Source organism: Nothobranchius furzeri, chromosome 17 (assembly GCF_043380555.1).
Source record: "Nothobranchius furzeri strain GRZ-AD chromosome 17, NfurGRZ-RIMD1, whole genome shotgun sequence".
In the NCBI taxonomy this organism is placed as follows: Eukaryota; Metazoa; Chordata; class Actinopteri; order Cyprinodontiformes; family Nothobranchiidae; genus Nothobranchius; species Nothobranchius furzeri.
This window is the reverse complement of record NC_091757.1, coordinates 34,060,245-34,131,377: the sequence shown is the minus strand read 5'-3', so window position 1 is coordinate 34,131,377 and position 71,133 is coordinate 34,060,245. Positions and strand designations below refer to the sequence as shown.

Here is a 71,133-nt window from a genome sequence, read left to right as displayed (position 1 = left end):
ACCAACAACTACTGGAGTGAAATGTATGAGTCAAGAAAATAATGAGGTGGTCGTGGTATTTTACTGCCTTTAAGGAGTCATTCAGAAATATGATTGCAAGCTAACCACAAGACGACAAACAACAACACTTCTTGTAATGCCAAAGACAAACTATCATAATAAGTGTAGTAAGTGCTCCCTACTGTAAAGCACCCAAGAGTGCTAACACAAGATATGACAATTTATTTATCTACTTATCAACTTACTGTGTATGACTAGTCTTTTCTTGTCATCTAGGATCTTCTGATGTTGATCCGTAAATGTCAACAGCCATGAAACTCATGGAGTGGAATTGAGAGAGTAATATTTTTGCTTAAAAAACTGGCCTGCAATACCACCATTTGGCCACAGGCTACATTCTTACAAATTGCACCTTTAAAAGGAGAGCAATGGGAGAAATCTGACTTTGTAGATCATTCCAATCATTTATGTTGCTGCTAGTCTCTTACCTGACATTAAAACATTAATTGAATTTAAATTTAAAAGCAATAATTGTTACCAACAAGAAGACTCTTACTTCTACGTTTAGCGTCTTCTGGTGGTTATTGTACACTGATAGCACACTAGCACAACAAAGCTCCATTGTTTCCCTCTGTGATCTTCCACAGATATCACTGTGAAGGTAATTGGAAGCTCTCTGTAGTTATTTGCTCTCTCACATGCCACCTCTTTGGAACATCTCTGGAAAACTTCACGCCTGCAGCAGATGTGTGAAAATGGCTCAAGCATCACAGTGCTACTTTAGACTCCACTGAAGGCAGTTTCTTGTTATTTCTGGAAACGAAGACACATAATAAAGATACTTTATAAAAAAAGGAAGGACTAAATAAACCACGACTCTAATATTATAATTTGTTACAAAGCAATTGCATTAAAGGACTGAAAGGTTGAATCAGTCAGAGTGCTCGGTTCTCCCTGACCCTTCTACTTTGATTATGATGAACGATCAGTATGTCCTTCCTGTTTTCTTAACCAACGGTTTTAATCCCAGCTTTGAACACGTCTGTGTGCACCACAGCCATATAGCTCCGTGTTTCCCACCTCATGACTCACATTACACATATGCTGTCACTGAGAGCAGGATGGTAGATGTCACGCCCCAAACTGGCCCACAGCTAAGCATCATAAGGTGAAAAGTGAATTTAATGGAGCTGGAAGAGGCTTGTTTACTTTTAAATCATTTACACATGACAAATATAATCATCCTGACCTCAGCTCATCTCTCAAATGTAATCCTCAATCAGTCCTGTTTATTTAATCTATTGTAGCAAGTGGGATTAGAGCAGAGCTACCTAATCTTAGTCCTGGAGGGCCACTTCCTGCAAGTGTTCCATGTTTCCCTGCACCAAAACACCTGGTCTGAATCCACAGGTGATTGACAGACTTATGAAGAACTGCCGGGCATCCTGAAGAGGTGATTGAATCATTTAATCAGGTGTGTTGGAGTAGGGAAACAGCTAAAACATGCAGGGCAGAGGCCCTGCAGGACCAGGAATGAATAGATTAGATTGTGCATCAAATATAAATCTGAAGCATCTTTAATGAGAGCAATGCAACATGATTATTTTGCCAGTTAAATTAAAGCTATAAAGTATGATGTTGGAGCAACACTGATGGCTAAAGGCATTTGTCACAGACTGCTGTCGCCCAGCTAGCTGCTGCTATCACGTCTTGTGTAATCCTCTCTCTGGGAAACACCTGATGCGTGCCCACCGTGTGTGAAAAAGTGATCATTCCTCAGTCTGTTTCTGCAAGAAACTGCAGGATTACCGCCAAATTTTATGAGAATATTCTGTTTTACTCCCATGATTTCCTCTTATTATTAACACTAAGCAACAATTCATCCACACGTGTGAAAAGCACTTGTGTGTAGATTTAAACATTTTATCACCATTAGTTTATTTTCCTCACATCCGTCCTGGTGGTCAGGATGGAAATGTCCCTTCTTTTTCTGAAGAAGACTCTGACCTCTGGTGAAAGAAGAAGGAATCGCTGCTTTAGCTGACAAACAGTAGACGTCACGTGTTTTCTTACTGAACACAAACTAAAATATGCATTTTTGTTCCTCAAATGATTGTTTCTAAATGTAAATACTCACAAAATGAATCACAATGATAACAAACGGTTGGTGACATCTGTCTTATGCAGGTGTAAATGATCCTACACTGCTTATTACTTGAGGAAAGCGATGCATCGCCTACTGGCTGCTGTCTTAGTTGGCAGGCTTCATCAAACAGCAGCAGCAGCAAGTTGTTGTGTCACAGGACTTTAGAAGAAAAAGGATTGCTCTACTGCACAATCACTAAACGGCCCCAGAAAAACAGCACATGTCATGGTCACACGTGTCTGTCACCTACCACCATCCTTTCAGCTGATGAACCACAGAGCAGCTACTAAAGTAGATGCAGCCTGGTGATCCTGCTCCTTTATGAGCGTTTGTTCCTGACTTTATCTCTGCTGCTAAGCAGATGAAACATTCTCTTCTTGCACACATGACCTGTTTATAAAGACATATTTTAGAGTTGGGTGATTTTTATGTGTTGTAAAGGCCAGTGAAATGTTCTTTACCAGAAAAAGGTGAGGTGCAGGCCACCTGTCACAGCTGGAGCGCTGATGTCCCAAGCTTACTTTGTCCTCTGTTTGGCCCACCGATTACAGAAATTGATGATGTTGAGCCCTGTTAAAAGATGAATTTTCAATGTATTAAATGTCTACTCGTGTGATGGTTTGTGTGTCATTTGGAAACTAAACACCATTTTGAGACGATACTACATTGCTTTGAGCTTGATTTTGCAGGAGAATTTAAGGTTTTTGCCCATTGTGAATGTGTATGTTTGGGATTTGTGTGTAGAGTTCTGAAAATATGGGACATGCTTTCAGATGACATGTGTAAACAATTTAGTTTTTTTAAGGTTCTATACTCACAAATATAATGTATAAGAGACCATTGTAAAATTATTGTAGATTAAAGACATTAATAGATGCAATCTCTTCTTCAAATAAAGAAATGGCTTTTTAAAAAGTGTAATGATACTTTCAGCTGTTTGTAATCTCGCATTTTCCTTTTTTCGTTTCTTCTTTCTTTTTCAGTTTATTTTTATTAGCTTACGAAGGATGGATGATGGAAGGATGGACATGAGACGCCAATAGACAGCGCCCTCTTGTGTTTCATGTGTTTTATTACAGAGTATGGTTCTTAGAATTAACATTTATGTTCGTGTTAATAATAAAATATATCAGAAATGTAAAAGTAGTAAAACGTTGTTTTAAGAAATAAAGCTTAGGCATCTATTTTATTTTTGTGCTCGCGTCGTAAAGGACGTGTATGATTACTAAAACTGGGCGGGACAAGATGACAACATGGACCAACCACGACTGAGCTCTCCGCCTCATACTAAAAAGTAAACATACTTGTTTTGATTGGGTTACTTCTTGGCTGCGCAGAAGATTTTGTGTTACCAAGCTGTTATTTTAGAGTCTTTTAATTTTTTTTACGAACAGAACAACATTTCAGTGTGTTTATAGTCTTACAATTTGTGTTTGTTGGATTTGAAGTACGTTAGCAGCGCTAGCAGGCTAACCATAACATAAACACCATGATGTGAACATCTACCAGAAGTTTGGTTCACTTACGGTAAAACGGCATTTTATTAACGACATACTTGTGTTGTTGCGCTCGTTATACTTGTATAATCTGACGTTAACTGTGAGACAGCGGTGATGTAGTGTCACATTGACAAAAACCAAACAAACCACTCTGTTGCTAGCTGTTCAGATGTACTTCATTGTTTTCTAGATACGTGCTGGTGTGGTTTAAATTTGTTCGGAGGGAGCTTCGAGTGAGGATGATGTTCGACACATGAAGATACGGACGCCTGAGCGTCTGAGTCTCGCTATGGCTGAGGACAGAGGGCTGTGTCCCACTGGGAGAGGCTCCTCACACCGTCCGGGCCGACAGCTCTTCAGGAGCTCGGCCCATTTCCGCAGCCTGCTGGACGGCCTGATGACTCTCAGACAGGGTGGCGTCCTGTTTGATGTGGTTCTGCTGGTTGAGGGTCGACCCATCCAGGCCCACCGGCTGGTGCTGGCAGCCTCGTGTGATTATTTCAGGTGAAACTCAAACGGCCTCACAGCTGCTTTTACTTTTGTTTTAAGTGTCTCACGATGACGCCTTAAAAATAACTCAAGTAAGCTGATCAGAAACCTTTAACATTCCTCTTCATATCTGTAAAGATGCATGAAGTCAATCTTATCGGTTCTGGCAGTTAAACCACACAAGACAATGATTCAGTGCAAAGTCCAGGTCAAAAATCTCATGGCATCTCGATGGAGCATATTGATGTTGTGTAAAGACAAACACACACACACACACACATTTAGTTTCTATCCTCCGCTTTTAGCTGCAGCACATCAGACACGTTCAGAAGATTTTAAGATGTCATTTTAGGTTTAAAAGGCTCTGAATGGCTTTAGGCAATGTAGGTATTTAGTTTTAATTTAGAGGAAAGTGCTTTCCAAATCAGCCTGACCTCATATGAAAACATATGTTGGGTTATTTATTTATTAAAACCAGTTCACCTTAAGAGAAATCAAACGCACAAAGAGGATTAGAGCAATATTATTGTTCAATTTTACTTTGCAAAGTGGAGAGATGAAATGATACACACCCAAACATGGTTCACAGGATCTCTCATCGTGCCATCGTCCTCCGAGAGTATTTATTAACCAGGCACACGCACAAAACATATCACACCACATTCCCAAACTGTTCCGTAAGACCAGGTGGTAAGCTGTTTCACATAAGGAGTAAAAACACTATCATCTCTTCACCCACACAAACCCAGATGCAATCAGCCAACATGCTATTTCTCATGGGAGTGTAACCATAACACACAGGACAGCATGACCTGAGGAAGGTCGGTCCTCCCTGTGGAGATGAGAAAGCTAGTAAAAAGATAACACTAGCATTTTAATGAAGCAACAGGTGTTTTTCACTTAAAAAGGAGGCAGTTATGTTTAGGAGCAGCAATGACATCGAAATCCACTTTTTCCCTAACATTCCTCCCTGTAAAATGCTTGGTTATCCCATATAACTGACAGACAATAACAGATAATGTAATTATTAATAACTGAAAATCGACACAAAACGAAAGGATCACAAAAATAGGCAGTGATCCTCAGAAGGCTGCAAAACAGGTAGCAACCTATAAACCGTATGAGTAAATATGAAAATGATTAAAGTTTAAAAGTTAAAAATGAAATGACAATGTAAAAGATAAAGAGATAATAAGATAAAATGAAATGAGCTGATAACTAGAACATCATCCAAACAACGTTTACAGAACCTGTAGACTGCGTTGATGAAGTCATAATGAAATCAGCTTTATCAACTTTATTAAGTCTGTGAAGGTTCTCAGTCATCCAGGTCATTGTAGTCTAAGGAGCTTTGAAAGAAAAGCGTCTGGACTTCTTTGAGTTGCTTGAAGACGTTGCTTGCCTTTCCTGGACTGCGCTGTGCACTTGGAAGAAAATGGCAACCTCAACATTGAAGTGTACTGGTAGCCCACACACACAGACCAGTACCTCCTCTTCGACTCACATCGTTCCTCTGGAACACAAACTTGGAGTAATCAAGACCTTACACCACTGGGCAGAACATGTTTCCTCTAAGCCGGAAGGGAAAAAGAAGGAACACGCACATATAAAAGAATCACTTAAAACATGTGGCTATCCTAATTGGTCGTTTATAAAGTCAGCAAAGATGCACAGAAAAGAAGACCAGACACCAGCGAGGGAGGATAAGAAAGAGACGCAAAAACCTTGTCATCCCCTATGTAGCCGGTGTATCAGAGAAACTCAGGAGGGTGTTCTCAAAACACAACATATCCGGTTTACTTACCAACCCAGCAACACACTCAGACAGAAACGGGTTCACCCGAAAGACAAAACTCCTAGACACAAACTGAACAATGTGGTGTATGCTGTACAGTGCAGCGAGGAATGCCCAGACCTCTACATCAGAGAAACCAAACAACCACTTCACAAGCGCATGGCACAACATAGAAGAGCCACCTCCACGGGACAGGACTCAGCAGTTCATTTGCATCTAAAGGACAAAGGTCACTCTTTCGAGGATGCCAACGTTCACATTTTGGACAGAGCAGACAGATGGTTTGAAAGAGGAGTAAAGGAAGCCATTTATGTCCACTGTGAGCAGCCATCTTTGAACAGAGGCGGTGGTTTACAACACCAACTGTCTGCCATCTATAATCCAGTTTTGAGATCCCTTCCCAGATGCCTCAACGCCCACACATATCCTGGGCCATCTGACCTCAGGAATTCACATGATAGGGTGGGGCCAGGTTTCACAATGAGCTCACCTGAAACTCTGACTGAATAGGACGCACACCCACCCTCACACCTTTGCTCATGTGTTTATGTAGAAGATCATCAGGGGATCTTTTGTTCCCTCTTTGGGGGGAAACTCCAACTGGGTTTAAATCTGGGACTCTCCACCATTTGACCTTAGAACTGAAGAAGCCTCTCGGATGAGAGGTGAAATGTCTTCAAGCAACTCAAAGAAGTCCAGACGCTTTTCTTTAAAAGCTCCTTAGACAACTTTATTAAGCTATGTATTCTTTTTAAAATTATTAAAGTGTAAAAGATAAAAATAAAAGACAATATAAAATGAGCTGAAAACTACAGTTATAGCATTTAGATAACTGTAGTCAGGGGCGTAGCACCAAATTCTGGGCCCTAGGTACAAGTCTTCTAGGTGGGCCCCCATGCTCAATTGTTTAATATCTCTCTTACACATTTTTTGTCATGCTATAAGACAAGATAATAAATATGATCTCAGTTTAACCTCTATATTGAGCAAATACAAATGCCAGCATAATAAAAGTGAAATGCCCAGACTTCATATAATTATTTTTATTTGCCAACAATGTGTTCAAACAAAAATCCTGGAATTTATTTTCCAGTAAATGCCCACTGACGGGTCTTCATGTTAGCAAAATCACTTATGAGATCTTTAAAGTCCAATCCTTTGGCTAATTGGCTTTCAATAGAAAGAAGAGCTAGGCTGTTCAGTCTATCCTGGGACATTGTTGATCTCAAATAATTTTTCACCAGTTTCAGTTTGCTAAAAGCCCGTTCACCCCCAGCAACATGTCATGTCTGTCATGGTTCATGATGTTAAGCTTTGCTGATACTGATATGTATTGATATATTAAATACATATGACATGAAATAAACCAGGTTCTCTCTGTGATTGTAATGTAAATTTTATAATCCCTGCATTATCAGCCAAATTATACGATTGTCCGTTTTCAAGATCAAATATAAAGAAATTTAAAATAGGCTTAAAATATCTAACCAAGTCAATAACAGTCCTCTAACACCAGTGTCATCATGCTATACGAAAAAAAGTGGCAGCTTCACATTCCTGAGATTACCACGAATCCATCGATACCAAGTTTGTCCTGGTCCATGACTGGGAAGGAGCTGAAATATCCACACAGAGTGAACCTGTTTTTACTGCGAGGTCCGCGAATTAATTGGCGGCGGCCGTCCGCGATAATAATTCTGATTATATATATATATATATATATATATATATATATATATATATATATATATATATATATATATGTTAGGGAAAAGGGGATGAGCACATCCCTTGAAGAATCATAGGTATTAGCAACACCTGTGAAATTGTATTTGCAGGAAAGAAGTGTGTCCCGTTTATTGAAGTATTTTGTGTTTAGAGTTTTTGACGTCTTGTCCAGCGTAGTTCAGTTACGCTCATAGCTGCTAGCCAAAACTCTGGAGTTAAAAGTTTTCTAGCTTTACTAAAATACCTGTCTGTACTTATTTGATTGATGGTAGTTTTACTTTCTATTAGACTCCAAATGTAATCATTTGGCACGTTTCTAATTCATAATTTGTAAGAATGTAATTGGTGATATTAGCATTAGCATTCCTATGGGTTTTTCCACGTATATTAGCATTGCGCTAACCACTCGCTGCCAAATTGCAGCCTTTGCGATTCAAAAATCTCCTTTTGTCACATCGCAATTTAATTGCACATGCAGTTAATCGTTCAGCCCTAATATACATGCAGCTCTATGCTAAAAGTGTATTTTCAAAGGGGTAATGATGGATTTCTTTGTAAAAGTTGTCCATCTTTCTAACAGAAAGATTTGCCTGGACCAACGTAACGTGATAACAACGTAACGTGATTACGTAATTCCGTAAGGTTCATGTTCAGCCAATCAACTACTTTGACGTCATCGGCAGTCGACGGACCCCGAGCCGATCTTGCACCCGAGCAGATCCTGTACCGACACCGGCTCGGCCGTGAACGAGCCGAGGCGACGTCGTGCTCTGCTTAAGAAGAGGTGTTATTTTCCCGCTTCAGAAGAAGCGTCCAACGTGTTTTTATGCTTTCTCCAAGACATGTCACGTCGCTAAGTTGTTAGCGCCGCGTGCTAACACGTCAATAGTGCAGCGTAGCCTGCTGGAGTTTTTAAGGGTTCAGATGAAACACCCGACCTCAGGCTGCTCACACATCGATCTTAAATTGTCGCTGTTGCGCTCACGCCGTAATACAGTATTAGATGCGGTTAAAGTCAGACATGAAAAAATAAATACATTTTACATGATTAAGTGATGCTTAGCCTGGTGGGGGGAGGAAAACCTGGCTTAATAAGCACTGGAGGAAAACCTGTCAAGATCGTCAACACTCATTTATCTTAATGCTAAAACATGTAAACCAAAAGGCATTATATCCACTGCTACCTTTCTTATTTTAAACTCAGCAACTTATGCTGTAACTTCACCTTGTCCTGCCTGCTCCTCCTTGCTGCCCGCCGGCTGTGATCACAAGCAACAACATAGTAGTTCTTGGTGCTTCTTCGGGAAACAGCGCCAAAAAAGAAAACTTGGGATCTTGTAGGCGTGGTGTGGCGGTGGGACATGCCACGGCTACGCCTATGTAAGGGACACCCTGTGGTAACCAGACACAGAGGAACAGGAAATTCGGTGTCAAAGCATTTTAAAAGTTGCCAAGCTGTGAGGATTGAACCAATTTAAACTTTTTAAATGTAAATTCCCTACAACAGCTTTAATCTGCTGTGTTGTTTAATTTTACTCCCAGACAATTTCTCCCCTTGTTTTGATCACAGTTTCCACTAATCGAAGATATGAACAAGTCTCTACATTTTGACAGACGCCAGAAAGATTCAATTGATAACAAACAATATGTTTAAAGTGTTCAAAATGCAGTTTTGAATTCAACAGGTACTGCACACCAGTTCATGTCCAGCCGGGTGTGATTGTCATCAGCTGAACTCCCTTATCTTGGTTTTAAACGTCAGAAACGAAGATTTTAAAAACAAAAATAAGGAAAAAAAATGCAATTTGACAATAGTCATTAGTTTTATTTGGTCTGGGATTACTGTTTAACCAAAATATACACTCTCAACTTTTATTTAGGCAGTCATTTTACTACCAAGTACTGATAGACAGTTAATGTCTAAACTTGAGGGATTCCACTAAAACCCTTTCCCTTTCAGCCACTAAAAGTGACACAGTTTGTAGTTCAAATTATTTTAATCACCAGATACCAGAAATTAAATATTTGGGTCGTGTCCAACCTTTTGATGCACAAATTATGAAACCTTCAACCTCAATCATTTAACAATTATTCTCATTCATCTTTGTGTGTGAATGAAACAAATTTCAACAAATATTGTTTGTAACACCTAATATGCAAATAATTTATTACATGTTCACCTCAGTGGACAGAACAAATAAGTAAATTACAATTTTGAGAAGCCGTTCAAATTATATTTTCCATTTTCATTTTCTAGTTATAACCTTCAGGCCTCAATTGATAAGACCTTATTAGCTCAGAGCACAGCTGCGGATGTTTTGATTTTCAGGCAGGCCTTGCCTCCTCTCCGCTCACAGTTTCAACCCTTTGTTTCTCTCCACCGCTTTGTACTTTCTCGCTGGCCTACATCTCGCATACATTTGTGACACGTCAGCGGTCACCAAAATCACGTTTTCCATCACTTCTCTGGTAATTTCAGATCCTTTCCACATTTCCTGGGTTTACACTTTCATCCATATTTACTCAAAAGGTATTTTGTGAGTTATTTTTTTCCCATACATAGATACCACACGTACAAAGCTTTCCATACTCTCTCTCATTTATCCAAGCAACAATTTAAGCAGACAACATCCAACACAACAAGATAACTAGAGTTGTGTTTCTATTCAAGGCAAAAACGCTAAAAAATCCCAAGCCAAATACAGACAGCGTTCAGAGAATCTGTCAAAGCCATCACCACTTTATAGCATTCAAGGAACCTGTCAAAACCATCCTATTCACGGCGGACAACACCATAATTTGAATCTCAATAGTTATACCGGTTTACTTAGAACCTCTAAGACAAACAAACAACACAGATAACTGTAGAGTTGCGTTTCTGTTTAAGGCTAAATGCTGAAAGGCCAGGCCATAACAGAGTTGCATTTATATTTCAGGTCAAACACTCAAAAACCAAATTTAACCTCTCAGCTACCACACCGGTCCATTCATTTATAACTTTATCACACCAGGGTTGCATTTATATTTCGGCAAAAACGCTCAAAAGCCAAGCCAATAGAGTATTTCCGGAATCTGTTTATCTTTCTCTCTGACCACACAACCAAGAATGACAACTGAAGTTGCGTTTGTATTGGAGGCTAAACGCTTAAAAACCAGGCCACCAGTTATCATCCCGGTCCATTCTCTACCAAAACAGCATTCCAGGAATCTGTTTGCATTTTTATTTTCCGGCAAAATGCTCGAAACCCGAATTTAACCCCTGGTCACTTAGGATTTTCTCTCGGTACCACAAGACAGTGACAAGAAACAACAACAAACTTGTCTCACCCAATCTCTCTCCACTCAGGGCTTGAGTAGTTTGTGGATCCGCAATCCTCCTAATGACGTCAAGGCCTCACCGACCCCCCAGCAAACTCAGCCTTGTAGGAGATTTAGGTTGTCGACAGTCCTCCGGCATCGGCTCTTGGCGTCGCGAGGTGATGGGACCCCGGCTCTCGAAGGACCAAATAACGTCATGGATTTTATCAATATGTTTATCAATAACCCATTTCCTAGAGTGAAGACGGAATGAGACAATGAGCAGACAAGTCAAGCAGTTATAACTGTAGTAGATGCCTCGAACATCTGTTCACAGACTTTAATTAAAGAGAGGAAGATGAGAAAGGAGGAGTGAGGTCATTGTGTTAGAGAGGGAGTCCGTGTGTGTATGAATACAAGAGTGTGTGTGTGTGTGTGTGTGTGTGTGTGTGTGTGTGTGTGTGTGTGTGTGTGTGTGTGTGAGCATGCAGAGAGGCATACAGCAGTACATATTACATCCAGTTGGTTGAGTCCATGATCAAGAATTAATAAGCATAAATTTTTCCATAACAACAACTTTCACAGGTTTTGGGAGTTTATCATTACTACAGCTCCTGGTATGAAAACAAAGCATTGTTGTTTATTTTTCTCAAGAACCTGCATCAGGTTGGAATTCTCAGGTTGTCTGTCAGAAATGTGTTTACTGATCTAAAAACGTGTCACAAAAGAGTAAACAACAACAGATCTGTGAGGAGGAATCTGGGCTCAGGTCGTAGTAAAATATATCTAAAGCTCTCATGTTCTAATGAAGGCCACTCTTACTAATGAAGCTGGAGGTATTGCTCCAGGGCCTGCTTAATCAATTTCCCTCTGGGATTAATAAAGTATTTTTGAATTGAATTGAATTAAATGTGAGAAATAATTAGTAATTTAACTATACACGTTTACTTGGGATTTATAAGACCTGATTGGTGCATTTAACTGGAGCTTTAGTCTGGAGTTAATATGTTTAACAGCAGTTAAAGTGAGCTGTCGCTATATTCTCAGTGTAAATCAGGGAAAAGGAAGCAGTAACAGAACTAGTCATGGAGACATGAAAGTTCTTCTTGTCTTAAGTGGCTTAAACAGCTGGACTTCCTGTTTGACTCCAACAGAGGGATGTTTGCTGGAGGCCTGAGGGAGATGCAGCAACACGAGATTACAATTCATGGAGTTTCCCACATGGCTATGGAGAAGATCCTGGACTACATCTACACTTCTGAGATCGAGCTGGACTTGGAGAGTGTTCAGGAGGTTCTGATAGCTGCTACGCTGTTACAGGTGTGCTGGGTCGAGCCGGTCACTCGTCTTTCTACTGTGTATCGTTCAACCAAGTCTCTGCTCTTTTGTTCCTCAGCTTGAAAGTGTCACCGGCTTCTGCTGCGACTTCCTGTTCTCCTGGCTGGACGAGAGCAACATATTAGAGGTGCACCACCTGGCTGATGTCTATGGACTGCAGCAGCTTAAAGCCAGAGTTCACACCTACATCCTCGGGAACATTCAGACTCTGTCTCAGGCGGACGTATACCGACAGCTGCCTGAAGATGACGTCTTCAGAGCGCTGAGCAGCGACGAGCTTGAGGTGGCCAGTGAGAACGAAGTGTACGAGGCTGCGCTTCACTTTCACTACAGTCCTGAGCAAGTGGACACTGACCAGGTGCACTTGCAGGTCAGTCCGAAGGTGTGCTTTTGCTTTATTGGTATTGGTTATTGATTACATCCCTTCGTCCTTTAATGAAGTGTCTAAACTGCAGTCGACCATTTGTGTCTTCCTGACTAGGACAACCTCAGGATGCTCGACGCCGTGCGTTTTTGCCTGATTGAGAAACACGTTCTGCAGAGACTTCACAGCAGGCTGAAGCCGTGTCCGCTGAAGGACTCGGTATCAGCCGCGCTGCAGTACCACGAGCAGGAGCTGTGGCAGCCCATCCTGCAGACCGCGCTCACACAGCCGCGGTCCACCTTCCACTGCATCCTGGGCTTTGGGGGCATGTTCAGCTCCAGCTCCCTCACTGACAACAGGCACCTGTTTCAGGTGTTCCACCCCAGCTGGAGGGAGTGGAGGACCCTCTCTGCGGCTCATGCTCCCCGGATGTCTAACCAGGGCATCGCCGTTCTGAATAATTTTGTTTACCTTATTGGAGGAGATAAGAACAACAGCGGGTTTCGTGCAGAGAATCGCTGCTGGAGGTGAAGTTCTCTCACACTGTGTTCGCTTTAGTGCCGCGTTTATTTATGAATAACGAAATCCTTGTTTTGTGTCCATGTTGCCGCAGTTTCCTTGACAGTCGTCAGAAGTGTTTAAACATTTGGTTCCTCGCTGTTTGTTCTGTTCACCTCGTCACATTCCACACATCGTTAGTGCCTCAGGCCGCTTATTCAGCTGATCTCACTTGTAAATAACTAACCTGTTGCCATGGTTACCCACCATAATGAAGTTTTATTTTATTAGCTAAAATATTTTGTCCAAAGTCGCTCGTAAGAGTTGAAATGATCTGATCTCGAGGAACTAGAGTGAATTCTAGAACTCAGCATTAACTGTAACCAACGTCGCCCTCACACACACATACACACACACACACACACATACACACCAAAGCATGATGGGAAAACTATGGCTGCTACGAAAACAACAACATTGTCACTGCTGTGGTTTACATCTCAGATCTGTTGTTGACGTTGTCATGGTTACCCATCACCGCCACACAAGTCCTCGGATGAGTATTTTAGTCGGTGGGCTGTTCTGAGTTTTAGACGACAACCTCAGTTTCAGTCACACACACGTGCCGGTGTGGTTCCCTGTCACATCCTGATTTTTCTACAGCAGATTTATTTGTTTAGGGCAGATTTTATAAATCTAGGTGAAGCTCAAAAAACGAAAATATGGTGCAAAAGTTCATCTGTTTGAGTAATTCTGGTGAAAAGATTAAACTGAGGTAGACTCATTAGATACAAAGCCAGATATTTGAGCCTTTATTTGTTATAATTGGGATGATTTTGGCTTACAGCTTATATTAAAAACCCACTTTAAAAATCTCAATTAGAATATTATGAAAAGGTTTAATATTCTTGACTCAAATCAAAACACCTGGGTGGAGCGGCTGGGATGAGAATCAGCTCCTCTAAATCTGAGACCATGGTCTTGATTCGGAAAAGGGTAGAATGCCTTCTCCGGGTCAGGGATGAGGTCCTGCCCCAAGTGGAGGAGTTTAAGTATCTCGGGGTCTTGTTCACGAGTGAGGGAAAACTAGAGCGTGAGATCGATAGGTGGATTGGTGCTGCATCTGCAGTGATGCGGGCGTTGTACCAGTCTGTCGTGGTGAAGAGAGAGCTGAGTCAGAAGGCGAAGCTCTCGATTTACCAGTTGATCTACGTTCCTACCCTCACCTATGGTCACGAGCTTTGGGTAGTGACCGAAAGAACGAGATCGCGGATACAAGCGGCCGAAATGAGTTTTCTCCGAAGAGTGGCTGGGCTCTCCCTTAGAGATAGGGTGAGAAGCTCGGTCATCCAGGAGGGCCTCGGAGTGGATTTATTGCTCCTCCACATCGAAAGGGGCCAGTTGAGGTGGCTCGGGCATCTGGTCTGGATGCTTCCCTGGTGAGGTTTTCCGAGCACGTCCAACCGGGAGGAGACCTAAAGGTAGACCCAGGACACGGTGGAGGGACTATGTCTCTCACCTGGCCAGGGAAGGCCTTGGGATTCCCCCGGAGGAGCTGGCCCAAGTGACTGGGGAGAGGGAAGTCTGGGCCTCGACTTAAACTACTGCCCCCGCGACCGGACTCCGGATAAGCGGATAAAAATGGATGGATGGACCTACAGAGGGTTCCTGAGCCTTTAGATGGTTCACTGAAATGAAAGGACTTTTGCACCATATTCTTGTTTTTCAAGTTTCATCTTTATTAAGAGTTTTCTTCTTTGAAATAGTAATTTGGGTAATTTAAGGTCATGTAGCTTCTCACCATATGAAATCAGTTTTTCTCTCGTGTCTGTTCCTTTCAGGTATGATCCTCGTCACAACAGGTGGTGCCCTATCCAGCCTCTCCAACATCAGCACGCCGATCACTGCGTCTGTGTGGTGGGCGGCCATATTTATGCCATCGGAGGACGCGACTACAGGAATGAGCTGGACTCAGTGGAGCGCTACGACCCGCACACCAACTTGTGGGAGTTTGTGTCACCTCTGAAGAGAGAGGTATGCTGCTACTGCTGTTGCTGCTGTTGCCCACATGATGGCGCCACATTCTCACCTGCTGACTCTCTTTTAGGTGTATGCTCATGCTGGAGCAGTGGCAGATGGGAAAGTTTATATAACGTGTGGCCGTCGAGGCATGGCGTACCTCAGAGAGACGTGCTGTTTCGACCCTGCAGCCGGTCAGTGGACAGAGTGTGCGGAGGGACCGGTGGAGCGGGCGTGGCACGGCATGGCTGCTGTTAATGGACGTGTGTATGTGATTGGGGGTAGCAATGATGAGCGTGGATATCGGCGTGATGTCTTAAAGGTACAGAGTACTGTTGCACATCCAGAGCAGCACATTTTGAAGCACAGAGTCATGGATGTTCTCCTTCCTATACAGGTGGCATGTTTTGACCTCGCAAACAACTCCTGGTCCTTAATAAGCCCCCTCCCCTCTGGACATGGAGAACCTGGCGTAGCCGTGCTGGACAGCTGCATCTACGTCCTGGGTGGACGCTCGCATGACAAAGGCAACAGGATGAAATACGTTCACGTGTACAACTCTGACTCAGACGAGTGGGAGAGCGAGACTGAGTTTAAGGAGCGTGTCTCTGGCCTGGCCGCCTGCGTGGCGCTCGTTCCTCCTGCTGTGATCGCCCAGGCCAGAAGCTGGGAGCAGCGCACCAAGGCTACATGGGACGATGCAGACATTGACAACTCAGAGGACTCTAGTGAGGACTGAAACAGCCTTTTTAATTTTTAATTCAGCACCTTGAGTTTGACACGGGTTCATGTTGGTGGCCATGCGTTGAGTCGTCCTTATCGTAACCACTTCCAGTGCCTCTGACCCATCGCAGCTCAGCACCTTTGCACACTTGGTTATTTTACGAGATGCTCACTCACCTAGGACTCCCCACCAACTGAGATCCAACCACTCTTCTTTGTTTCTGTTTAGATGTGATAGGTTCTGTTTCTGCACAAACTTTGTGTTTTGGGTGGCAGATTCTTCTGAAGACAGTTACAGTGGGGCAAAAAAGTATTTAGTCAGCCACCGATTGTGCAAGTCCTCCCACTTAAAATGATGACAGAGGTCAGTAATTTTCATCATAGGTACACTTCAACTGTGAGAGACAGACTGTGAAAAGAAATCCATGAATTCACATGGCAGGATTTTTAAAGAATTTATTTGTAAATCAGGGTGGAAAATAAGTATTTGGTCAATAACAAACATTCAACTCAATACTTTGTAACATAACCTTTGTTGGCAATAACAGAGGTCAAACGATTACTATAGGTCTTTACCAGGTTTGCACACACAATAGCTGGTATTTTGGCCCATTCCTCCATGCAGATCTTCTCGAGAGCAGTGATGTTTTGGGGCTGTCGCCGAGCAACACGGACTTTCAACTCCCTCCACAGATTTTCTATGGGGTTGAGGTCTGGAGACTGGCTAGGCCACTCCAGGACTTTCAAATGCTTCTTACGGAGCCACTCCTTTGTTGCCCGGGTGGTGTGTTTGGGATCATTGTCGTGTTGGAAGACCCAGCCACGTTTCATCTTCAAAGCTCTCACTGATGGAAGGAGGTTTTGGCTCAGAATCTCACGATACATGGCCCCATTCATTCTGTCCTTAACACGGATCAGTCGTCATGTCCCCTTAGCGGAAAAACAGCCCCAAAGCATGATGTTCCCACCCCCATGCTTCACGGTAGGTATGGTGTTCTTGGGATGCAACTCAGTATTCTTCTTCCTCCAAACACAAGTTGAGTTTATACCAAAAAGTTCTACTTTGGTTTCATCTGACCACATGACATTCTCCCAATCCTCTGCTGTATCATCCATGTGCTCTCTGGCAAACTTCAGACGGGCCTGGACATGCACTGGCTTCAGCAGCGGAACACGTCTGGCACTGCAGGATTTGATTCCCTGCCGTTGTATGGTGCTACTGATGGTGACCTTTGTTACTGTGGTCCCAGCTCTCTGCAGGTCATTCACCAGGTCCCCCCGTGTGGTTCTGGGATTCTTGCTCACTGCTCTCATGATCATTTTGACCCCACGGGATGAGATCTTGCGTGGAGCCCCAAATCGAGGGAGATTATCAGTGGTCTTGTATGTCTTCCATTTTCTGATAATTGCTCCCACAGTTGATTTTTTCACACCAAGCTGCTTGCCTATTGTAGATTCACTCTTCCCAGTCTGGTGCAGGTCTACAATTCTTTTCCTGGTGTCCTTCGAAAGCTCTTTGGTCTTGGCCATAGTGGAGTTTGGAGTCTGACTGTTTGAGGCTGTGGACAGGTGCCTTTTATACAGATAATGTGTTCAAACAGGTGCCATTAATACAGGTAACGAGTGGAGGACAGAAAAGCTTCTTAAAGAAGACATTACAGGTCTGTGAGAGCCAGAGATTTTCCTTGTTTGAAGTGACCAAATACTTATTTTCCACCCTGATTTACAAATAAATTCTTTAAAAATCCTGACATGTGAATTCATGGATTTTTTTTTTTCACATTCTGTCTCTCACAGTTGAAGTGTACCTATGATGAAAATTGCTGACCTCTGTCATCATTTTAAGTGGGAGAACTTGCACAATCGGTGGCTGACTAAATACTTTTTTGCCCCACTGTATTCTGAGTTGTTTTTTAGTATAACAGGCAGCTGGTGTGGGCGTGGTGCCAGGATCCTCATCACAATAAGTACTCGTGCCTTGTTTTGTCCTCACATCCTAAGTGTGTATCTGATATATTGATTAACTTCAGGTCAAAGTAATGATTTTCTGCTCTGGTGAGGCTGCAGCGTTTCATGTAGCCCGTCTGTGACCTCTGAACTCAACACCAGTAACGTGTTCAATAAGAGCGATGGCATCTCCTCCGCTATGCATTTTCTGTTTGTGTCACTAAAACGACCAAAGTCAAGTCTTATTTGGATTTAGTTTTATGATGTTTGGTTCTGAAAGGACACGTCTTATGAGCGCCGCGGAGTAAGTCTGATATGTTTTGTTATAAATAAAATAAATAATAAAAACTCCCGTCTGACCCTTTTATTCCTGGTAAACCTCCAACAACCGGGTGATAACTTTAGGTTTTAGGCGTGGATGTCTTGTGTTGTGAAGCACCAACAACGTGAATGTTGAAGCTTTAAAAGGACTTGTTTGTTTTACTTCCTGTTTGTGTTGTCCATCCCAGCTGCTTTATAAACCTCCTCGTGACGGTGGAGGCTGTTAGCTGGGGCCTTTTATTCCACCCAGTCTCCACCAGTTCCTCTCCATTTGGCTCTAAACTCCAGCTTTATGAAGGCCGACTGAGGCTTTCCCCTCTGAGGCTGTTTCATCTCCATCTGCAACACCCCCGCTGGCTTTAAGTGATCTCCTCTTGCTTTCACACTATTGTGCCAGCCCCCCAGTAAGTTATCTGGTAGGCTGTGCTGACACCAGCCCTGGACCTCCAGGATCAACAGGCTGGTTGGTTTTTATGCACCAGTCTTTATTCCTAAGCTGAAGCACCACCCGGGGAGTGCTTAAAAACATATGTCAGCCACTTAACCACGCCAGTGCGGGTCGATCCACCGCTCTTTGCTCCGCCATTATCAAAGCAATTAGAAAGGGCCGCATCAGCCATCGGTGTGGAGCAATGCTGATTAAACCCAGAGGAGGGAATTCAGTGGAAGCGTCTGCTTTTACTTCTCGTTTCTCCTGCTGTGTTGGTGTGGAGGCCAGTGGAAATCAATGGAGAACAAAGATGGCCCTTCTCCTCCGGGACATCAGCCTGCTGGCTTCTCTCTGTGAACTAAATCACATCACAGTGGTGCTGGGGTCTGTTTAACTATAGACAACTATTCATGTCTGTGTGTTTAACCACATGCAAAGAGAAAAGTTTAGAACAATGGTATGTAAAAATGTTTATTCTCTCCTCCTTCCTGCCAGGAAGCGTTGGCATTCTGAAACTCTTCAGTTTGTGGAGAAAACAAAAGGAACTGAAGCATTTCTCATGATTTTAAAGGCTTTCACCTCTGACATGTGTGTTTGGTGATCAATGAGAGGGGAACTGGAAAGGGCTTAACTCGGCTCCAGCCCCAGCTCCTACCACCAACTCTACATTTACACATGTCTTATGTTTTTGCTTCTTCAGCTAACACATTTCAGAATCAGATAAAGATAACCTGAATGAATGCAACACACACACACACACACACACACACACACACACACACACACACACACACACACACACACACACACACACACACACACACACACACACACTAAACTCCTGAAAAGGGACAGACACCCCACCCCCACCCCTCTGGATTTTACAGCAGTCATTAGCAGCTCGCCTCCACTCAGGATGGAAGTGATAGGCCCTGCCTGTGTTTTTTAGCTGTGAAAAGGAGCCATTTTCATGCTTTTTAAGGCTCATTGACATACAGAAGGAGGGTCGGGCAAAGCCTTTATGAGCTGGTGGATAAATCTCAGCAGGTGAGCCAGAGTCGCACTAATACAGTCTTTAATGCATGCTGGGCTGGTCCAAAACACAGAGTGTGTCTTTCCATTAGTGGAAATACAAACAAACACAGGTAAAAGGCTTGCAGATGGACTTCCTCTGACTTAAACCTTCAGGATACGACTTTAGACAGGATGAAACGTTGATTGAACATTTAATGAATGAAACATCATGTGTCTGCGGGAGTCAGGTTGCTGGTTGTTTATCCGCTCTAGAAGGATCTGAAGGCAAAGCTTGGATTAAACCAGACATCAAACCGTGTTACAGTTGGATTTTATTTCCAGTTTTTAGACACACACAATTGGCACACAAACACTTTATTTATTATTTATTTCTGTACAAAAATAATATTTATGCTGAAGATGAAACAAAACACTAAATAAATAAACGATACGACAATCTGTCAGCAGGGCCAAGCACACTTCGGTTTACAGTTTGGATGGTGCCAGAGCAGGGCAGCTTCGGTCCTGCTCCTCCTTGTTCCCGGGCCCTCGGCCGGGGTGGGGCGTGGATCCTCCGTGGGCGCTGCCAGGCGCAGCGGCGTTGGGAAACTCGTCTCTCAGTCCGATAACGCTGAAAGTCTCCATCACCAGCAGGAGTAGGAGAACAGCGGGTACTGGCTCCACTCTGCCACGTTGCCATGGTGATAGCCATGGTGCACAGCTTGTGTGGTGTAGTCAGCAGTCAGAGGGTGAGGAGGAGGGTACTGGGCAGGTCCGGGTCCGCTCCATTGGCCCAGAGGCTGCTCTGCGCTGTAGGGGCTGTAGATGTGGTGGCTGAGGATCCCGGGCTTGCCGGCCTGGGCCATGGTCATGTTGAGCACTCCACTGTAGTCCTGGGGGCCCGGTAGGTGCTGGGGGCCACAGTGGGAAGGACCAGCTTCATGCGTACGAGGTTTTGAAGGGTCGTGTTCGGGGACGGTGGCGATGTCAGGAACCCGGGACTCGAAGCAGCTCCGTCCTGATCCACTGTTGTTGCTGGCGATGCTGGAGGGAGGGGAGGGAGACTTGCCATTCTCATGGGCCCTGGAGAGTACAAAGTCACAAAACAGCATTATTTATTTTCCTATTTTGTTGTGTATTGTTCCCATTATCTACCTGTACAGCTGATAGGAAGCCGGAGTGGGAACAAGCTGCTCTGTGTTGTAGATCTCTCTGGTGTCGCCCCCAGCAGGAGAGTCGGTCCTCACGCCCTGCTGCCTCTCAGCATCCCACGGAGAGTAACGCTCTTCCTTCACAGACTTTTCGTCTTTCCTTTTGGCCAGATCGCCTTCATCTCTGTCATAACTGTCGTAGGAGGACTGGCAGAAGCCTGAGAGGACACAAGTGGCACCGTGAGTCCAGAACAGAAGAGACTGTCACAAACGAGGAATTAAAATGGTACCTGGTGAACTGTCCTCTTTAGAGTCCTCAGCCACAACGCTGGGTTCCTTGGCTCTTTTCTCAAAGCAATCTGGGCTTTTGTTTGCTTGTCTGCAGAGAACAGTCAGCTTCGTTAAAAGCACAATCTGTCACTGCAGCCGTGCAAACTTCAGCATGGCTTTGGACTTACCTTTTTTTACTCGTGCCCTCATCTCTGAAACCCTTCGCAAATGGATTGTGATCGATCTTCAGCCTTGTAATCTGCAAAAGGAGAGTCTCTGTGAGAACCCCGGTGCTGGGAGTTGTGCCGGTTTGCTATGGCAGAAACTAACCTTGGTGTTTTGGTAGGCTGTGACCGCGATGAAGGAAGTCTCTGGGAAGGTGAAAGTCTGGAAAACACTCCAGCGGACACTGAACAGGTCGTCTGCTTGGATGACGTGGAAGCGTGGATGGTAGCGATGCATGGAGTGCAGAATGATCTGCAGAGGGGACGGGAGCCAAAGCGTGCTGAGCAGAAAGCCCTTGTGTGTTATTTAACTGTGTACTCATACTTACATGCCCATGCTGGTCCAGGGTGTTGTTAGTGAGCTTGAGCTTAAGGAAGGAGACACTCTGCTTCATCCAGTGGCTCCCCAGGCCTGGAGAGTCTGGGTGGAGGTAGGTCCGGCAGGGAGGCTGAGGCTCCGCTTTGCCTGCCACCTCCCATTTATCCTTGTTCCACTGCAGGGAGGAGATAACTTGTAAATCTTTTGCATAGAATGGTGACTTAAAGGTGCAGCTTCCTCTTTCTAAACTTCCCACGATGGGTTGGAGAGTGACGGCTGGCCTATGCCACCCACTGAGATGGGGGGGGGGGGGGTAGTACAGTGAGCTCCCAGCAGGAGATAAAAAAAACAGGAAGAGATAGTGTTCTTTGATGTCAGAGGAGGAGTAGGGTGATAAACCAAGGTGGGGGTGACTTGTCTGGGGAGATTTATAAGCCCTACCTTATATCTGAACCCATCTTCTGGAACCATGTCAACCAGTAAGATGTACTTGGCACATGGAATCAGACCAGATAGAATCACTTTACAGTGTGGGAACATCCTCCTGGAAGTCAGACACCATTATGAGGAAATGTGAACAGAATCAACAAAACGTGTACAGTTTTACAAACGATCATCACTTGTGTTTTTGTCTAACCTGCCAGGTTTGGTGATTATCATCTCTGTTCCTGTTTGATGGAAGCTTTTCCAAAGGTCAAGGTCCTCCAGAGTCATTCTGATGTTGCCTTGGAGGTAGGCATCAGGGCCGGCAGCCATGGAGGAGGGAGGAGGACCACTGAAGTTGGACTTTAAGTCTGCAATAATACGTACATGTTGTCATGCTGGTAAAATGAGAGTTTGATATAGTTAACGTAAGTCGGTAAGAAAATGTGACAAATATGGGTGAGAACTCTGCAGGATTTAGGGAACGACCATCAGAACTCACCCCTAATGGACTGCATTCTTCAGATCTGTAGTGGTTTCTGCATTAAAGTAGATCCAAAGGTTAGCCAAATCCAAAAAGTGACTTTGTTATGCCCCCAGCTCCCTGGCTCGTGCCAAGAAGAAAGGTCCAGCAGTCCTTAAAGGTCAGAGAGCTCAGTCGTTTTGCAGCAGGAAGACGAGAAATGCTGCTGCAGGAGAGGGTGACCATGACTTTTAAGGGGAACCCTGCAGTAGGTGGGGCCAAGAGGGCCATTCTCAGGCTTTGAAGCGACACAGTGATGAGTCAGGGCCCCACTGTGATTGGAGGGGGTCAAAAATCAAAGAGACTTAACAGAGCCTTGATACCGTCCCCACAGGAAGGGGGACGGAGGAAATGCATCTTTATTAACTGCTAAGAGACTTTAAAAACAAATACGGACGGACTTCTCTGCTGCAGGATTGTGGCGGCATCAGAAGCTGTGTAAATACCGGTGACAGGGTCAGAACCAACCACAGAAATGCCACTTAGTACGTTTGTGCAATGAGTTAAACGCTCAGTAAACCATCAAGCACAGCTGTGAGAGAACAGGAGCAGAAGCTGTTTTCAGTTTTATATTCTTAAAGGGAAAAAAACTTAATGAAATATCTCCAGATTAGAAGTGTCAAACTCTCTAACCCAACTAATCCATGTGGAAGTGTGTAAAATTTCACATAAAATAACGACTGCCTTTGCACATTTTGTGCTCTGGGCTCTCCCCATTAGTGGGTGGGAAACTCGGTGTAAACCCATAATGGTGTGATGATAACACACATCCCTTCTTGTGCAGGTGGTTTTACCTGCAGGGCATCCTCAGGCCATGGGGGACAGCAGGGCGTGGGGGTTGGGGGCGGGGGTTGTGTATTGGGGTGTCTAGACAAGCCCGTGCTCTGATGGATAATCTCATTAAACAGGTTTCTCTTGAAAAAGATGGTTTCTGCATGTGGAGAGGGTGGGCAATTAACCACCAGTTAGCACCACGAGCCCAAAGTCAGGCTTGAATGGGACAGGAGGGGCCAGGGAATAAAGACCCCCCCCCCCCCCACACACACACACACACACACACTGGTCAGCCTGACCCTCCCTGCTTGCTAAATACTAAACACTGTTAGCCTGAACACGCTTCCTTTCTTTTTTAGTTCTTATGTGTCATCCCCCAACACACACACACACACACACACGCACGCACGCACGCACACACACACACACACACAGACCACTTCACAGGTGATCTCAGGTCTGTTGCATACAATGCCCTCTGTAGGCGCAGCTTTTCTCACACCTCTGCACTGAGAAGTGGTTTTGTGTGTTTCTAAGTGCTGCACATGCAGCTCTTTAGCCTTTGTGTAAAATCGGCAGTGAAACAGGGTGAGAAGACTCCCCGCGGACATATCGACAAGCTCTGGATCAATGTCAAATAAAAAGGATGCATTCAGGTTGTAACGATGCACTCAAAGATGTCTGATCATTTAACTGACCTGATGCACACACACACACACACACACACACACACACACACGCACACACACACACACACACACACACACACACACACACACACACACACACACACACACACACACACACACACACACACACACACACGCGCGCGCACACACACACACACACACACACACACACACACACACACACACACACAACCAGCTCCCTGGGACTCTTCAGGACAACTTGGCCTTGAGCGTGTGTTTCTGTCATCCATGTGTCAAACCAGTTGTCATCAAGTGGTTACGAGCACGTTTCACTGTCGCTCTCCTTGCTATAGGTCCTCCTGGGTCAGAGCATCAAGCGGCCTTGTTCAGGTCAGAGGTCATGTGGCTTTTTGAAAATGAAAGAAATCAGTTTACTTTAGGTCACTTGCAGCAGTGAGTGTGACAGTGTCAGAGCAAAGGTGTGCAAACTGAGTCCGACAGGTGTGATGGTACACGACCAATGCACTAAAGCCAAGAGCGGACAGATTTGACTGGGTGACGAATCAGAGGCCTTATCTGGAGAAGACATTGAGGTGGATTTTATTTGAGGCTTCACTCCTCTGTAAGCTCACAGACACCAGCCATGTTCTAGTTTTGCTACATCCTCAATAAAAATACTCCAATTCTAAAAAGGCCACTCCATCATCTTCCTCAGACATGTTATAGCTCCTCTCTGGTTGTTTTCCTGAAGTTTGGCCATTTGTTGTAGGAGCACATCTCCATGTGCTCGACGGTTAACAGCTGCCAATATACAGCCAGGGTCTGGGATCAGACGGCTCTGAGGCAGCCCAATAAAGAGCCCCCGGGGTGAGCTGACGAGAAATCTCACACCTTTCACTCACATTAGCCACGCAGCATCTTCTTTTGATGCCTGACGGGCCTGCAGAGACAGCAGGGAGGCTGTTACCTGACATCAGGTACACGTTCTGTCACAGAGAGAAATGTTCACTCTGAGCAAAAGAAGTGGAGGTACTACATTGTACTTTCTCAACAGAAAAACACTCTTTTGCCAGCTGTTATGATTCTGGTTATATACATAAAACTTCATTATTTTAAAATAAAACGGAAAGAAAAATCTGCCACTTCAGTCGGAGTGAGCCCACGAGCACAAACGAGGGGCCGGCGAGCTCACATTTGGCCTCCACAAAAAGAAAACAAATCCCAGATCGAGTTTTCCTGGCAAAGGGGGCAAATGACAACTTCACAGCACTTCATAAGAAACTCCTGGAAGTTGCTAATGAGGACTAATGACTTCTCTCACGTCAGAAAAGTCACACCTGAGTGTACAAGCCCTTTGACCACAAATGCAGCGCTGCTGTTGTGGAGGTCTGTCGGCAGAAACCCGGCAGAGCCACAGAATGTAGACGTTTGGGTGGCAACAAAGTGCAAACAGGAAAAGAGATCCAATTATATTTTTAAGAAATTGTGTTTTTCGTTTACGTAAAACTACTCGGCCGGACAAGTGTGAGCAGATTTATAATAATTTCACCAGTTCGGATGCCTCCTTTGGCTCCATCCGTTTGACAGTTTGACTTGGTTAGCTCTGGAGAATCCACACTGCCACTAGATTCAAATGAAGTGGTCCAGACCAGATTGCTGCAGAGCGTCTCCAACACTCCAGGTGTCTGCTGATTTCTGAGACGCAGATTTACCTGATAGTGTGTTTTATTGATGCGTGCAACTAAAAATAGAAGCAGTGTTTCGAGACTTTCTATATAAACGTTGGTAGCTCCAACCTCGGGACACATAATCTGAGATTATTTATGTAATGATAATGATACAGTGCCAACGATGCTCAAGCAAACATGCTAGAGAGAAATGTTTACGTGTGCACTGATGATCGCATTTAGATAGAAAAATTATTGAGATGTTTGAGGTTTCACGAACACTCAGTGACACCAGATACACGTCCTTTTACTGGATTAGATCCCTCTGTGCATTTTAAACTTGTTGCTGTGTGTTTTATCTAATTTTATATGGAAAAAATGTGTTGTTTACTAAACTTTATTCTCAGAATTAGCCAAAATTCAGATAAATTATGAATTAAAGGCGACTTCCTAAAGTTTAAACCTTTTATCTTGTTATTCTAGTTAATTTATGAGGTTTTTAGTACCTATAGACCTCAGAACCTTGTTTCGTTTCTAAACAAGTCACATTTCAGAGTATGAAATGTACTCTGATGTGGGACCTTGTGGCTTTTTGTTGATTCCCATGCATGCAGGTCCATTCAATAGATTTTAATATCTATGACATTCTGAAAGTCATGTTACAAGTTATTAAATTAAAAATGCTATAAAATCAGGATTGAATCCAGTAGATGGTTAAGTTCAACTTAAAGATCACGTGATGACTCTCAAACACCAAATTTTAGCTAAATAAATAGAGATGTTAATGCTAGGTAAAGGTGGGGCCAATTTGAATGGCGCCGACTCCTTAATAAGCTGATCATTTGCAGATCTAGTGGTAACGCTCTGGGGATTTTATAAAAACCCGCTCAGCACCTCATGAGATATTTTGCAACCACCTAGAGGCAAAAACATCAGAGCACACTGCTGAAAGGAGAAAAGTGTTTGTGCAGGTAGCTGCAGACGGTCTCAGCTCCCCCCAAAAGGTACTCCACTTAGAGCAAATGATACAAAGACTCAAACAGCCTTCTTTTAAATATATTTATATATTTGGTTTGACATCTTTAGCATTCAGTCGAGACTCAGAGAACATGTTCCACGCCAGCAGATCACACTGGTGGGGAACTGGGCCACGCTGAAACCCATTCCCTAAAGCGCACCAGGACACAGAAACAACCTTTCACCATTAAACACACACGGTTACTGGAACAAAGCAAAGCTGCTTCTTTTTACATCCAGGGTAATAGTTTGTCGTTTAAAAAGAAAATATTTCAGACAGCTTTCAAGAAACAATCGGTGTATTTTTCTTTTTATTTATACATATAAAAAATCAATTGGTAAAAAACATTCTGTGCGTCTTCCTCTGAGTTAGACGAGAATACAGACAGGTGTACTGAAATGACTTGAATGGAAAGGCATCGGTATTGGGAAGTCCTGCTTAACCTCATCATCGTGCATCCCAACTCCTCTGGAATCAGGAACGTCGTTTCCTGAGCTCACAGCAACCAAAGTGACTCTCACACTAATGTTCAACAACTCACACAAGCACACGTTCGTCCGGCTTGATGCCCAGCTCATTAAAGCCAAACACACTGGAAAGATTTTTGGATTCTGATATGTACAAAAACTCATCTCTACGGTGTGAAATCTCTCGGATCACTGCTGGTGACAGGACGTCCTCCTGGCAAAAAACCCTGCTATTTTGCTACCGAACACAGAACAATATAAAGGACTAGGAGAAATACAACCAAAACCCACAAACATCCCAAATGTAGTGTGTAAACATTTTCAATCTGCTACAGGTCGAGGCTTTGTGGCTCAACACCTCCACAGATGAACCTTGAACGCAGCCCTCTGTGTTCTCGTCCCCTCATGGACCAATGTAACATGTCTGGGAGGAGAGGAGCTCATGCTAGAGGTGGAGGACAGGAAGTGCATGCTGCTGAGCATCCACCCAGACTGACACCTCAGACCTGCGTTTAGCTGCAGCTCAGAGATAGTTAGCACACGGCATACAAAAAGATGCATACAAATGTCGCTGGTGGGCATTAAAGGCAAAATCGCTCTCCCTCGTTTCATGTTTGTTTTTTGTTTTTTTTGCCACATTCAGGAAAAAGCAGGTGACCTCAAGACGTTGGTGTGTTATGAGCAAGAACACAGCGGTCCTCATGCATGCTGTTGGACCGAAGCCATCATCATGAATCACCATGGCTGCCAGGCGCTGATGAAAATACTGCATGTTTATGAGTGGAAGTCCTTTTTTGTTGCTGCATTTAACAAAAAAAAAAAAAAAAAAAAAAAAGGCGGCGGCAGCAAAGAAAATAATTTAAAAAAAGAAAGAAAAGAAGACGGCCCAGCTGGGTTTGGCAGAGCCAGCCCCAGATGAGACTTAAGAGTTGAGTTTGTACACAAAGCCATCGGAGGCTCAGATGTCCATGTAATCCTCCTCCTCTTCAGATTCGCTCTCCAGAGAGGACTCCTGGCTGGAGGTCTCTTGCACCTCCAGTGCCGGCTGGCTCAGAGTGTCCTTTTTCACGGTGGCAGCGGACTGGGATGACAGGATGACGTTCTGCACAGGGAGACAGTAGGAGTCACTAGCCACTCATCATACACATGAATATAGTTGTTGGAGTCAGATGATTCCGGTCAATTACGCAAAACCCTACTGAGTATTTGTTCATAGCTGTTTGGTTATTATCCTGCTATAAACGTTGTGCTGAGGCTTAAGTGTGTAACTTTCCTGCAGCAGGTCTACGTAACGGTTCCTGCCTCACAGGGCTTAACGCTGAGAGCCAGAGTGAGCTAGCCTAGTGAACTACCTCCGCAGCCCCAGCAGCTTTCTGACTGGCCAATCACAGCTCTCCACCGGTGTTTCAAACCCATTCATGTCAATTTTGGACTATTTGGACTTGGGCTTCATTAGAATCAGGAGCAGATAAATGCATTTAAGTCCTTTATTTAGAAGAAGGACATGTTTTCAGCTTCTTCAACAGCAGACTGCCTCGTTTACCCACATCCGTTGCAGTGAGTACGTCACTTTCATTGTCCAATAGCATGCAGAGATCGTTTGAAAGACAACGGTAGAACCCACCCCATGACAGAGAGCTGTCAACGGAGCGTTGCTGGACTAAATGATATATTTATTTAGTCTGAGTTGCCAGGCCAAGAGAACATACCTTCAGCCTTTGTTTGGTTTCCTCTGAGATTCTGCCCTTAGGGGAGAGAAGTGTGGGTGTCGGAGGCGTGACTGTGATCTCTGGTGGGAACTTTGCGACCGTGGAAGGGATGAAAAGCTTTGGCATGCTGGCTGGGACTCTGGAGCGGATTCTGCTGGGGTCTGGAAGCTTTGACAGATCAGTGCTGGCATACTGCTGCTGGTCTGAGGAGGAAACACCAGAAGGATTTTTACAAAGCACGGCGCAGATGAGATTAGAAAACTACTCTCCATCCTGCTGTAGGTTTGCTCTGACCTGGACAAACTTGTGTGGTGCTACATGCTGCAGGTTCCTCCTGGAACCAGCCAGATGACGGGTCCCACCCCTGCGACACACTGGCGAGTTTCATCTGTTGGCAAAGGTGCGACTCCTGCTGACGATACAAAAGCCCCTCTGAGGGTTCGTCCCGCTCTCCTGTGGGACGGGGTAACACATAAACATCTAGCAAAGTCACACGACAAACAAAAGCCTCTGCCGCAAATCTACAAACAGAAAACTAACTTCAAGTTTCACTTAAATTGCTATTCAATGACAAAAATAGGTCAGAAATGGGCAAGAACCCAGGAAAGTTTACTCATAAACTAAACAAAATGTTCTTTTCCCAAAGTGGGAGGGGCTAAACAGACACACGTTCTTTAAAAGGTCACATTACATGAATGCAGTAAAACCGTACGCTGGCATTTGTTCCCCAAAAAGAATGAAAAAGTCATTTTCCAACCGAGACAGCTCTGTAGTGATGTCGGCTACAACAACTCCTCTCCAGTCTTGTCAGAAACAACTGATCTACCACTCTTTCAGGCTTCTCCTGTGACGTTGCCTAGGTAACCATTACATAATTCACATTGTTGAGATGCTTCTGCGTGGAAACTTGAGACTGTTGCATGTAACTTCATGTTGATAGAAACATCTGTGTGCATTAGCATCGATGGCAAAGGTCATCCACATTTGGGAATCAGATAATATAAAGATAAGGAAGTAATGCTTGATTTACTGACATGTGTGTATGTATGAAACAATAATTATTATATTTTTGCCCTTAAATTGATCCTTAAGCATTTAATTTAGGATTTAAAATTTTCAGAAATATAGAAAATAACAGACTTCCTCCATTTATTACTTAATGGCCTAAACTGAGATTTGAATAGGTAGCAGCTGAGAGGGATTCAATAATATTTAGAATATTTAAAATCTAACAACTGGATTATCTGAAAATGTGCTGTAAAGATGTTTTAAATCTAATAACAAAAAATAAATAAAAAAGTTTCAAAGCTCATCATTAGACAACCTGAACTTAACATCCGTGATGACCTCTGTAAAGATCACGGCAAAATCCCTCCAGAAGCTCATTTAGGCAGAAGAACGGCCCAGTCTGCAGGAGACTGATGTTATTTTATAAACTGTCACTGGAGGCCTGGCAAAGCCCAAAAGCCAGAACACAAACAGCACGGAGAGTGCGGTTATGCAACATAATCTGGGTTAGACCACAGGCGCCCTCTGCTGGTCAGATGTTGACTGAACACAGCGGCTTCTATCATGAGAAGTGTTTGAATTTCAATAAAAATGGGGTCGTTTTGGTTGACGTGTGAAACCCGTTTCTGTGCAGCCCTCTGCTGAAGAGGTGCGAGTACCTGTGTGTGCTAGGAAGGCCACGGCTGCAGCAGACTGGCCGCCTGCTCTTTTGTGCTGCGGCTGATCGTGGAAGCCTGAGGCCTGAGGTCGGGACATTTTGCTCAAGGGCTCACACGACACTTTGGCTTGGCTGTCCTGGGGGAGCGGCGGCGGGCAGGCGGAGTGACTGAGCAGGACGGGCGTTGGCAGGGAGGTGGGGAAGAAGATGTCCCGGTGCTCCTTGGTGTACTTTGGTGTGGTTGGGGCATCGCCGGTTGACTGCTGGAGGCAAAAACAAGAGTGTTTGAGAGTGTGTAAAACCACAGCAGTTCCTCTGAGACGCTCCCCACACAGGGCTCTGGTTTGTTTTAGAGAAATCCTCCTCCCCTTAGAAAACATCACACATCAGCAGGACGTAGCTTCCCCTAGAGCTGCACTGTGTCACCGCGTCCCCCGGGGGCTCGGAGGACACCGTCCCTGCACGCTGGACAATGTGAAAAGCCCAGCTCCACACAACACTACATCCTTCTGTGGACCACTTATGAACACAAGAGCTGCACAAGCAACCTGTGACAACAGCTAGTCTGCTTCCACAGCCGTAGTCATGGTAACCCAGAGGGACACAGTTGAAAAGAAACGAACAAACCTTTCCTAGTTTTCAATTTAAAATGATGCCTGAGCCTCTTTCACAAGACGGGGAAAATGAGGAAATTAATCACAGTGAAACAGAAATTGTAGGTTTCAAGGCTAAATGTAAATAAATAATGAAATGAAGATGTTCTACCCTAGATCCATGTAGCCACTGTCTCCATAAACAAGTCTTGACAAATGCTGCATGCACGAGATCATTTGGCCATTTTCCCCAGCAGTCAGCTGGAAGTTAAAGCCAAATTACGCTCCAAACCACGGCTCAGTGGGACAAAGGTCCCCGCAGGAGTCTCATCGGCAGTGCACAGGCAAATTTACCCTAGCAGCATCAAACAGGAGCAGACCCTTCAGCCCCGCACAGAACGGCTCAGCTGCGTTACGCACGCAGCGCCTCTGATGATCCACACATGATGAATTAAACATCAGCAGCTAAGAAACCACCAAGTCAGCTGAGCCACAGGAACACCGTAGCTGAGAACATTTAGAGCTCTCTGAGTCAACATGTGGGTTTCTGTCGCTGGTCGTGTGTCAGTCAGCTGTAGATCAAAAACCAAACAAACTTTTCATCTAACAGCTTCAGATAAATAATCAGTGGAGCTCCGACATGAATCTCTTTAAGAAAGAAAGGAGCCTGTTGGAAAACAGCGGCGGTTCTAGAGGAATGTTTTCCTCCTGATATGGAAGGAGTGCACGCACGCACGCACGCACGCACACACACACACACGCACACGCGCACGCGCACACACACACACACACACACACACACACACACACACACACACACGAGCTGATGTTCCAGCTCAGCCCTATAAGGACAGAGCTCCTCCACGCACTTGTGGGGGCTTGAAGGAAACGTGTAAATCTGTAGGAAGCAGGCAAGAATCGTTCCTCGTCTTCCAGCCGAGATCCAAATAACCAACTACATAAAAGAGCTGCAGCTCTGGTGGCAGAATAATAACACACTAACAGCTGTTAGATAATACTACAGAAGGAGCAGTCGTGTGAGAACACATTCCCCCCGTGCAGGAACAGTAACAGCCACATAGCGAAGGATAATGAGCCTCACGTCTAACAAGTCGACCATCACATCATCATCTATCTCACAACAGACATAAAACAAAGCACCTATCTTTCAGAAACAGATGAAGACAAGCAATAATCTTTTTTCTTCGGTGCGTCTGTTTTAGCGACTGGAGTGTGTGATTAATCAACACACACACAAGTAAAATGCAACAAGACAAAACATTTTTAATTACGTTGCGTTGTAAGCATGCTTTTATTTTGTCAAGCCTTCTGAATGATCATGTAGTTGAGAAGTGCAAAGAAAGATGGCAGAATAAGAGCAAAACACACTGGTGGTGTCAGACATAAATGGTGTGTGATAAACGTGCCTCCATAATCTTATGACCCTCATATGGTCTACGATGAGACATCCAGTTCTATTTCAAAGACATAAAATGTCTGAAAAAACGACTTTGTTTGGACATCCAGGCTTCCGTAGCAGGTCTTCTCTGCTCTCACGGGTCAACCTCCAAAACTTAGAATCATTTCAGTAATCCACCGTAGACTGAGAGACTATCTAAAGGTTCAGGAACCCTTTGGTGGTGCTTTCATCAGCTGATTAGAGTGTGACACTTTCAGTCTAGAATATTGAACCTTTTCATTATATTCTAGTTGTCTGAGATTTTGAATTTGGGGTTTTCATAAGTTGTAAGACTGTTTCACATGCAAATTATTTCAAAACCATTCAAAACAGTTCTTACAAAAGGTAAAAACTGTTTTCTTTAAAGATAATTTCAGTGGTGTCCACACATCTGCTTCAGGAAGATGAGACTGAAGCAAAAGTCTTAAAGAAAATTAATCTCCCAGAAAAACAAGATGGCTAGATTACTTTAACTGGAAAAACATTTATTTTGCCAACATCTACTTCTCGTGAAGCTTGAGATTCGGGGAACGTCACCGTGACAACGGGATGTGGGCAGAGAGACCCTTGATGACTGTGTGGGCAGAAGGAGGGATGAGGGGGCTCAGAATGATGCAGAACAACTAATGATTGGATGGGGAGCGTGAATCCTGGAGAATAAACGTGGGATAACGTTACTGGAGTAAATGAAATTAATTTACTACATTAAGATGATGTCATTTCTTCTTCTGTCATTCTGGCTTAAAGTAAAACAGGACTTAGAGGAGCATGGAGGCTGGAACGGAGCAGAGCTGAAGGAACAACACACACCATGCTGTGGGCTACATTTAGCACTGGCAGGTTGTAGCAACATCAACCCTAAAGTATTGCAACTGCCACATTAGTCATCAGTTTAGCACATTTCACTACACAAGCAGCACGACTTTACTCTTTATCGCCATCCCATGATGTGTGACACAACCTGTGGGAACATTCAGTAAACCAGCCAAATGAAAATAAAAGTCTTAAAGATTTCCAACATGAAATTGTAAATAGATAAAAACATGATGAACATTTTGTTTTTGTTGGGGATTTGTTTGAAAAGTTTCAAAAATCCCAAACACCATTCTGTTCTATTCTATGTGGGAAAGTATTCTGCATCGACCTGGAAATGTAGCGTTTCCAACAGGTCAGAGGTTAAACCATTAGCTGGAAGGAGGAACCTGGAGGTAAAGAGCCCCACCTGTCTTTGTGCTGAAGCTGCCAACTGAATCTGGCAGAACTTCACGGCTTGGTCCAGAGCTACATCTTCATCGACCTGGAAGAGGCAACAGAGAGACAGAGTCGGATCACTTTGCTCTTTAGATGATGGCTTTGTGGAAGCTGGAGGGATGAGGCTGCAGATTACAGCCAGAAGCTCAGCGACCCTCACAGCGAGCCACAGCACTCACGTTGGAATGTTTAAATCGGTCCGATTGTTACACAAAGTTCTGCGTGCTGCAGAGCTTTCATGTCTACTTTTCTGCAAGACTTCTTCAGCTTCACACACACACACACACACACACACACACACACACACACACACACACACACACACACACACACACACACACACACACACACACACACACACACACACACACACACACACACACACACACACAGCTTGATAATATTCATCTCACTCTCCACAGGAGGGCTTTTAGTCCCACATTACGAGCATTCTCTGCTAGTTTGTCTTTTATCTAACAATCACAATAATTCTGCACTTTAAATAGAAACTATGATAAAGTTCTTGTTAGATCCTCACAGTTCTCCTTTTCCTAATCAAAACTTTGAAGGTACTTTATATCTGCAGGCTGTTTATGGTGCTGCAGGCGATTTTGAATGCAAGAAGACACAAATGCACTTTGACATATCGAGCCAAGAGAGGGCCTTTATGAGAGTCACATTCGGTGAGTCAGACTAGAGAATAACTGCAGCGATGTCCTCAAGACACAGAGTTTGATTACACTCAAGAGCTCCCACACCAGCTCTTTATGAGACAAAGCTCTGAGCTGTGAGCTGTGGAGGAGCCGCTTGCATGATGATGAGTAGCTGGACCTCTTAATGCTAGAACCAAGCAGCTTCTAGGCTGCTGGGTGTAGGAAATGATCCATTTATCCAGAGTTGAAAGGAAAAGCGTTACGACACATAGAATTATATATAATAATGTTGGAGAGCGTTAGAGATTTGTTGAATGAAGTGCAGCTGTGCAATACACAAACCAGTAAAACCACAAAGCATTTGCATTTGTTGCAACAGGAAGAGGTCTTTGGGAAATATCCAAACATCACCTGCATCACTTGTATCTGCAGAAGAAACACGGGCTGGTTTGTTCTGGCTGCTCGCTACGAGGAGCCCAAGAGAAAATAGTTGATGCCACCTTAAAAAAAGACCAAAAGCCTCCCTGCTTAATCTAGAAATGAGCGGTTTAACGAGCTGATTGAATCATGCTGACAAAGTAAGTCCCATGAGGTTTTAGGTTCATCGGTTCATCGGCACTGTGCTGCAGTTTCTGATTCATTTCAGGATTCGCTCATTTTCCTCTCCCCTTATTCTTTTTTAATTCCTCAAAACTATGCTTTTAAAAGATTTCCTCATGATATTAAAACATCTGAAAACTCCATCCTAAATACGTTAAAAAGATGCAATAATTAGGTGCAGTGTGAGGGCCAATCAGAGCTGATGATTAAAAATGAATCGGTAGCAGCGGATTCAAACCTGCTTCTGTTGGGATGTTGAGAGTAAAATCACCACCGTACACAGGGCTGGTAGCTGTGCAGAAATGGGGGGAAGTCCCCTTTTTGAGTTAACTTATAAAAGTACCTGGAGGTGCAGCAGGTCTGTGGGAGCTTTACCTGTTTAATGAGCATATAAGTCTCTGACATGATCTTCTCGATGCGTGCCAGGTCGTACGTCATGATTTTCTGGCCTTGCTGCCACACTCTGTAAGCATCGAGCAGCAGGGTCTTTCCGGACTCCACATCCTCTAGAAGTTTCCTTTTCCTGTTTGGCTTTCGTTGTAACCCCGGATCGGTCCCACTCGCTGCCACTGTGACTTTCTGAGCAGAGATCTGAAGCTGCTGCTGTCTTGAGCTGATGCTCAGCTCCTCTAGAGACAGCTCTGGTGTCCGGCTGATCTCAGCCCCTTTCTGCTGGGGTTCTGACCCACTCGGTGTGGTCTCGGTCTCTGATTTGTTGCCCTGAGAATCAGTGGTAGTGGAGGGCTTCCTCCAGAGGCCAGGCTCCATCTCCATGGGTTCTTGTAGCCCTGCTTTGTGCTTGTCATTTCCAGAAGTCTCCACCTTCCCAGGACCTCCCTCCTGAATTTTACTCCCTCTGTCTGTTGACGGTGGTGGAGGGGTGGGCTGCACCTGTGGGGTTTCCCTGGGCCCACTGTCAGGGGCTCCCTCTGAAAGTCCAGGCTTCCTAGGCAGTGGATGTTTGCTTTCCACAGAGCCCGGCCTGTTGGGCGTGTCCGTGGTGGTCATCTCCCCCATGAATGGGGCAGGCGCCTTATGAAGCTGCTCCGACACCTGAGAGGAAACAGAACCTGTCAGAGCACAGAGCGGGTGCATGCCAGACGACCCGGCGGTGGCGCCTCCTTACCCCTGTGAGACTGTTCAGATTGTCCTCCAGGACTTTTACAGTTAGGAAGAACGCTCTCTTGGCCAAAACTTGGCGATCGACATCCCGTAAATACTTCCTTCGTGGAAAAAGGAGATAGGAAGATGTCATCAAACAAACGCAACTTAAAAGAGAAGAACGACATTCATGTGATCTCCCTACTTTCCCTGGTCAGGGTTTCTGTGCAGCATGAATGAGACTTTGAGCAGAGTGCTGTGATCCTTGAGTTGAGCCAGCACCTCCAGCAAGAGGACAACAGATCGGTTCATATGAGACGCAAAACTTCCTGGGCGATCGATCTCATCTACAGGAATACGCCAGATGCCCTGAAGAGAACAAAGAGAGGAAACAAGAGATTTCAGCAGTGATCGCACTCTTAATTCTACTGTAACAATTAATTATTGGTGAAGTTAGCTGTAACACATCACTTAGCATGAAAGAGGCTGAGCCAAACATCATTTTACACGTTTGTGTTTTAATGTGTGTTTTGATGCAAAGGCCTGTGGAGTTTATGACACACAAAAACAATTCACAGTGAGAAGTGCATACACACGCATACACATGCATGAACAAATACGCGCACACGCGCGCGCGCACGCACGCACACACACGCACGCACGCACGCACACACACGCACACGCACACACACACAGACACAGACACACACGCACACACACACACACACACGCACACACACACACACACACACACACACACACACGCACGCACGCACGCACGCACGCACACACAGAAGGGAAAGAAAGAAGTGTAGAAAGCAAGAGGATTTAATTTGACTGAACACACATGGCACTCAGAGCAGAAAGCCCTAATGAGGGGATGGAAAGGCTGCAGCACAGATCCGCTGGACGAGCTGCTCGTGTAGCAGGTGGGAAAGAGAAATGGGGGGAGCGTTCTCTGCGGGTTCACATGATAGCTAGTCTCATTAGTGTTCGGTTCTGTCCAAGACGCGTAACGGAGCAGCAGACGAGCTGCCAAACACGACTGTCCTCTTTTGCAGAAAGGATTGACGAGGGAGTTTTTGATGGAAGCGTTCACCTTTCAGTGAGCACATGTCCTCTCAGCAGGTGAGCCGAGGCGAGGCGAGGCGCTCTGAAGTTATCGACGCGAGTACAGATGGTGGCCCGGGCAGCAAACAGGCTTCAGTCAGAAAGCACGAGGTGCACGACACAAACACACACTCAGGAAATGAGTGAGAGACAAAACAAAGATGACTTAGGGAAGAAAAACCCTAACTGCTGCTGGAGGCCCCAAGCACACAACTCCAGATTGTCAGATGACATCTTCAAAGCCAGCGGAGAGGAGCACAACTAAGTTAAATCCTAAGGAGTGATCCTAACAGAATTGTTATAATCATTAATCTTTCCTTTGATCAAGTCAACATGGGTCATTAAAAGCTCAGTTGTCTCATAAAACTGGACCCATTTAAGAATTAGGTGGCCATAAAAATAACTGTAAAAAGATAACGTCCCAAATATCAGAGTTATGTGATTGATGAAGTCGAGCAGGGCTAGGGGAGGTTTAACCCTTTCAATGCAGATGATGAAAAAGTCTCCAACGAGAGTGGGGGACAAGTATGCAAGTATGATGGGGGGGGGGGGGGGGGGGTGCTCACTTAGAAAAGACATGTCTGATGCAGGACAGTTGTTCTTCTCCAGAGAAAGCGTCCAATGACAGCAAGTCTCTTTAGGGGAAAGCAGAGCTGTGGCTTTACGCAGATTACGCTGCAGCACAACAGCTAAAGCTGATTTGTAAGACTTTAACTGCAATCATTTTTAAGCATTTTTCCCCGTTTTATTCATCAGTGACAGAAAACACGAGCACTGCTTGTAAAACAGGACTGACAGCTTTGGCACAGATGTGACAAACGCGTCACAAAAGCATCAGACGCAGATGAAGATGCAAGATAAACAAGGAAATACAGGAAATGAATCCACAAACAAAAGAATTCCAACTACTTTTTATTCTATTTTAAGAAAATGAAGAGGTAAAAAGATGTATAAACACAATGTGGGGTTTTATATTCACTAAAATCATTAGGAAACAAATTCTTGACCTTCTGTTTTATCCACGATGTGGAGAAACACCAACCAAAAACAAAGTTGCTCAAACTGTGTTGTAAAGGTATCTGTAGCAACTAGGAGTCGATTACAGCAGCATCTCACTAAAGTTCCTAAAAACAACAATCCATCTGATCCCCGATACACAAAAGCTACCCAAATCCTAGAAAAAGCACAGCCAACACATTCATTTGTAGCCTCTCTAAACACTTTCCCGTGGTGATTCATCTGCAAAAGTCAGAGGAAGCAACTTACCATCACCAAATAAAGCTGCTCCCTGACGCCTGAGCTGGCGTGGTTGTGGATTGTTTCCTGCTCAGCAGCAGAACCAGCAGCCCTGGCAGCGCCTCCACCCTGCAGAGAAGCTCACGCTCTGATGGCAAGTGCTGAGCTGCGTTGGGGTGCCGGGGCAGCCAGAGCTGCTGGGGAGGACGAGAGGGAAGCACCGCTGCACATGGCAGAGCAGGAACAGAAAAGGAGAACGGCAGCTGCCTTGGAAAGACGGGAATCGGCGCTCGAGTCAGGGCCTGAGCGCTCAGCGTGCCACCGACAGACAAGCTGGCTCGATCCTCTCCTGATGTCAAACCCTGCCATCTCAAAACAAAAACACCCACGCACTTCAGCTCGGCTCTGCCCTGACCCCAGCTTGCTGGAGTTTTACCCCCCTCCCCTCTGCTCTGCATTTCTCTCCCACTATATGGAGCACACGGCCAATCACAGTGGCCCTTTGTCAGCCAATCATAGCCCCGGTGGAGAAAATCCCGCCTATTGGTGTACACCCACATAACACACAGGGGGAGGGAGGGAGGGGGAGAGAGAGAGAGAGAGAGAGAGAGAGAGAGAGAGAGTGAGAGAGAGAGAGAGAGGGAGAGAGAGAGAGAGAGAGAGAGAGAGAGAGAGAGAGAGAGAGAGAGATGAGGAAAAGAACAACAAAACGAACAAGGGGTGGGGTTGAGTGATCAACCTGTAGACTGAGCAACAGGAAAAGAACCAGAGAACATAAACGGGCTGGAAACATGAAATCAGTGTTTTCTCATCAACACAGCGGCAGCCAGCCGGAAAAACCGAGTGAAAAGATGCCTTCAGGCTCAAGAGACTAAAGGCAACGCTGTAGATAAAAGCCACGTTATCCACAACGCCAGAGTAGAACAGCACTGTGGGAACGGACATCTCCACGGCCGGCCAGCAGCCCTCACCTTCTCCTGTCTTTCTCTGGTTGTGCCTCTCCAGCTGGATACCAAACACACACAAACACACCTCACTTCTCCTGCTAGAAAGGCATATTATGGGGAAAAAATATATAAAAAAAACGATCAAACGGAGCAAAAGAAGGACAGCAAACGTTAACCCTTCACCATGCAAATCCAAACGTCAACTTCCACAAAGTATTTTCACTGAATCCGAACTCCTCCTCTGAGAAAAAAAGTCCAACATAAACACAAGCTTTTCCAGTGATGCTCCACCTACAGCACATCGCACAGCTGAACACACACATGTTTGAGTCATACATCAAACCACGGCAAGTGAAGTGTGTGTAACCACTTCCCAGAAGACCGGGCTCTCATGCTGGAATGCGACACTGCAGCCTACCTATACCACTGCTCCTTCTGCATCAAACAGATGCACATGGTCTGAAAGTGTGACGCTTCTAGTGTGAACCTAGGAGTGGGTGGAAGAATATGTGAGTCGCTAGTGTGTGAGTGTGTGTGTGTGTGTGTGCGCGTGTGTGTGTGTGTGTGTGTGTGTGTGTGTGCGCGCGTGTGTGTGCGGTTTGGCCCACAGAGAGGAGGAAGCACGGGGTATCAGTGAGTCTGAGAGAACGTACGATGATTACTCAATAGGAATCCTGAACAGCCAGTGGGTAGATGGGGAGCGAGGACAGCTGTAGCAGAAATACTGTCAAATATCATTATTCATTTCATTTCGTCTCTTTGCAGAATCATTCATTCGTTTAAAGGGGATTTTTTTGCCCCACTGAAGTGTGTTCCTATATAAATGTTTTAATAATGAGCATCTTATTCCTGAACGATCTCGTTTAGAGAAAGTTTCTGTCCTGCAGGTCTGGTGAGCTAGCAGCAGTGTTGCTCAGAACGAGTTCAATCCAGCAAATATTTCAGGCAAACATTTGAAATCTTAACACCACATTAGTTGGCTATTTTGGTAAAATAATAACAAATTCCTTCAAGTTCACTCGTTTTTAAAATGTGAGTCAATCTCTGTGGGAAAAAAAGCTCTTGCGCTCTTGTTTCAGGAAGTAAAAGTTAGCCAGAGGAGTGGGATGCAGAAGACAACAGGATTTGGACTCTTAAAGTGTTTTCACATCTGGCCTGGACCGGTTCGCTCTTGGTAGCGTCGAGCCGCCCCCACGTGGCCAGGTTTTGTTCACATATCATTCTTAGGAACGCAGATGTTTTTGAGCACATGGATGGGGCAAATACGCTCGAAGAAGTCCGTGGTGTTTTCCTTTGTTAGTAAACAAAAGCGGACGTGCGCCGTTTTGCTTTTGGAAACTCTGATATACACAGCAGTCTGTCCTCGCGCTGCTGCAGTTGGAGTGGTGGGTCCAAGCAGCAGCGAGAGTAGATGTGTACTCTCCTACAGAGAGCAGAGGAAAAGGTCAGCTGAGCACAGAAAACACACAGATTACCCAGATGTGAACACATTTAACCTAACCAGGGCTGGGCCGTGCCAAACCAGATGTGAGAGCACCATTTTCCTGATATTTAGGACATCTCGCCTCGGATTGGATAACAGCCATGCAGCTCTGCCATTGACTGGGTTTGCTTTCTAACGTTGATGTTTTAACTCCACAAATAACTCAATCCTGAAGGAAATTCCACCATTCCACTAATGCTAACAGTTATCATCTACTAGCCGAGACTCGATCGGCTCTCTCAGCGTTATCGACAGCGAGATTGAGACACTGGCTGCTGAAGTGCAAAAGAAACAAACAAGTTGCAGAGGTTGTAAACACGGTCGGGACAGAGGAGAGGTTCCTGTCAGGAATAAGAAATATTTCAGTATGATAAATCATAGCTTAGCCATTTATTTGGAAATGTGTTCTGAGTGCAGGCTCTTCTGCACTGTCACTCAGTCTGGTTACCTTGACAACGTGAACACGATCGGGGAGCAGAGGAGGTTCTGGGGGTTTCTCGTAGTTGTGAAATAAAATATGAACTGGAATCGGATTCATGCCGTTTATCTGTCGCTCCACAAAGGGCACCTAATAACTCCAGAAGATCTCCTTCAGGGAGATCGGTGCACTCACGGAGAACGCGTTCCCTCCAGAGATCTCGCTCTGCCATATACTCCAATAATAATGAGAAGAAACAATCTTTTATTTCGTCTCTGAAGCTAAATTTTGAGGTGCTTCACAAGTTAATTAAAATTAATAAAAAAAATTAATTAATTAAAAACAATCAACACCATAATTAAAGTGGGAAGAGCAATAATTGTGATTATAAAATAATACAAAAGTAGCCATTCTACAGTGTCAGATTCCCACTGGTCACGGGCGTTTGGCACCAATAGTATGACACAGCTGTTTTTCCACAGAAATAGTTACTTATTGGGTGAAAACAATTGTGGATGAGGAACACTTGTGGACGACTGAAACCTTGGGTGTTGCAGCTCCCCCGTTCTACCACTAGATGCTGTTCGTACGAATGGTCAGAGCTATTCGTATATTTAGGAACATTTGCACGCACTAGTACAAACTGGTAAATGTGTAAAATCGTTCTTACGCACAAAATACACACAGACCTGTTTGTAGGTATGGTGAAAAATGAGGGCCCAGGACTCACACTCACACAGGATACACACTTTGAGGAGCTAAAGTTTCCCTTTAGGTGTAAGTAGAAAAGAAAAGCTTGAAGAAAAAAAAACTATAACAGCATCGAGATGCTGATCTATTTTTGTCCAACATGAAGGGTAATCCGTTTGCTTAGCCACATAACAAATAATAGTTTATTATTTATGCAAAAAGCAGATCCTAGAAATCCTTCATGTTGACAATCATACTGATGAATAATGCTACAACCTCCCGTGGATCGAGCCTTGACAGCAGCGTGTGGTTTGTAGGCACCGGTTAATGGACAGCCAGCCAGAGTGAAAAAAGACAAAGTAGGGCATCATGACCTACATCTAGCAACTCAGGAATAAAGTTCCCGTGTGTGACATTTAGGGCAGTCTATTGGCAGGAGTGCAAACCCATGTTATTATTAGAACAATTCTCACTAATAGTGTGCAAATGTTAGTGTTTCATTGAATCTGTCCAAACATTTTGGTCATACAAGCCTTGGATTGCCATCTTCACTCCACTTGCATGTGGTCAGGTAGCCCAGTAAGCACAAACAACCTCAGAATGAATCTTTGGTGGTTTTAATGGTATTTAAAAATGTGCAAATCAAGCCAACTTTTTCAAGATGATCTCCAAGTCAAAGTATGCTAAGTACAAAGAAACAGTATGATTTTGAAAATTAAATAAGAATTCAGAAATGTTCAAGCTATTTGAAGGAAAAGAGCTGATTGTGGAAACAATGAGAGACATACATTTGTTTTATGATTGTGTCATAGTGCTGGGCAATAAAATAGAAACTTCATCAGTATCAAAAATGTTTCCCCATGTCAAAAAAATGTGATTAAAAAAATGAAAAGATGTGTAGGTTGGCGACATTCATGTCCCTTTAACAAGCTGTACCACCTCGAGTCACGCGACAAGGTGACTCAACGTAATACACGTGACGGCCCCGTCTGGTGAACAGGCGTTTCTGTGCATACATGCACTTATCGTCCATTTATCGGCATCGAGGTGCAACTCTCAATACACCAGGATACTGATGTTAGGCCGTATTGCCCAGCCCTTTTGTGTCACAGTGCTTAGTTTACAGGACACCTAGAAAAGCCTGGTTACCTGGTTTTTAGTTTGTGTGACTGCAACAACAGCACACTTGAAGCCAAACGTTTAATCTGTCACTCTAGACCTCAGCATAAACAGGCAGAAACCTGCAACCAGAACAGGAAAAAAACTTGTGGGAATAAAAACAGCAACTTGAATCAAAGTACGGATCCTGACATTAGGCTCCCATGTTTAATGTTCCCAGTACCCCCCCCCCCCCCCCCCCCAGGCAGTTCTGATGCGAATCATCGGGTAATAAAAGAAAACTATCAGAACTTGAGCAGGCGAACATCCTGGGCTCAAATCCAGCAGTTTTAAATCAGACAAGGCAAAGTCCAAGTGTAACACCTCCTCGGTCATAATGCAGCTAGTTTTAGAAACTCTGACTTTATCTGCTCTGAACTAACAGACTCCACAAGGACAGGCGTTTGATTCCAGTTAAGAAATCTGTATATTGCTGTATGATGGAGACGCAGGGCTCGGTTCAAAGGGAACAGATAAGCTGCAACGGTTTGTGTGCCACGGTGGCAGGTTTACATCCAGAAGGGGCTCTGTGAGAGCGAATGGGAGCCAGAGTACAGCAGAGCTCTCCTCCAGCTCAGACCTGGCCCACATCATGTCCACAGTCTGTTCACGACAAGCCCTCTGAAATCAGACTCCAACACACCAAAAACATGGATGGATGAACTAATGAAGTCACTACCTTCTTATTCAGCTCTTTCTACCAATTCTGCCTTTCCCGTGATCTACTGATTACCCCATTCTTATTCGTTTTCTCTTTCCTCACATTTTTAATCATTTTTAATCTTTTAATTTTTGTTCTTGTGAAGCACCTCGTGATTTTTATCTTCTTCTAATGCATCATAAAAGTAACGCAAGCCGCTGCCGTTATGGCCTCTATCCAATCTTTACCTACATTTCCCTGCATTTTGACACGTGTAAAAGCAACCGCACCTCCTACGTCGCTTCTCTGCTTGATAACCACTTGATTCCCACAATCCCGTTCTGCATCCCCATCACACACCCAAACAAAAACCAGGAACAAACAGAACAACAACAAAAAATGAAAACAGCCAATAAAACAGAAAACTTCAAATGAACCCATAACACCACCATCTCAATATAATAACATCAATTATTCAAGTTCAGATTTCTGTGTGTGTATGTGTGTGTATGTGTGTGTATGTGTGTGTGTGCGTGTAAGAATGATCCAGGAAGGAAAAGCCAAATTACGAATCAATAACAGATGAAGTGTTACGCTGGTTGCTAGGCAACTGTGAAAGGGAGAAAGTTTTGAAACTGAGTGATGTTTTGAGATGTTAGAAATGAGTGAAACTACTGTTGTCAGTGGTTCGCTGCTTTGCTGCCACAGGCGGACTGCTGAACTGCAAACGAGCCGAGCACAGGAAAACAAAAACACACGGCTGGGCTGAAATATGTGAAGACTGGAGCAGAGGAGAGGCAGAGACCTCTTCATCACTGTAGTTCTTTATAGACCTTCATGTTTAGGTGTTTAATTTATTTACTCGTCACAACCATAATTCTACTGGAGATAAATAAAAGATGAGCACATGTGGGCTGAGAAAGAAAACCGGTGCCGATGCTGAGTGCTAAACATAATCGCTACAATAACATTATTATTATCTTTAAAGGTCCTATATCATGCAAATTCCACTTTTTGGAGCTTATGGTTGGATTTCATCTTCAAGAGCTCTCAGAAATTGAGCCGGAACATGGTAATTGGCCTATATTTGTATAACGCCGTCTTAGGGTTTTACGACCCCCCAAGGCACTTCACAACACAATCAGTCATTCACACACTGGTGGGGATGAGCTAGACTGTAGCTACAGCTGGGGCACACTGACTGAGGCGAGTCCGGCAAAAGAAATAACTTCTGGTTCGCTCCAGTTTACTGACTTTGGTGCTTTAAATGACAAATGACCCGCAATTGTATAGCGACTTTCAGAGTCAGAGGACTCCAAAGCACTTTACACTACAGTTCATCAGTCATTCATTCACAAGCTGATGATGATGAGCTACAATGTAGCCACAGCTGCCCTGGAGCACACTGCCAGAGGCGAGGCTGCCGAGCCCAGGCGCCACCAGTCCCTCCGACCACCACAGGCAGGCAAGGTGGGTTAAGTGTCTTGGCCAAGGACACAATAGCAGCCTTCTCTGGTCAGAGCCAGGATCGAACTTGCAACCTTCCGATTACTGAACAACCTGCTGTACCTCCTGAGCTACTGCTGTCCCATAACATGACATTTATTTCAATGACTGCTTGTTAAACCACAGGCAAGACCGGAGAGGGTTTGCAGATGGATTACTTCATCAAACCAGAACCATCCCACCATTAAAACCACCCAGTAGAGGACAGGACAACCACAATGCTAGCCACCAACTGAACGATTATAAATTTGGGTGGGTGTGAATTAGGGACGGACTAGGACAATAATTCAGGCAGAGAATGTGCAACCATCCCAGCCACCTTTTCTCTGTTTGAGTGGTGTGTGTGTGTGTGTGTGTGTGTGTGTGTGTGTGTGTGTGTGTGTGTTAGATGCTTGACCCTCCAATGTAGACTTTTGTGGGAGGTGAGGAGATGGGCAGGACATGTAAACTTGAATCTGCAGCAAGCGCCTTACTTCTGCATCGAGAGAATGTTTCATTCATAAAAAATGCCATCTCAAAAGCACCAACAGTAATATTTGATCATATATCGTGCCTACCGTTGCTCTGGAAGGTGTGAAAAAGCATGATATAAGTACTTTAAGTTAAAAACCTTCACACAGAGCGGCCATGCTGTTCACACATGATATTAATAGGCACTCTGGGTAATTGGAGAGCTCTACGCGCTCCACTTTTCTCCTGGTATCAAAGGCCTCTTCATACCCATTGCCAACTCCACTTGTGATCAGATTTCACTTTCTCAGTCTGCATACAAATACACACAAAGCTTGAATCTCACACCATCTACTGGGCACCAAAACTCCCATCACTTGTGCTGAGGTGTGTATGGATGGTCCAGGTACAATGGAGCCTAGCATGCAATGTTCTGTTGGTAAAATGACCAGATAAATGCATCACCTTTCAACGTTTGTTAAGTTAATGATGAGAGATGATGTCAGCGTTCAGCTTTTTGACTGACAATTAAGTCGGACCATTTTTTCTCTACACAAGATTGTGTTTATTTTTGCTCTGGGCCGTGGAGCTGACAGATCAGAGCTAGCAGGGCTTTTCAGGCTCTCATAAACACATGTCAGCATGCAGAATCTGTGTGCTCTTTACAGACTATTGCCATGTTTTCTACAGTAAAACTTATTCACACCACACACGAAATCAAAGGGTGTAAATTAAACACAAGAGCTTTTGTCTGAGTAAAAGCCACCAGGGCTAGTGGTAAACACAAGTCCTCGAATGACCGCGTTACACTGACTAAAGCCTGATTCGTGCTTCTCCGTCTGCGTCAGTGCGGAGACACGCGACGTCCCTGCGGGCCTGCAGGAGAGCTCCGCAAGGACAGATGGAGTCGAGCTCTCTTTTCTAAACATCAGTCAGTCGAGACGGACAACGCAAGCTTGTGATTGGTCAGGACGCCGCTGTTGTTTACAGCGCCGCCATTGCGCCCTCAAAAACACAAAGAGAGCCGAGGATAACAAGCGGCAGACACGGAGAAGCTTGAAGAATACCTCGCAAAAAAACTCTAAAATATGAACGTTTAATCCCCCCGTGACTGGAGGAGTTAAAAGATGCGCAGCAAGCGTTTCATTGGTGGACGGAAATGACAGGAAACGTGGGTTTAGAGGTGGGGAGCGCAAGAAGAGGTGGAGGAGAATGAGAGACAAATTTGTTTGTGTTAAAAAGTCTCTTATTTATACAAAAACACAATACAAACACACTATCTTGGACCGATACATGACAGGATAACACAGAACAGCGCTACGCCCTCTGTTGTCCTACCGGGCAATTGCTTTGCAACACTCTCCAGGAGACGGAGAAGTATGAGAGCAAAACGCTTCCGTCAATCCGTGCGTGTCTGTCCCTTGCGGAGCTGACGGAGAAGCATGAACCCGGCTTAACAGCAATCCTGCAAACTGCATGCTGACTGAAGCATGATGAGGGTGAAATGATGTGTGTGTGTGTTAGGTAATATGTAGTAGGATGGCAGATGAAAACAAGGATTGAAAATAAAGGCATGGGTGTGAACTCTAACTTACGTTAAACAGGTTTGTCTTGTTTCTCTCACAGAAAAGTCCTTGTGCTGGCATGTGCTTCAGCTGTTGCCATGGGACACTGCTTCCTAGCAACACATCTCTGGCCCACTGTAGGTTCTGTGATGGAAAATAGATAAATGAAAAGGGGAAAAAAGAGCATGTGCATTTGCATGTACATTTTTATACACAATGAGAGAAAAAACACACGAGCATCAAATAATTCCTAATGAGGAGGAGAAGAATCACTCATTTGCAATCAGGAAAGCGCAGACCTCTTCATGACACAAGGACTCACAATTCAGTGTTTATACAAGCTTCCTGTTTGAGAAGATAGCAAGCCTCTTCTTATTATCTTCTAAAATGCAAGTGGTCTACAGCTCCAAGTCACAGGCTCCTCCTTTCATCAGGATGAGGATGAAATAAAACTGGGCCGTCGATGCGAGAGAGACGAGAGCAGTAAGGAGGCCAACACTGGATCTGTGTGAGTGTGTGTCTGTGTGTGTGTGTGTGGACTTGTGTCAACAGCAACTCGTCAAAGGACTCCGTCTTCTAGTCACTTCCAGTTGGCTTTCACCCACGCTGCTGAAAACTCCTCGACGGTTAGGACAACCTGTTATCTTTTAATAAACCGTTAACACAACTTTACATAACTTCCTTTTGTGCACAAAAATAATTAAAATCTGTGAATCTAACGATGCAGCCACCTCCCTCTCACACGACCACAGGAGAGCACCACAACAGGACGACTTGTCCATAATTGCCCTTAATAAATAGGCAGCATTAAACCGAACAGTGCTGACAGAAGGCTGCCATCACAGTGAAGCTCACTGGCATCTCCTCGTGCCAAACTGGCTGATAGAGGCCTGCACAGCCACCCCCACACACACCTCTGCCCACAGAGCCTCATAGCAAACACACTCCGAGCATCACTGCGGTGCTGATATGTCCAACAAATACAAATTAGAAGAAGAAATGTCAAAAAATATCATTAATGACTGCCCTGATGGATTGACCATATGCATTGAGACTTTTGCAGCAAATGTATGGAATCATCCTAACTGAGATTAAGATCAGTTAATCGGTATTTGGATGTATGACGTTGTTACTGTGATGGAGACCGACCTGGTGAGTCTTACTGCTGGTGTAGAGGTAGGCCAGGCGGTAGAGGCTCTTGTAGTGCTGAGGGAAGCGGCTGAGGCACAGAAAGAGAGCGCGGACGCACATCTCCACCAGCATCAGTCTCTGATCTGCCCGTTCTGCAGGCAGGGCTTTGGGCACTTCAATCACCTCAGCGGGGGGCTCTGGCTTCTTTTTGCTCTCACTGGTCAGAGTCTGACCAGCAGCCTGCTGAGAGGGTGCAGGCTTTGGAGGCGTGACTGGTAAGGCGAGAGGATGAGGACACGGGTCCACGAGGGGAACCTTAGCAGCTGAAGCTTCAGATTCAACCACCAACGTGGCTTCTACTTTGTCCTGGATGACTTTCTCTTCTGTCTGAACACCAGCATGGTCTCTGTGCAAAACTAGAGATAAAAAAGGACTTGGGTTGATTGTTGTACTCCTTCTGAATTGTAACAGGCATATAAACAAGTCGTCTTCGAGCCCGGACTACCTGTTTCCTCGGATGTAGGCTGTCCGTCCTTCACAGGGGTTGTGCTTTCCGAGGACGATGAACTGGCTTTGACAGAGGCCGGTTTGTGACTGGTGTCCTGTGAGCTGATGGGATCCATGAAGGCATCCTGGGTGGAGTTAGAGTCAGAGAGCAACACCACCTCACTGTCCTGGCTTTGCTCTGCCAAAACAAAGCAACACAAAACAGGTCATTCTGCCAGGTTCATGGCCGCACACAGAGATGATCTCAGCACCTGCTGGGACGTGCTGGACATGTTTTACGTCCCCACCAAAGGGACAGTTTTACAGATGTTTAAACTTTACGTCGTTTAATTTCAGAGACGTAATCTAATCCATGAGTAAGAAATGAAAACTGGAATGTTTAAATGTTCAGCTGTGCTGGCTTTTTTAAAGGGAACACTTGTTTTAAAATGCCAAACATTTCCTGTTGTAACAAGAGACAGAACATATAAATGACTTTCACTAACACATCCTTATTAGTGCATAACTAATAAGGATTTGTGGCTCATTGTTCTAGAGGAGAGATGGTTTGTCTTTGTAAAGGTCCAAAAACAAAACGCCAGCATTCCTCCTAATTGCCACGTTCTGCAGCCTCGACAGAAATCCTTGGCAGAGAATTATTAATAAGAGAGCAGGTCGCTTTTAATATTCACACAATGAGGCACACTAGGTGTGTTTTTTTTACAGTCATGAGTCAACGGCAAAGCTACTATGGTGCTGGAAGAGTGGAGTAACCTGACAGCTGTGTGTTCAGTGCTTCCTACTGAGAGCACTGCATTAGTGAACTGGAGGAGCAGTACCATGGAAGGAAGCCAGCCATTTTGCAGACCTGGACAGGCAGTAATCATGGTCAAACCCTGGTGAGGCTGTTGAAGATATGGGGAAGCTGGTTTAAGAAAATAATAGGAAAGCAAATTTACACCACTATATTTATTTAAAAAATAATTTGAGTAGCTTTAATGATCAGATTGGGTAATTCCACTCCCAATGAGACCTAATTCAGACAAGGATTTTCTTCAGGTAAAACACTAAATGTCCACAGCTTTCTGAAAAACCCTTAAAGATAAAATCGTTGACTTAATTCAAACTTGAACATCAGTTTGTAAAACAGAATATTTACCCTAAAGTCAGGATCATCTCGGCGAACATTTAGGCGTAAAACTTTAGGTTCATGTTTCCATTTGAAAATGCATGTCTGAATCTGGTCCAACAGTCACCTTAGTGCACTTTCAGCAGGACTCAAGCCAGAGACGGGACCCCTCCCAGCAGCAGGGTGCACAATCAGGCCTCTTCTAACTCCAGTCTCAGAGTCACGTGCCAATTAGGAGCCCCCACATGATTTCTGACCTGGCATTTTCACACTAATTGACCATAATTAGAAAAGTAATCCAATTCGGAGGAGAGCAAACATGAATCGTGTAAGAATTTGAAGCATCTCTCGTCTCTTGTTCTGTGAAATTCCCCACACACCACACTGAAATCAAATGTGACACAGCAGACAATTTAGTGGATTGAGATCAAAGGACTGACGTTGTCCAGCTGTGAAAACAACCACTGCATCAGAATTACATGCAGATAAACGGCAAAGCAGGTGGTAAAAGCAAGCAGGCAAAAGAGGTAGCAGGCAGGTGGGTGGGGGGGTGGGGGGTAGGTGGGAAGGAATCTGGAAAGGGTGACAAAACTGGGCAATACGGCTGCGTTATCTGCACTAACTACACATCCCACATGGATGTGGAGGGTGGACAGATGTTTCTGCTTTGTTAAAAGACCAAGTTCACTTGTTTTTCTACATACCTGTAGCAGACTCTAGTAGAAATGAATGGCTTGTAAGTCAGTTTATGTAAAAAAAATATCTAACACTCCTGTTTCAGGAAGTAGAAGTTCGCCATAGGAGTGGTGAGTGGAAGATGGCAGGATTTGGAGTTATGCCTGATATTTGGACACCTTGTCTCTGATTGGCTAACAGCAGTGAGACTCTACCACTGACTGTTTCCTTAGCAACACTGACATTTTAGCTCCACAAATAACACAAGCCTGGAGGAGTTCTGCCATGTGGTTGAGTTGCTAATGCTAACAGTTAGCTTCTGCTGGTCAAGACTCACTCTACTCTCTTGACACTAAATGAAAAACAGTCTTCCCCATAACAAATGGTAAATGGCCTGTATTTGATATAGCGCCTTCTAGAGTCCTGGAACCCCCCAAGGCGCTTTACAACACAATCAGTCATTCACCCATTCACACACACATTCACACACTGGTGGGGATGAGCTACAATGTAGCCACAGCTGCCCTGGGGCGCACTGACAGAGGCGAGGCTGCCGAGCACTGGCGCCACCAGTCCCTCCGACCACCACCAGCAGGCAACGTGGGTTAAGTGTCTTGCCCAAGGACACAACGACAGCGACAGACTGAGCGGGGCTCGAACCTGCAACCTTCCGATTACGGGGCGAGCACTTAACTCCTGTGCCACCGCCGCCCCACGCCACAAGCCAAGATGGTGAGTCATGAACGCTAATTTTCAGTGTGATGTAGATCTGACTGGCTTATCTAATCAGAGTTTTCCCATCTGTTTTCAACCAGGGGCTAATGTGGGAAATGGGGTAGAAGACTATTGTCACGTTTAGCCTGCTTATTGAACTCAGAGTGGCCCATTATATTTCAAAAACAAGTAAAAAAGTGATTTCTCAGTGAACTTAGCCTTTAAATAATCACTAAAGCTTTATTTTCCAGGCATAATTTGAGCTTCAGCTGTTGAATGTACCATAAAGTGCCATGAATTTTCTCAATGAGTAAACATGTTGTAACCATTTCACTTTGCTCAATTTAAATAAAAAATAAACTTAAATCTTTCTTTGCTGGAATATTTCTCTAAAAGGGATGCTGCAGATCCTGGGAAATAAGTTCAACGGTTATGAACAAGCTCAGTTTGGATATCAGAGAACGCTTCTGATCAGCAATAGTGTCCCTGCACTCAGTAATAATTAATAATATAATTGTTTGTACAACGCACTCTAAAACCTACAAGGATGTAAAGAGTTAATTGGTGATTGACTTTAGAGATTGAAGATGTTTTGGTCTTGCTGCGACTAGCCGCTAGCATGTCAATCTGATCAGAAATGACCCAGTGTGTCCAAACTGAGATTGTTCAAATCTACAACTAATAAGATATTAAATATTCACAGCCTTTTCCTAGAAACCCACTTCAAAAGATCTAAATGATCTATCTGATATAAAAAATATTACAGCACGTCAAGTGCAAGCCCTAACCTGCCTGAATCGAACAAACATGAGCCTGGTCTGCATCAAGAACACATTTGAATGCAAAAATTAACTTTTATTTTCATGAATAGATATTTTCTGCTCTTAACTCTACATTTACTAAAAATATAAATTACCTTTCTGTTCTCGTCTTAAAAATGTAACTTTCAAATCAAAATGTTTCATTCATTTATAATTTTAAATGTTTGTATTAAACTTTGAAAGATATTTGCTTATTTCCAATCAGGCTACTTGAATAACAATGAATGAAACCTTGGAATAAAAAGTGGACCTGATAACAAATATGTAACAAATAGAATTTTTACCTCAATATCTGTACAAATACATGCAATATTAAGTAAACAACACACTTCAATAATATTTGTCTCAGTGTGTATTTGTATTTTTTTTTGTTCAGGTGCTAAATAACAGCGGCTGGTGGATTCTGAGGCAGCAGGAGTGTGAGCTACAGCATTTTTAACTTGCCTACTGAAGTTGTGTAAATAAGCTCAGGAAAAATAAAGCAGCCACGACAAACGGATGTTACGACATCACATGCTCACACAGATATGCAAACACACAAGCCCTGACTCTCACAGCAAAGCTCAACCCAGAAACCCGTTACTTCAGAGAAACTGCTTCATCATGCAAAGCTAATTCATCAAATAATCTGCAGCCATATTGCCCATTTCACCACATCCCATTCACCCAGTGTAACTGAAAACAAAGCCGCTTAGCGTGGTGATTAGTGATCCGAGCACACCCCAGTGCTTCCTGTCCCAGTGCAGAAACGGCAATAAGCCCAACCCCAGAGACAGTGTCCAGGACTGGGACTGTACCATCGGCCTGCCGCTCCTCATGCCGCTGCTGCTGCCACTGCTGCCTTCGGAGCGTTTTGCGTTTGGCGTAATCATGGTCAAATGGCGTAGCCACGTAAGGAGGGGAAGTCAGACCTGGAGTGGCAGCGGATGGAGGGGAAGAGCTGAGAACGTTTGCGATGCAAACTGAGGAAATATTAAAGTCTTCATCCATCATTGAGGAGGGTTTTTCCCTGAAATGAAACAAAAAACCAGAATGGGCGTCCCACTGTGAATTCAAACATTTGTTTTAAAATTCTTGTTGGTTTCAGTTCACAGGGCTTACTTTTCATTAGACCGCGGTATGCTTGGCACACTCTTCTCCTCCCCTCTTGCAAATGGCCCTGTAGCCGCCTCAACCAGCAAGGCAAACAACAGCTCATGGTCCAGATCAGGTTCATCAGCTTCCAGCAGTTTAAGGATGGTGGCGCCCAGACGAAAATGCAACTAGAGCAAAATAGAAAAGGGGAGTTGGACTTCTGGAACACCCCACTGAAAAAAAAAAATCACAAGTCTGGAGTGAAAGTTTACCTCCAGAGCTTCCATTGCCAGGTCTGGTGGATTATGGTAATGAATTTTGCGGGGGTACCTGGCTGCTTCTTCATGCAGATAGTGTGCCGCCTATAAAACAGCACAGAGGAGAGTCAACAGGCCAGTCCAAGGCTCTGCTCACATTAACTCACTCCCAAACGGATGAAGTTCAGGTTGAAAGTATAAACATGATGATCACTGAGCTTAACTGCTGACATTCATAATGTATTTCCTCACAGAATCATAGTAGTTTTAATAATGAAATAATGTAACAGTCATTGAACAAACAAATAATTACCATTTAATGTCAATCCCATTCAAGATGGATGCCACACCAAACTAATAAAAGGCTATGACTCAGTCATCAGTACAGATATTGAGCTAATGCAGCGGAGTCATATGCAACACAAACATTTTGGGATATTATTCTTCCAGTAAACAACAGGCCTTTAACTTAATGTTGTATTTAATGAATGTAAAAATCCTCTAGAGTTTAAGGCCCCGTCCACACGTAGCTGGGGATCTGCCAAAACGTAGATATTTTTCTACGTTTTGGCCTGTCATCCACACGAAAACGGAGTTTTATAAAAACTCCGGCCAAAGTGAAGATCTAAGTTTTCTCCGTTTTGGGTGTCTGCGTGTGGACAGACAAAACCGGAGTTTTAAGGTCCGCAACGTCACTTTCCGCGACAGAAAAATGCCGACATCACGTGTGCGACCTGTGTTTACACTAGCCGACAGCATGGAAGCCCTCAGAGCTGCGCTCGCTTTATCAATTGTCCAAGCGCTTTTTGCTTGTTTGTTTTTGCAAGCGGAATTACTGCTCCTTGCGGAAGACCACAGACGAAGGACGAGGTTAAGAACGGGGGAAGTACTGCCGCCTACAGGTCTGGCATGTCCTTAACAACGTATTTATCCGGGTACGTGTGGACAGTTTTTTTTAAACGAGGTGGTGTGGATGCAAGTTTTTGGAGGGGCGGATATTCGTTTTTAAAAAACCCGGCTGCGTGTGGACTAGGCCCAAGTCTCAGTTAAACAGTGATGACTTTCTCTAGTGCTGCAGCTGATACCAGATCAGGCTGACTGATCCTCTTGTAGGGCGGGTCGAGTGGATTCCCTCTGAAGTTAAATGTTACGAACCCCTAAGCCTTAATCGATAAGAAACCAGGAAGGAGCTGCAGATTTCATCCGAATGAGCGATGCGGTGGTTTACCTCTTTATAAAGCTGCAGATATTCCACTGGGGCCTTTCTGCGTTTCCCTGCTATCTTCCCCAGCATGTAGTGAATGAGCCACTCTTCTTCATCACTGTCACCCTCACAGCGGGAGGCACCCTGGAAACACTGAAGAGACGTCTCCAACATGGAGTCTCTCCTCTCCTCCATCTGAAACAACACGACAAAAGCTTTCTAATCATTTATATTAGCGACACACCTCAATTCCCTCTAGAAAAACGCTGAAACAGAGCATGACAGTGGTTCAGTGAGACTGTTACACGCTTGACACGATCTGAAGCTGTCACGGGATAATAAACGGGCAGCTCACACCTCACCTGCTTAACAACATCTGGGGGGAGCTCGTTTCGCCACTGTTTGAGCTGTCGTGAGGCAAATGAGTGCAGCGCGTATGAAATAGTTCCGTACTCGATCCAGAGGGACAGGTTGGAGCTGTCGATCTCCAGGGCTCTCTTGAAGCACTTAAGGATGGCCTGGGAGTGCTTCCAAATGGGCGCGTCGCTTTTCAGCTCATTGGAATTGAGCTTTTCTTGGATCCGGCTGGCTCTGGCTAGCGCCATACCTGCCCAGGAGTCAAATCTAAAGACAGATGTCAATGAAAACTTCAGTTTGGCTTTTCTAGAAAACACACAAAAACAAAGACAAGGAAACAACACATCTAACTCGATTAAACGACCAAGATGAAAAACAAATGAAATGACCAAAGAATTTCAACAAAAGATCATTTTAGTTTGAAACAATGATGTGAATTCCTTTGAGGACGGCTACGCCTTTGATTTCAGAAAAGTAACAAAGTGGAGTCCTTAAAGGGAGAACAGAGATGACAGGATTTAGTAGACGGGTGCAGCGCTGAGCCACCTGTTGGGACACACGCAGATATCATGCATGTAGAACTTGATGGCTTTGGACTGCTCCTTGTTCTTGAAATGGTAATCAGCCAGCAGGTAGTAAATCTCATTGATGATCGGAGGTGGGGGGGCACTGCCCGCAGGAAGACACGGGGCCTTAAAGAGATCAAAATAATGATTTGCAATTACAAACTCCATAAAATGTATGAAACATGCATACGACAAGCCCCTGCTGACCTTATCTGTCAAGCCCTCGATGTAGGCAGCCACTTCCTCCATGGTGAGGACGGGAGTGTCACTCGGGGGAGCGATGGTGGCAAATCTTCTCAGCAGATTGGCCAGTTCTGCAGACACGGTGCTGGTCTTGTAGCTGTCGAACTCCGGCAACGACTTTGGTTTGAAATACTGGAACATGAAGAGGGCATCGCTCCACAAGAGTTCGACCTGTAGAACGTGAAGCAGTTCCATCACAACCACGTCATTAGCGTGTGTGTGTGTGCATGTGTGTGAGTAAAAAAAAAAAAAAACCAATGACTTTCTGCAGAACTGTGGTTTTGTACATTTACAGTCAGAAATACTGTCCCATAGTTCAGAGATCTGCAGCCTGTAGCTCTGCAACCACACATTTCTCTTTGGATCTTCTAGTCTGACTTAATTACCCTCACTAAAATTATAACCCCCCGCCCCCCGAAATATAAATACCAGCAATATAGAACATCCCACTGGGGGAAAATACATAAACTTTTCAAAAGCTGGACATTTTTTTCTCCTTATTTTTAAAACTTAATAATAGAAACTAAAATGACAACAAATGTCCTACTATAAATATTTATGGAAGAGACAAAAGATTCCTGAATTTAATCTCAGATTAAAGTCAGACTCCTGTTTTTAATCTCGGAGTTCTAACCTTTTTCCCCCCAGAAATCTCATTTTACTCTCAGAAGGTAAATGAAGACCTTTTTTCAGTGTCCCTCTGTCCTTTTTCTGTAGATATTCTTCAAACAATATAAATGTTATTTTTTCAGAAGGACAGTTGCAGCTCTAAACCAGTTTTATTCTGCTGAACTAAGAGGATAAAAGGCTCTAAAAGCAACACCTCCCACTAGTGGTTGGTCACAAGAGTGACAAAAATAAAGTGACTGGGATTGGGGGCTGTATGCTGCAATGAATCACTCTAATTAAACATTTTTAGAGAATCAGACCGTCTCTGAGGACAAGACTTCCTGTAGCGACGTCTATAAACTAGAAAGTGTGGCTAAAACCTTTACATTTCTAAATCCATCAAATAATATAATTCCTACAGCCTGAATGCCTTTAGCTGACACCTACTGAGCGTCCCTGACTAACAAAACGGATACAGGGGAGTAGGTCTTATATAATTTGCTAAAAGGGATAAGAAACACTAAACGAGCCACCTCTTCATCACGTTTAAAGAACTGCTCAGTAATGTGTCGGGTAAATGAGACAACCTTTCTCAGTGGCCTAGTGGTAGAGTGTCCGCCCTGAGACTGGGAGATCAGAGGTTCGATTCCTGGTCGGGTCATACCAAACACTTTGAAAAAATGTGACCCAATGCCTCCCTGCTTGACACTCAGCATTAAGGGGTTGGATTGAGGGGTTAAACCACCAAATAGTTCCCGAGCGCGGCTTTTCTGCAGCTCACCGCTCCCCCAGGGGATGGGTCAAATGCGGAGAATAAATTTCGCACACACACCTGTGTATGTGACAACTAATGGGACTTTATCTAAATAACCAGCAGACTAATATCTGATGGGGTGGGTCCCTTCTAAATCATGCAATAAATGATAATTATTAATTAATTAATTAATGACCTGTGGAGAAGAGTGGTCCTCCAGGTACCGGGCCTTGCTCTTCTTACTGGGGTAGGCATACAAGCAGAAGAAGCATTGCTCCAAGGCCATTTCCAGCTCTTCTTTATAAGGATGGGAGTCAATATTGGCTGTAGTGGTAAACTCTTTTTCCAAAACCCCGATCTAAAGTAGACAGAATAGTCATTAAATGGCTCCATGTTTGTATTTTACACTATTAGTTAAGAAAAGGAATCTTACAAAGAACTTGATGAGGGCACCGTCTGAACTGCAGCATAAAGCCCGACGACCAAGATACTCATGAGCTGTACTCAGCAGCATCAGGGAGGAGGGAAGCATGGGAGTGTCTGACTCATCTGGAAAATCAAGAAAAACTACGAGTCACCAAAAGGAACAATGGGTATTAGCACCGAGGTGAAGCTAAAGGACAGAAAAACGGACAACATGCCTTCATCGTCGTCTAAAGACACGTGTTGTTGGAGCATACAGTCGAAAGCGGCCTCCTCGTGTTTGATAATGCGGTACAGGATTATCCAAGGCACAACCGAGAAGAAATACAGCTCTTTGGGATCATCTGACGTACTCATGCTGAGATCTATGAGCTGTATAACAGAAGCAAACAATAAATTCTCAAATTTCCATCATATTTTAGCTGCCGTTTCCTCCCACTCCTGCCAAACCTGAATCAGGTTGTTGGCTAGTCGAGCCACGCTAGACAGATGAGGCAAATTGCTCAGAAGCTTAGAGTCTTTGGTTAAGCAGACGTCGATTCCATCCAGTAACTTTCCGATGATGCTGACCCACTCCTCCTTGCTGGGGGAAGAGCCGTCTGGAGCGGCGTTGAGCTGCTGCAGAGCCTCGTTTAGAGCCAGCTCGCTGCACTCCAAACACTGCTGGTGGTCCTGCAGCTTCAACAGGGAGTTCTGGGACAACGAGATCAAACTCAGACCATACGAGGAGGCCCTACTGATATCACCGCATTTACCCAGCAGAAACCCCCGATACCTGGTGATGGTGAGGCTATTCATCATATCCAACATTCTGACTAATTAAAACAACAGATCTTTGGAACTTGTTTATGAAGTGGAGAACGTTTATTTTTTAAGGGGAGCAGTTCAAACCTGCAGTAGCATCAACTGTGCCGGGCGCTCCGGTGTCGAGCTCACAAACTCCAGAGATTTACTCCTGTTTCCATAATTTAGAGTTGGCTGCAGCAGACGAACGACAGACTCAAAGTCTGCAGACTCAAAGAGGCGCTGGATCTCCTCTAAAGACTGACACCGCTCCAGTGACTTCAGCCTCTTATCAATCTGTGGAGAGAGGAAACCGTCTCAGTTTATCAGCTGATTAGAAATAATAAATCAAATAAATTAGCTCACGGACCTCTTCTACTGATATGGCTGCATCTACACGCAGGTTAGGCAGGTTGACCGTGTAATGTTTGCCATCAGGGGTCTTTTGTTTGCTCTGCAAAAGGCCCACACAAACATCATAGCTCTCAAGGGCCAAGTCCATGTCTCCCTGTGAAAAGCAGAAGAAGCACAGGCTTACAGGGAACACTCAACACTGAACACACAAACCAGAGAGATGTAGACCCTACCTGTAGGGCTAGGAATCGTGCCTTTAGCCAGTACACACGTGTCATCACATCTAACCAGTCATCTTCAAATAAATCTCTTTGGGAAGAACCCAAAGCCAGGAGCAACAAATCACTCTGGAAGTGTTGGCCAGGAAGTCTCTCATCAGCTACATCGCTGCTTAGAGCTCCCAAGCCTCTCTTTGGGGGAACTAGACATATAAACACAGTAGGGGTGTAACAATATCCAAATCTCACGATTCAATATCGTCGCGATATGAACCTCACGGTACGATATTTATTGCAATATTGTGGGGAGGCTCACAATAACAAGACTCACAACATAAAATACTTTCACTGGTCATTGGTGCATTTGTCATTAACTTATTATCATTATGACATTTTGAACAGCCTGAAAAGCCATTAAGTGCAAAATTCAAGTAACAACTCGACATATGTTTATAAAAGAAATGGCAACACAGGAACGGAAATAACAATCAAAATAAAGGCATTATAAAAACAGCCCATTCAATAAATAAAAATACCCAGACACTAAAAATGCCAGGCTGTGTGGGCTGCACGCACTCCCATAGGGAGGCTAAGTCACTTCCGCATCATGGGTCCCCGGAAGAATGAAAAAATGAATGCAAGTCAACGGGGCTAAAACGCTATTTCTAATCGCTTAGCCTTGTGCCCTGGATCTCACATATGTTGTACTAAAATTTAAACGAAAAGTGATGATGGGTGTTTCGACCACGCCAGTCACGTACTTTGAGATTTATTCGCTTGTGAAAGTCCGTAATTAGCATGACTACAAACTAGAAATCAGCACAAGGCATATGTGACGTCACCACATAATCTCCTCTCCCCAAAGTAGCTGCTACTTACCAAATGACCAGATTTATGGTGGTTCTTTCCTCCCACCATACCATACCATTGTTTATTTATATAGCACGTTTAAAACACAGCATGGGAGCTGCCCAAAGTGCTGCACAGGCTAAACCAAAACACAACCAATCTAAGCAACTAAAACAGAAGATAAAAACACTAATCAAAAGCAGATAAAACATGAGGAATACTAAGAACACAATAAAACACTAAAACGAGTTACTGTCTAAAAGCCACATCGTAGAAGTGGGTCTTAAAAACCACCAATGATAGAGCCTGCCGAACTCCAATGGGTAACGAGTTCCACAGCTTTGGGGCAGCATGCCCAAATGATCGTTCACCCCGCGATTTGTATCGCATCTGGGGCGTTCACAGCAGCAGGAGGTCAGCCGACCTCAACGTGCACGTAGGTACATAGGGAGTGAGCAGGTCAGGGAGATAGGGAGGTGCCACGTCATTGAGTGCTTTAAATAGAAAAGTCAATAACTTAAACTGTACTCTGAAAATGACAGGGAGCCAATGAAGATGTACCAGGACAGGGGTAATATGGCTACGTCGGTGTGTATTTGTCAAGAACCTGGCAGCAATGTTCTGGACGACCTGCAGCCGATTCAGGGCAGAGACCGGAGCACCAACTAGGAGGGCGTTTGCAAAGACCAGGTGAGAGGTAATGAAGGCGTAGATGACTGATTCCAAACGCCTCAGTTTCAAGAATTGTCTGAGGCAAGTAAAGCAGCGAAGCTGATAAAAGCAAGACCCCACTACGGAGTTTATCTGTGGGGCCATTGAGAGTTCAGCATCTAGTTTTACCCCGAGACTTGTCACGCACTGTTTGGGGTTGAAGGTTAAAAGGTCACAAACAGAGTGAGAGCAGGGTTACCCCAGCGCTTTATAAGCCTGGTGGCCCGCCTGGCTTTGCTTGCCCACCCGCCAAGCTAAGCGTCATGCCCCGCCCCCCTCCTCGACCTTACCATGTTGGATGACACAAACAGCGCAACGAAACTAGAGCCCTCCATTAGCTGATACTGGTGAGAAACAGCAGCAAAATGTGTGCAACCCCCTCCCCCCCCCCCCCCCCCCCCCCCCCCGTTCTTACGGAGAAGCGCTGCGGGACGAAGCGCGCGACCCCACCCCAACGGCCGAAGCCGCCAGGCTTAACTCATTTCCCGGGGGAAACCCTGGTGAGAGCCATGGTGGTTGTGGGGGTCAAAAACAATAGACTCAGCCTTCCTTTCATTTAACTTTAAGAAGTTGGATGCCAGCCAGCCCTTCACGTTGTCTAAATATGCAGCCAATCGCGAGCCCGCATTCTTCTCATCCACTGCTACATATAATTGACAGTCATCAGCGTAAATGTGATAGCTCAGGCTGTGTGGATTCAGGATTTTGCCCAGAGGCAGAAGGTAGATAAAAAACAGCAATGGCCCGAGAACGGAACCTTGTGGCACCCCCCAAGGCAGTGGGAGACAGGAGGATGCACAGTCACCTGTGGGAAGTTTGCTGAACTTACAGCCCTTTTCCCTCAGTTTTCTTCGTGTCTGGTTCGATGAAGTCACTTTCATGAAGTGCATTTGTAGTCCTGAACTTATTTTCACACAAAACCTAAAATAGCATCCCTCCCCGTTCGAAAATAAGCAAGTTTTTGGTATCAAAATGTGTCTTTAAAATTCACGGACATCATATGTGAAATCCATGCCACAAAACAAGCGCAATTAGAAAATAGTGTTTTTAGCCCTATTGACTTGCATGAAGTGACTTACGCTCCCTATTGGTGAACTGGCCAATGACGCGGACGCAAAGGATCATGGTCTATGTAGTTTACTTTGCTTTGCTCCTGTGGAGCAGAGTGAAAAGTGTTATTTTTACCTCAAGATGTACTGTACAATATTGTGACAAAACCACAGCAACATTGTGGCCATTTTACTACGGCGATATCGCGATATTGCCAATATTGTTACAGCCCTAAAACACAGATAATTAAAATCAATACAATCATTTATGTTTCTGTTTAGTTTTAGCAACTACCAAAGAACTCTTTCAGACAGTAAGTTAACAAGTTTTGGAAAATGAATAGACATGAAGCAAAAACCATTTTTTAACATTCAAGTTTTGATGTTTTGTTTTATTGAAGAGATACCAGATTTAATCAGTGAATAATCAGTCTAATGTGATGCCAGTGAGACTTACTGATCTTCCCTTTGTTGTGTAACCATTGTTCCAGCTGCAGCTCCATGCAGGCCAAGCTCATTGTCAACATTTCCTGTGTGTGTAGAAAACACACTTTCAGTAAGTCAGGGGGAAGGAAAAATAAATGGTACAGAGTGACAAATGACAGTAGTGTTCCTGGCTACCCTTGCGTTGCAAGATGAATTCTCGCAAGATTTGGAGTTTTCCAAACTCAGGAGAATCCATCTTGTAACGCTCCAGTTCAAACCGTCCGACCTCCAGCCTAAAACAGGCCGGACCAATCGTGTGTCAGTATTGTGCTTTAGGATGGGACTTAGTTTTGATGATAGTATCAAGCAAAACAAACATGGCTGCGCCGGTTGACACTAACAGCAAACAATAGTCGGGACAATAATACAGGGTCCACGGCTAAAAATGGTCGCTGTCGGACGTCTGAAATTAGTTAAAACATATGTAACAAAAAATTCCCTAAAAATCCATTCAGATATATTTGTACATGTCTACAGCTACATGTATAATTGATATTTAGACAACTAGTTAGGTGTAGTTTAACATATGTGGGCTGCATGGTGGCGCAGTGGTTAGCACTGTTGCCTCGTAGCACGAAGGTTGCAGGTTCAAAACTGGGCTCGGCTGCGGCCTTTCTGCGTGGAGTTGCGTGTTCTCCCCATGCATGTGTGGGTTTCCTCCGGTTTCCCCCACAGATCACAACATGCCCTATAGGTTATAAATTGTAAGTCGCTTTGGATAAAAGCGTCTGTTAAATGAATAAACATAAACATATAGCACGTTGTAAGTGTACGTCAACTAGGTGACGTCAGAGAGATAGCTCAAATGGTACGGCATCTTTTTTACACGCTGGGGATCCGGGTTCAAATCCAGGCAGAGTTTTCTACTCAGATGGCATTCGGAAATGTTTTTTATTCCACTAATGATATTTTATTACTGTAATGATATTTATTTATAGTAACACAGTAATAAGAAGCCTAAATTTTAATGATTAAACTTCCAAATGAAACAATGTCATGGCCAGAAAAGACGTCGGTTCAACTTTCATTCAAAAAACAATTTTTTTTTCTTTTAAAAAGGTCATTACCTAAAAAACACCTGTTCTTTTTTTAAGTCATTCTCTTTGCCAGATTCTTCTTAAAGAGCAAGTCACCCCCAAATCCACTTTGTTTTGCTGATAAACTATATAAATAGGTGTCTAATCGTGCTGTAGGCACATGTAGTCAATAATTAGACACTTAAGTGGATCTTAGCTCAAATTTAAATATTCTGCCTAAAATTATAAGTGTTGCGCCCCCTTCAGGTAAGAAATCTGCACTGCATTTGAATTTAAATCTGCCATCGCTATTGGCTAAGAGGTACCCTACGACGTTAACTGGTACCATAAGATGCCACAATGCCACTGTGAGCCTGTGTGTGTATTCGTTAGCAGCTCCGCCCTCTCGGTCTGCCAGGCAATGCCTCCTTGTGGCGCATTTTTCAAACAAGAAATGGGAGTGGAGTTAGACTGTGGTAGGAGGGTGACTTGCTCTTTAGTGGAAAACCATAAACATTCAGTCTAGTTGAGAGAAAGTTAATGAAATCCTAAAATGGAACCGTTTCCCTGGTATTTACCCGGATGTGTTGGTTGCTGCAGTCCCGTAGGAGCGGGTTTGGGAGTCCACAGCTGTGCTTCCTCCAGGACTGATAGACCTCCAGCACCACAGCAGCCAGGCCCCGAGGCCACTCCTCCATGAACTTCTGACCGACTGCTTTCAGGTAGCGCATCATCAGATCCAGTATCCCACCGTTGGTCATGTTATGGAGCAAGAAGTTATGGACGTCCTGTTGCTCTATGAAAACCAGAAAGCAGAGTCCATTTAAAATCAAAGCACAGAAGAACACGTGCCGTGAACATGAATCACGTACCACATTCCATGTATTCAACCGTGTCAGCTGGTAAGCAGCTGCCATGGAGAGGCTGGATGTTCTCCTTCCCATCACACGGAGTCTCAAGATTACCCAAACTCTCGTCATCGTTATCAGGATCAAACTTCCTCAACCTAAAACATACAAAAAAATTACTAATAAAAATATATCCTGAAATGACCACTGTATCAGATTTAGTTCAAGCTACCTGGAAGGCAGGAATTTAAAAAGCAGTTCCTGAAAATCAATCTTCTCCTCCTTTTTGCATTTTGTGTTTCGAACACGAGCAGAGCGACGCTTGGCCGTTTCCCCACTTTCCTCCATCCCACGTTTCCTTTTTGGAGCTTTCTTCACTTTATCGGTCAGAGAAATATCCATCCCTGTAGCTGGAAATGCAAAAACATATTTCAAATAATAACATACTTACAAATGACCAAGGAAAAATATTTCTGAAAACATTTAGGTTGGCAGGAAACACGATGGCTAACCCGTAGGAGGGGCAGAGGTGGTGACCTCCACAGTGGCCTGGCCCATGGTCATTTGAAGTTGAGAACCAGTCTGAAGCAGAGCTGCCGACTCAGGGAAGATAACTGGAGGCAGGGATGAACTGGGGCTGCTCAGCACTGCCGGGTGACCTATACTGACAGGACTACTCGGCTGTGGGAGGTTCTGGAAGTAGTTTGGGTCCCGGTATTCAGATAAGTCGATTCTTTGACCAAGACTGGGCCTCGGCGGCTCACATGTGGTCTGGTGTTTAAACATGGCAACGAGGCTTTCACCAACATGCCTCCATCTAAGATGAGACAGAGGAGGACCTGCTGATTTACAGATGAAATGATACAGCAACAACCACATATGTATACATATCAAAATATATATTTTAAATGAGATATGTTTCACCACAGAACACATTATTAACAACTTACTGACAGAAGTTGATTGCAATTCTAAACAACAAAATAAATCACGATTGGCTCAAAACCCCAAACATGAACTAACGAGAGAGAGCGAATGGGCTGAACCAGGATCAGGTCAGGTTTGGGTTTGCACAGAGAGAGTGTCTGCCTGCGCCTCCTGATCTCCAGCGCCTCCTCCACGATGGCCCTGCGCTCCTCTTCCTCCACCTCCACATAGTGAACAGACACATTGCTGAAAAACAATCCACACAGAAAATACGAGGGTGAGGTGATGTGAAAGAGCAGAGTTACAGCTAGAGAACATCATGAAAACAGTGAGAACTAAAATGTGACTCGTCTCTACCATTTCACAAACATCTGCATTGTATCTTGCTTCAAACACGGCTGCTCCTTAAAGATTTTCTCCTTTAACACCAGGCCTTTAGTGTAGCAGTGGTCCTTTTCTAGAGCTTTGGCAATGAAGTACAAACAGCCTAAAGGAAATGAAGATGATGGTTACTTTTCTCTTTGCTAATAAGTAATGAGCTTTTGAAGACACCTCACGTACAGGTGTAATCACTTAGTGTGTAGAGGATAGTTATGAGGTTGTCCAGGCATGGCCAGTGATCCGGGTTGCAGTGCAATCCCTCCTCGAATGCATGACGTGCAAGAGGGATGCGCACCAGACGCACGGCGACCGTGCCAATTTTGTACCATAAGTTTACATCGGTGGAATCCAACATGACTGCCTGAGATGAGCAAAAAATAAATGATGTATGAAACATTCACATCATCAGTATCATTCGTATTCATCAAAATGGGCACACAATATAAAAATGATCCACACACACGAAACTCACACTTAGAATAACAAATGTTGTTTTACCTCCAGATAAAACTCCATGGCCGTCTCCAGGTCATCACGTGATGCAGACATGCTAGCCAGGTTTTTAAACGTTGAATATTTCAGCATGAGCCCAGGATGTTTGAGACCCACTCTCTGATCTTCTGAAGGCAGAGCCTAAAAATAACAGGATTACTTAGATTTGACATTAACGGTGTTGTGTTTCAGCTCCATGAACAATCACTATTGTTTATTTAGCAATAAGCGCAAACTTTAAATTTTACAGACAAATCAGGAAAGTTGGATGCAGTTTATGAACAAATGCTCAACCTCTCTTCCTCCTGCAGTAGGATACATGGAGGAGTAGGCCACATGAAACTTTTATTTGTCTAAAATATTGAAGTCAACAGATATTTTTAATGAGAAAACACTAAAACATCACTTGGCCATCGCTTGAAGGATGGATGCAATGACATTTTCACTTTCTTTCTCCTTGTGTGCACCATTAATGAAACAATGTGTGTTTGGTTTCGTGTGCAGCAGAATGTGCTGCAGAAGTGAAAGAGAAACTATGCTTTCATCAATCATTAAAATAACATTATAGCTGCAAAACATCCTGGAAAATGGATGGATGGATCATCATACTGTCAGATTCTTCCTGTGGGTTCCTACTCTCTACTAATAAAGCCAAACAGGTAACCAATGAAACCCTCCAACAGTCTATGAAAACAATCTCAGCTCAGATCACAACCACTACCTGTGAAATCGGACCAGTGTTATGAAAACAATCAAATTGTTTGTGTAAACTGTGCATCTAAATGTTAGTCATCTTTTAAAAATGAACCTGCTTTATAATGACATTATTGTGGCTACAAAATTTTACTGCATTGCCTTTTACCTCTTTGAGTAGTGGAGTTTTAAGAAGCTCATGATAAGCTTTGGCAGACTCTTCAAACTTGTCATGTTTTTGAAGATCCAATGCTTTGTGGTATAACGCAAAAGCCTCTGCTTCCTTTGAACAGACACAAAAGGTACAAATGGAAAATGACTTATTGTGTTTAAAGAATCTACATTAAAATCAATATTCATCTTCATATTTTAAGTACTTGAGCTTCTTTTGTCTGACTCTTGTTACTTCTCTGTGGGTCTTGAGATTCATCTGCTGCTGTTGAAGCAGCGTTCAGAGCTGCTATGCGAATCTGTAAAGTTCAACAGAAACAAGAAAGAGGATTATTAATACTCTGTAATAGAAATAAATAAACCAGTAGTGTGTCAGCTCAAAGTTTTACACACTGCTTACCATTTTAATGACCAGAAAGAAGAGTATCCACCTTAGAGGATGTCAACTGTTGTCTGGTTCTGCAGGATAAGGTACATGCAGAGAAATTTTAAATTAAAACGACAAAAACTGAGATTAATTTTTTATTTTTTACGCAAGAAGTAATATTTTCCCATGCAAGTCAACTTGCCTTTGTTACAAATCTGTTTAACTTATATGAGCCAAATCCTAACACTTAAAGGCAATTGTTTTTTACACGCTGACACATTCCTGTGGAAAAAAAAAAAAAGTTAGCTCAGTGAGATGAGACTTTACCAAATGCTTAGAGGGGTTTGTAGCCAACTAGCCGGGTTAGCATCTATATATTTATGTCGATGGTTAGCATATGTGGCTAACTGGGCAGATCACAGTAGATGGAGCAAGATTAAAGCGGTTGCAGTAACAACAATCAGACCTTTGAACAATTCATACCAGAAAAATCGTGTTAATTGAGTTTTAAATAAAAAAGCTGAATGCTCTTTTTCCTTTCCATCAGCTAGATGTGAGCTAACAACATTAGCTTATTTAATAACCACCACTATCAAACTTGGTGACTTACTGTTCATTTCCGGTAAAATTGTTTTTCTTATATGAAATTTCAGCTTCCTCGAGATACAAAATTTCGATACAAGGTGGTTTATAAATCGCTAAAATAAAATCTGCAACTACAACTACTCACAATCCTTTGTAGTTGTAAGACATTAATGTAACGCGCATTTGCGACACCCGGAAGACAATCGCTACCCGCCAACAAGTAAAGTCGTCACCTATTGGTCAGTTCTCCGTGGGTGTATGTAAACTGACCAATGAGGTGTTTTGATATTAGAATAAGAAACTTCTGCCCAGTCCTTCAAAATAAAACGTTGACATATTGTAATGAGATGGGGAAGCAGCTCTAACACGCAGTATTTAGCTAAAAACACAAATACAACTTTAATCATGTTACAGTGTTAAACACAATGGTTGTATGGAGTCAAAGTGCAAAATCCAGCTAGTTACAAGATATCACCTGTAAGAATCATTCATGAAAAACATTACGGAGAACATACCAATGTAAACCCCTCCACTCTGTTGGTCATATACAAGGTCAAATACAAACTAGTACCAAATAATGTTCACAAATATTTCAAATCTAATTCAAGAGAGACACCACAAAGACAACAGTCAGATTTTCAACAAATATTCTGTAGAACAACTCTGAAGCAAATGAGTTTATCAATAAAAGGCGTTAAACTTTGGAACTCACTGGATTAGGAACAAAAAATCTGTCTGACAATCAGTCACTTTTAAAACAACTACAAAGACAACATTATTAATTCATACCAAAACATAACAAATGAACAACTCACAAATAACAATGCAAATGTATCTCATAGCAGGATTACTTATCCAATCTAAAATAATCACACAGCAGTATAAAAGTAACAAGCCTTGATTTTTAGCATATTTTTTTCTTTCCTTTCATTCCATTAATATTTGTAATTCATTGTATTGGTCTGAATGTTTTATTTTTATGCCTTAGCTTTATTTTATATTTTATTTCATTTTTTATATTTCACTATTATAATTATTATATTTTTATATTTGAATTTTTAATTGTAATATTTTTTCTCTTATTTTTTAAAACCTTTGTATTTTATTTAATTTTTATCCTACATAATTGTTTCTATGTAACATGATGATACTTGGAATGGAGAAAATAAGCAGTGGCTTCAATCCATTACAATTTCAATTGTTCCATTTCATAACCTATATGTGTACAATGATACTACTGTTATAATAATGTAAATTTGAAAAGGTTCATTCATTCATTCATTCATTCATTCATTCATTCATTCATTCATTCATTCATTCATTCATATCAAATTGAGACACAAAATTAACAAGGAGGGGAGGAAATAGCGCCCTTGGTTGGAGACTATTTGAATCCACACTTTGGTTGCCGTTAACAATTTAGCCTCATTATCTTAATAAAGCTAAAAGGAATATGTTGGGTATTTTTAAATCCTGAGACTTAACCCTGAAATGAACCACACAGAAGAGGAAGTCAGTAGGTTTTTTACGCTGTGAGGAGACAGCAGAGAGAGAGACTGGCTCAGAACCGGGTTCAGGCCCTGTTCCAATAAACTCTCTGGGGCATTCTCTATCTTCAGCTGGTTTTATTGAAAAACAGACAGACAGAGACAAAGAACAATCCATCACTGTCCACACTTAACCAATAGCAAACACTGTTGCTTCTATCTAAGGCGGGACCTTCTAAAAAGGAAGTCTCAAGTTGCAGGGGTGACTGCTAGCTTCCCTGTTGCCAAGCAGACCATTCCAGAAAGGAAGTCTTAATTTATGACTGACAGCCAGAAACTCAGTAACCATGGATACCTGTTAGGCAGGCTACTTCCCAACCCCCATGCAGACAAACATCAGGGCTTATCTGCCGCATTCCACAGTAATAGAGAAGGAGAAAGAACTCTGTGGCTTTCTTATTAAAGCTTGGTTTATGCTTGACGCATTCACTTTCTGCTTGGTGATGCGGCTCGCGGATGGAACGCGCTTCACAACTCGCAGCGTTTATGGTTCATGCGGCTCGTCTCTGCGGTGAGCCAATATTCTCCCAAACTGAACGGGGCAGCATGGAGCTCTACGGCATGCATCCAACACTACACCATAGTAGAAGTAGAAATGACTGTTTACAACATGGCACTTCAGCATTTTTAACAGCGCCCTTGGCTTTTCCGACAGTGCGAGCTATTTCTCTCCAAGAATTATTAACAACATGTTGATCACGGTGATCTCTGAGAGCTGAATCATACAAATGTCTGTATTTACGAACCTCTGCCATACTATTTCTTGCCGGTTCGCCATGTTTTTCCGCGTCCATCCGTCCGCGTGGTTAGAAATTTTCCGAGCTGCGCGTTGCGGAAATCTTGGGCCGTGCGGAGACGCGGTGGAGGGGCGTGGTTGTTAAAATGACGCAAAATGATGCAACTTTTCCGCGCGGAGCCGTGCGGACCTCGCGGACGCGTCAAGCATAAACCAACCTTAACATATGATTACTTAAAAAGGAGCATTTAAGACAGTAATATATAAAACATCTCCAACAGAATATATTTCTGTACATATACTGTATGGGGGCAGCAGTAGCTCAACAGGTTGAGCGGGTTGTCCAGTAATCGGAAGGTTGCAGGTTCGATCATGGCTCCGGACAGAGAATTCTGCTGTCGTGTCCTTGGGCAAGACACTTAACCCAACTTGCCTGCTGATGGTGGTCGGAGGGACCGGTGGCGCCTGTGCTCGGTAGCCTCGCCTCTGTCCGTGCACCCCAGGGCAGCTGTGGCTACATCGTAGCTCATCACCATCAGTGTGTGAATGAGTGGATGAATGATACACTGTAGTGTAAAGGGCTTTGGAGTCCTTACTCTGAGAGGCGCTATACAAGTGCGGGTCATTTATCATTTATCATATATATATATATATATATATATATATATATATATACATAAAGTTCAGGAGATCAAAGTTCAGGAGGAGGTGAAGCAGAGATGGTGCGTCCATGCGCTGGTATGACTGCAGCAGATTCTTTAATTTCTTTGTTAGGGGCATTCCACAATCTTACACCATTTACAGAAATATTACATTCCTTCATTTTGGTTCTGAATTTAGGTTTTTTAAAGACATCAATCACTTTTAACATGTACCCACTTACTTTGAAACATTTTGCTGAATATTAGTTGGTAAAATACTCGTATTCGCTCTGTACATTATTTGCAATATTTTCCACTCTACCATGTCAGGAAATTTCAGTATTTTATATCTAATGAATAATGGATTAGAGTGATCTCTATATTTACTGTTATTAATGATCCTCAATGCTCGTTTTTGTAAAATGAACAAAGGTTGCATAAAAGTTTTGAATGTGGCTCCTCAAATTTCCAAACAATAAATTAAATATGGTTTAATCAGGGAGTGAT

General features: G+C 43.9%; 3 protein-coding genes across 11 annotated transcripts; 1 reads left to right on the top strand and 2 right to left on the bottom strand.

Moving 5' to 3' along the window:
* Positions 1-3,310: 3,310 nt before the first annotated feature.
* On the top strand, positions 3,311-16,141 carry klhl22 (kelch-like family member 22). Of its 3 annotated transcripts, none has more exons than XM_015972074.3 (8): positions 3,311-3,440; positions 3,836-4,149; positions 12,109-12,274; positions 12,351-12,674; positions 12,774-13,183; positions 14,996-15,188; positions 15,262-15,495; positions 15,571-16,141. In XM_015972074.3, the coding sequence occupies exons 2-8, from the start codon at positions 3,899-3,901 to the stop codon at positions 15,910-15,912; spliced, it is 1,920 nt and encodes a 639-aa protein (XP_015827560.3). In that variant the 5' UTR covers positions 3,311-3,440; positions 3,836-3,898; the 3' UTR covers positions 15,913-16,141. The 3 variants fall into 3 exon arrangements, with proteins under 3 accessions (XP_015827560.3, XP_070402668.1, XP_015827559.3); XM_070546567.1 differs by lacking the exon at positions 3,311-3,440 and adding an exon at positions 3,464-3,673 and having other exon boundaries at positions 12,351-12,662; XM_015972073.3 differs by lacking the exon at positions 3,311-3,440 and adding an exon at positions 3,464-3,673.
* A 3,789-nt stretch (positions 16,142-19,930) lies between these two features.
* On the bottom strand, positions 19,931-22,328 carry tbx16 (T-box transcription factor 16). The gene is made up of 8 exons (XM_015972433.3): positions 22,210-22,328; positions 22,014-22,116; positions 21,583-21,747; positions 21,360-21,506; positions 21,218-21,288; positions 21,050-21,138; positions 20,764-20,977; positions 19,931-20,691 (listed from the first exon to the last, which is right to left on the bottom strand). Exons 1-8 carry the CDS (start codon positions 22,326-22,328, stop codon positions 20,253-20,255), a joined length of 1,347 nt encoding a protein of 448 aa, XP_015827919.3. The 3' UTR covers positions 19,931-20,252.
* A 5,547-nt stretch (positions 22,329-27,875) lies between these two features.
* Positions 27,876-67,902, bottom strand: cabin1 (calcineurin binding protein 1). Of its 7 annotated transcripts, XM_070546522.1 has the most exons (41): positions 67,728-67,902; positions 67,320-67,399; positions 67,151-67,209; positions 66,957-67,049; positions 66,749-66,862; positions 65,893-66,027; positions 65,575-65,755; positions 65,371-65,500; positions 65,110-65,259; positions 64,599-64,903; positions 64,319-64,496; positions 64,111-64,244; positions 63,817-64,034; positions 62,194-62,266; positions 59,143-59,330; positions 58,926-59,063; positions 58,664-58,852; positions 58,223-58,465; positions 57,991-58,144; positions 57,783-57,898; positions 57,546-57,707; positions 55,951-56,157; positions 55,724-55,869; positions 55,183-55,444; positions 54,845-55,015; positions 53,632-53,721; positions 53,387-53,547; positions 53,083-53,294; positions 49,786-49,851; positions 48,966-49,145; positions 48,479-48,876; positions 47,360-47,473; positions 36,332-36,495; positions 36,152-36,248; positions 35,401-36,078; positions 35,264-35,317; positions 33,744-33,818; positions 30,471-30,732; positions 29,098-29,256; positions 28,804-29,006; positions 27,876-28,196 (listed from the first exon to the last, which is right to left on the bottom strand). In XM_070546522.1, exons 3-41 carry the CDS (start codon positions 67,151-67,153, stop codon positions 28,053-28,055), a joined length of 6,747 nt encoding a protein of 2,248 aa, XP_070402623.1. In that variant the 5' UTR covers positions 67,154-67,209; positions 67,320-67,399; positions 67,728-67,902; the 3' UTR covers positions 27,876-28,052. The 7 variants fall into 7 exon arrangements, with proteins under 7 accessions (XP_070402623.1, XP_070402625.1, XP_070402626.1 ...); XM_070546524.1 differs by lacking the exon at positions 35,264-35,317; XM_070546525.1 differs by lacking the exon at positions 49,786-49,851.
* Between the last annotated feature and the right edge of the window lie 3,231 nt (positions 67,903-71,133).

What these genes read in the sequence shown, in the direction of transcription:
- klhl22 (XM_015972074.3), top strand. Translation starts at nt 3,899, where the DNA reads ATGAAGATACGGACGCCTGAGCGTCTGAGTCTCGCTATGGCTGAGGAC. An exon ending in ACTTGCAGGTCAGTCCGAAG is followed by an intron (nt 12,675 to 12,773) that starts GTGTGCTTTTGC and finishes CTTCCTGACTAG; the next exon opens with GACAACCTCAGGATGCTCGA. An exon ending in GCAGAGAATCGCTGCTGGAG is followed by an intron (nt 13,184 to 14,995) that starts GTGAAGTTCTCT and finishes TGTTCCTTTCAG; the next exon opens with GTATGATCCTCGTCACAACA.
- tbx16 (XM_015972433.3), bottom strand. Translation starts at nt 22,328, where the DNA reads ATGGCTGCCGGCCCTGATGCCTACCTCCAAGGCAACATCAGAATGACT. An exon ending in AAGATGGGTTCAGATATAAG is followed by an intron (nt 21,748 to 22,013) that starts GTAGGGCTTATA and finishes TCCTCCCTGCAG; the next exon opens with TGGAACAAGGATAAATGGGA. An exon ending in GAGGGCACGAGTAAAAAAAG is followed by an intron (nt 21,139 to 21,217) that starts GTAAGTCCAAAG and finishes TGTTCTCTGCAG; the next exon opens with ACAAGCAAACAAAAGCCCAG.
- cabin1 (XM_070546522.1), bottom strand. An exon ending in AAACTCCACTACTCAAAGAG is followed by an intron (nt 66,028 to 66,748) that starts GTAAAAGGCAAT and finishes TGTTATTTTTAG; the next exon opens with GCTCTGCCTTCAGAAGATCA. An exon ending in GGTTGAATACATGGAATGTG is followed by an intron (nt 64,035 to 64,110) that starts GTACGTGATTCA and finishes TGGTTTTCATAG; the next exon opens with AGCAACAGGACGTCCATAAC.